Source organism: Sphaerodactylus townsendi, linkage group LG12 (assembly GCF_021028975.2).
Source record: "Sphaerodactylus townsendi isolate TG3544 linkage group LG12, MPM_Stown_v2.3, whole genome shotgun sequence".
NCBI lineage: Eukaryota > Metazoa > Chordata > Lepidosauria > Squamata > Sphaerodactylidae > Sphaerodactylus > Sphaerodactylus townsendi.
In genome coordinates, this window is record NC_059436.1 from 58,464,395 (window position 1) to 58,536,483 (window position 72,089).

At 49.5% G+C, this 72,089-nt stretch overlaps 1 long non-coding RNA gene across 1 annotated transcript; it reads left to right on the plus strand.

The window, feature by feature from the left end:
• Window positions 1-29,593: 29,593 nt before the first annotated feature.
• On the plus strand, window positions 29,594-48,976 carry LOC125441794. The gene is made up of 3 exons (XR_007245907.1): window positions 29,594-29,728; window positions 34,782-34,786; window positions 48,966-48,976. It is a non-coding gene; the product is annotated as an uncharacterized LOC125441794 (long non-coding RNA).
• Window positions 48,977-72,089: the final 23,113 nt, after the last annotated feature.

Below are 72,089 nucleotides of genomic sequence, written 5' to 3' on the forward strand. Positions count from 1 at the left end.
GTATCAGCTTTTATGGTATCTTAGCCATCGTGTTTTTTTTGGCTATCCAGGTCTTCCTACCTACATCTAAAAGTCCGGAAAGCACTACAGGATTTTCTAACTGACTTGATTGCATCACATGACCAAAGTATGTAAGTCTGAGGCTGGTTATTTTCCCTTCTAGTGCGATGGTATCTGGTTTTAAGAGGCTCATGACTTCTGCATTTTGTCACCCTAGCTGTCCATGGTAGGCTTAGTAGTTTTTGGGCTAACACCACAACTCAAAAGCGCTCTGTCTCTTCTTCTGTCAGCTTTCTTTATAGTTCTAGCTTTCACGCCCATGCATATTAAGTGAAGAAGATGATGGCTTGGTTTTGAGGCTAGATGTCTCTGCTTTTCCACATTTTATCCATGCTCAGCATTATGCTACATCCTAATGCTATTCTCTGCTATGTCTCAGGAGCATTTCTCCATTACAGCGTCAATTTTGAGCCTAGGGAAGATGTGGTCTTTGGGACGCACTCAATGTCCCTCATTGTCAAAAGTAATTTTAAATCGACTCTATGCTAGCTGTCATGATGTTTGTTTTCTTCATATTGAGATGGAGGTCCATTTTTTCGCTTTCAGTTTTGATCTTCACCATCAACTGTCTCAGATTGTTCCTTTGTCTCTGCAAACAGTAAGTTGCGTCATCTATGAATGAAGATTGCTTGATGTTTTCACCCTATTCTTTGAGTCTCTAGTTCCGATTTTTTTGCAATGAGGTTGCTCAATCGCTAGGGTGAGAGAATGCAAGTCTCTGCCTCAGACACCTTGCCAATTTGGAACCAGTCTCTGTCCCCAGGTGCCATTCTCACTGTGGCTCCCTGGTTGGTGTAGAGCAGGGGTAGGGAACCTGCGGCTCTCCAGATGTTCAGGAACTGCAATTCCCATCCGCCTCTGTCAGCATGGCCAATTGGCCATGCTGGTAGGGGCTGATGGGAATTGTAGTTCCTGAACATCTGGAGAGCCGCAGGTTCCCTACCCCTGGTGTAGAGCGACTGTATCAGCTTGATCAGATGTGGTGACACACCTAGCTCTTGCAGGGCTTGCCATAGCTTATCAGGCTCTACACAGTCAAAGGCCTTGCAGCAACCAATAAAGCACATGTAGATGTTCTTCTGGTATTCTCGAGCTTTCTCCATGATCCATTGCAAGTTTGCAATGTGATCGTGAGTGCCACGGCTGCGTTGAAAGCCTGCTTGTACATCAGGGAGTTGTGCTTTGACGATTGGTCTTAGCCTTTCTTGTATTATCTTGAGAAGGATCTTGCTTGTACGTGGGATGAGTGACCATTAAGTACGATAATTGGAACAAACACGTAATCACCTTTCTTAGTAAAGGGATGAAGACTGATCTTTTCCAGTCCTGAGGCCATTTAGTGGATTCCCATACTGCCTTGGCATAGGGTCATGATGGTTTTAACTGGTATGGGCTGGCTAACTCTAATTGGATATTGTCTATGCCAGGTGCTTTGTTTTTAGCTAGTTGCTTCATCATCTTAACGACTTCTGACTCCAGGATCGGTGGCTCTAAATCCAGGTTGCCTTCCTCATGTGTTGGTCCGGATTTATGCCTGCAAGAATATAACTCTTCTGTGTATTCTTTCCACCTTCCCTTGATACTAGGATGGTCAATTAGTTCCTTTCCTTTCTTGTCCTTGATGTTTCCTTTACAGGCCATGAAAAGTTTTCGTGTCTTCTTGATCTGTGAGAAGAGTACTCCTTTATGTGGCTCCTTTCAGAAACTCTCTTCTTCAAGTTGTCTACAAACGCTCTCATTCCAGTCCGCTTCTTTGTCTTTCCTTACTGCTCACTGAAAATCAGCATTCAGCTTTCACACTTCATCTTTGTTACCAGCTGCTTTTGCTGCTCTTCTATGGTCTGCAATTTTGATGGTTTGTTCTGACAACCAGTATCGTCATTTTTCTGGCTTCTTGAATGTGACATGCTTGTGGACTGTTTCCATGATTGTTTTCTGTATTTCATCCCACAGCTCTTCAGGTTTCTTCTTTGCAGTACTGAGTAGCTCAAATCTATTTGTCACCTCAATAGTATATGAAATGTTTCAAATTTTCTTATTGCTGCGCCTTTTTTGATGCTTCAGAATCTGACCCTAATCTTAGCTCCAAAAAGTTCGTGGCCTGAACCACAGTCAGCCCCTGAAAAGGTTTTTGCCGCCATTATCGAACTTCGCCAATGATGGCTGTACACAATGAAGTCAATCTGATTACGGTGGAGTCCGTTGGGGGATGTCCATGTGTGCAGTCGGCGTTTTGGCTGCATTAAAAATGTGTTTGTTATCCTGAGCCAATTTTCTTGGCAGAACTGTACCAAACGATCGCCAGCTCTAGCCTCATTTCTCCAAGTTTCTCCCAAATGGCCTTTACAACATCTGCCTCTGACTGGTTTTCAACTTTGGAATTGAAATCGCCCATGATGTAGACAATATCCTTCTTTGGAAGTTTGTTCAGAGTTTTTGGGACTTCAGCATTGAAGTCTTCAACTACCTCCTCATTGGCATCCATCGTTGGAGCGTAGACCTGCATAATGGAGATGTTCACTAGTTTACTGTGCATACAGATGGCCATGATGCGATCGTTGGTTGCTTTGAAACTTTCTACTGCCTTTGAGGTCTTCTTGTTTGTGATAAAAGCCACTCCATTCCTTCTGATGTCATCATGTCCAGAATAAAATACTGTGAAATCATCTGATTGAAAATATCCATATCATCAGTTAGTCTTGCCATTTCAATGCTTATAAATTGTTGAGTTTGCCCAAATTCATGCCACGCACATTCCAAGTTGCCAATGTGTGGGCATTAGTACAGCGCCTTTCTTTCCCTTCATCTTGGAGCATGTCAGCAGCTGGGCATCCAGAGGGATTTCCCCCAGTCAAAAGTAAAGCCACTACTTACACTTAGGCCTTGCTCTTCCCCAGTAGCTTTTAGAGCATCCTTTGGCCTGGGGGGCCTACCATTGGATCGCATCATGCTTTAAGAGCTTTTCTATATGGGTTTTCAAGTTGAGGTTTTTTACAGAGTAGGTGACTGTGTCTTTCTCTAACCCTCCCCACTTATCCGGGCTTGGGATTGGCATGCAGGAGCATGGCTGGGTTTTATTCAGTTTAAAGCCCCCCTAATCTGATTTGTAAGCCTACAAGCAAAAATATTTCTGCCAAGTGCTGTGAGGTGCAACACATCAATTGCCAGAAGTATATCTTCATGAAACTATAAAGCATGGTCCAAGAAGCCAAAATGTTCTCAGTGGCACCTGTAAGGCTGGACACACTCAGACAAAGTTGACTTTGAAACAAAGGAACGAACTTTATTGATTTGTGTTGCCCTAAGATACAGGGTGCTGGAACTGAGGGTTCTTGCCCTCAGTTCCAATATATATACAGGTAGGAGTAGGCAGTCCTTCCCAGTGGCGGGAACGGGGAGAACTGGGAAACATAAACTTAAGTGAGGGTCGCGACCCTGACATCCCGCTCCCCTTAAGGCCCCCTCCCACCTGGCTTATTGGGGTAAGCTCAATGGAAGGCTCGGAGGAGGTGCGGAGGTGCGACGTGTTGAGTGGCCACCCACTCGTTGTAGCCAGGGGGAGGTCCTTCCACTCGACCAGATATTGCAGCATCCCCCTGTGCAGTCGAGAGTCCACAATGGCCACCACCTCCTGGTGCACTTCACCATTGACTATGTACACTTCCGGTGGTGGCGCATCTGGGTGCCAATTGTCACAGGAGGCAGCCTTCTTCAGGAGGCTGATGTGAAACACAGGGTGCACACGGGAGAGTGTCTTTGGGAGCTCGAGTTCAACTGCGACCGGGTTGATGACTTGAGAGATGCGATAAGGACGGATGAACTGGGCTCCCAGTTTACGGGTGCCCGGGAGGCCTTTTAGGTTCCTCATGGATAAATACGCCCAGTCGCCCACCTTATAGTCCACGGGGCGGTGTTTACGGTCCGCGAAGCGTTTGTAGTCCACCTTCGCCTTGGTTAATGACTCTAATGCCGCGGTCCAAGTGTCATGTAGAGAGACAATCCATTCATGTAGGTCCGCCGGCCCGTTCGTGGCCTCCCCCTCCAGGGGGAAAGGCGCATTGTCGTGCCCATAGATGACTTTGAAGGGGCTTTGTCCTGTGCTGGAGTGAACTGCATTGTTGTAGGCATATTCCGCGAAGGGGAGGAGGGGCGCCCAGTCATCATTGTGCCTGTTCATGTAACAGTGGAGATACTGCTCCAGAATGCTGTTAACACGTTCGGGCTGGCCGTCGGTTGCCACGTGGTAGGCTGATGAGAGCCCCAGTTCCACTCCCAGCAGCTTCATGATCTCCTGCCAGAAGCGGGAGACAAACTGCGGCCCGTGGTCAGATATGATCTTGTGGGGGGCCCCGTGTAGGCTGTAGACGTGGGTGAGGAACATGCGTGCCAGTTTTGAAGCAGTCAGGGGTCCATTGCAGGGGATAAAGTGGGCCTGTTTGGAGAAGATGTCAACCACTACCCAAACAGCTGTCTTCCCCCCGCTGGCGTGATAAAGTCCATGATAAAGTCCATGGAGACGTGCTGCCACAGAGCGTCAGGGCTGGGAAGGGGTTGCAACAGGCCTGGTTGTCTCCCCGTGACATTCTTCACGATCGTGCAGGTTGGGCACCCCACTACATACTCAGCCACGTCTTTGCGGAGGGATGGCCACCAGAACTGCCGCCTCATGAGATGGAGGGTCTTGACGAAACCCCCGTGCCCTGCTGACTTGGCATCGTGGCAGCCAGTGAGAACTCTCCCACGCAGGTCTTCCAGAACGTAGGCTTTGCCCCCCCTCCACCAAAGACCCCCCTCTCGGTGAGAGTCCCTGCTTCCCGATCAGCATCGGGAATGGACGCCAAGTGCATGCGGAGATCCTCTTCCAGGCCCAGAGGGAGGGCTGACACAATGCCAGTAGTCGACCCGTGTGGCTTGGAGCGAGACCTGGTAACCGCCTGCAAGCCCAGTTGCGAGGGGGAGAACACAGTTCCCACGGGTCGCTCCTCTGCCGGGGAAGAGTCCGGGAGGCGGGAGAGCGCATCCGCCAACGGGTTGCACTTCCCCAGGAAAAAGTTCAGGGTGAAATTAAACCTGGCAAAGAAGTCAGCCCACTGCAGTTTTTTGGCGGAGAGCCTGCTGGGGGATTTCAGGAAGGCCAGGTTCTTATGGTCCGTCCAGACCTCGAACAGCAGGAGGGCTCCCTCCAGCCAGTGTCGCCACACCATCAAGGCATGTCGGATCGCACTCGTCTCCTTGTCCCCCACCATCCAATTCAGTTCAGACCAGAGAACTTGCAAGATAGGAAAGCGCAGGCATGGAGTTTCCCATCCTCCCCCCTCTGCAGTAGGGCAGCCCCCATGGTCACGTCGGATGCGTCGACGTGCACAATGAACTGTTTGTTCGGATCAGCGTGGATCAGGACAGGCTCCTTAGTGAAGGCAGCCTTCAGGGACTGGAAAGCCGACTGGCAGGCAGGGGACCAAACAATGGGAGCCCCCGGCTGTCCCCCTTCCAGACCGGCCCCCTTCATGCGAAGGAGATCAGTGAGGGGGTGTGCGATGGAAGCGAAGTCTGGGATGAAGTCCCTATAAAAATTAGCGAAGCCAAGGAAGGTGACTGAAGGTGCCTGCGGGTGCGGGGAGCCGGCCAGTCGACGACTGCTTGCACCTTGCCCGGATCCATCTCCACCCCCCTCCCCGATAGCCCAGGAAGTCCACCCTGTCCCTGTGAAACTCGCACTTGGAAAGTTTCGCATAGAGCTCGTGGTCGATGAGGCGGCTGAGTACTGTGCACACCAACGCCATGTGCGACGCCATGTCATCGGAATAAATGAGGACATCATCCAAGTATACGACGACCCCTTTGAACAATAGATCATGCAGGGCCTCGTTGATCACATTCATAAACACCCCGGGGCCCCCACTTAATCCAAATGGCATCACGAGATATTCAAATCGGCCCAAGGGGGTGTTGAAGGCGGTGAGGTGTTTGTGGCCCTCCGCGATGTGAACACGGAAGTATGCCTCACGCAAATCCAATTTTGTGAAGATACGCCCCTTCGCCAAGTTCCCCAAAAGGTCCTTGATTAGCGGGAGTGGGTATTTGTTAGACCTCGAGACTGCGTTAAGGCCCCGGTAGTCCGTGCAGAGGTGTAGGGTCCCGTCATTCTTCCGGAACAGTACCGGGGCACCCATGTGTGAGGTTGTGGCCCTGATGAAACCCCTGGCCAGGTTCTTGTCCAAGAACTCCCACAGCACGTCAAGTTCCCTGGGGCTCATTTGATAAATCCTCCCCTTTGGAAGTTGTGCCCCTGGGATCAGTTCTATGGAGCAGTCGGTGCTCCGGTGGGGTGGGAGTTTGTCACATTCCCCCTCATCAAACACCTTAGCCAAGTCTCGGTAGGGAGGGGGAACACTTGAAGGGGAGTCATGTGCCGCTGCCGCTGCAGGGTCCATTACTGGTGGATTGCTCGCCTGGTGTTCAGGGAGAACTACACGGTGCTCTGACCACTTGATAATGGGGTTATGGCGTTCTAGCCAAGGCATGCCCAGCACAAGGGGGAAGCTTCCCAACTTGGCCACCACGAATTGGCAGCGTTCAGTGAGCCCCGCAAAGGAAACAGTCACTGGCTCTGATTTGTGTGTGGCGAGGGCCCCCCAACAGAGACCCATCCATTTGTTCGAAGTGAATGGGGCTCTTTAGTTTGACCAATCGGAGACCCAGCGCTTCTACCAGGTCCAGGTGGATTAAGCAGCGTGAGCATCCAGAGTCAATGAGGGCATCGGAACAGGTAGTGGACGGGGAACCCAGGACTGATAGTGTGATGGAGACCACAATCGGCTTGGTGGCAAGGGCACTCACCTGGGTTGTTGCACCTATTGGTGCGACCTGGGCATCGGCGTGCCTCATGCCAGGTTGTTGTCGTTTCCCGCCAGCTCGGGGTCTTGGGATACTGAGGCCTCTGAGTCGCTCAAGCACGCGTCCGATGCGGCCTGGGCAGTGGCGGCACTAACGCCATCATGTATGCCAGGCACGCGCGGGTCACTGCGTGGCTGTGGTTTAATGGTGTTCGAAAGTCGCCAGTTGGCGGGCCCCGGGTTTAGCTAAAAGCCGGTAAGGGTGGGGGTTAGTTTCTGCTCTTTCTGCCTTCGGGTCCTTTACGAGATTCCTCGCTCTTCTGGGCTTCGTGTCCGGGCAGTGGTTGTGGCCTTAAGTTTCTGCTGTGATTATCTTGTGCGTTTGAAGTTTGTTTCTATCCTGTCGGGAATTCTGCTGGGACGCTTTGGGGAGGTGGAAGCCGAAGGGTCCATAAAAGCCGGCTACATCTTAAACCCGGAAAGTCAGAATCAGCATTCCGCGGTATTGGCGATTACGATTGTGCTTATGAAATGTAAATGAAACTCTGAACTCAGTTACTTTGTTTCTCAAGTCCTTTGAGGTTCCTATATTGCGCGGATTCTCACTTGCAATCTTTAAGTTGATTTTGGTTCACTACCATTTTCCATCTGTCATGTGGGATCCCTTGATTGTTTTCAACAACGCAAACTTATTACGCAGGGGATTGAACACCGAGAGTTCGTCGCAACTGCGAACGGTGCGCTAATGAAGACTGTGGTAGCCCCCAAAGAGGGCTCCATAACTTCCTTCCACATGACGGTCTCTCTGGAGGAGCCAGCGGAACCCATCTCCCTGGTGACCCTCTCTAAGCCCTGGCTCAACCAGAGCTTAGCCTTCCTCCAACTGCATGAGCAAGTGGAAGAAGCCCCCCTGATGGCTCGGCGCACGGTTTCGACCGGCCGCCTGGAAGTGCGTCAGGATTTCTACGATCCTGGTGACGGGATGTTGATGGATCGTGCCCCCCTGGGGCAACATTTCACCACCTGCCAGCATATGGATTACAAACCGGTGATGCGACGGGTCGAGGAGGAAATCGGGGTATCAACCATCCACGGGGACACCGACGAGTCCCTGGCAAGATTTCTGGTCAATACCGAGGACTTCCTCCCGAAGATCAATACTGGCAGAGCACCAGAGCATGCCTGAAAAAAAGGCTCGCTTCCAACTCAAATCCACCTTACCCACTCTGAGGAGGAAGCGTTGGAGTTACTCTTAAAACTTCCAGACTCAGGCTCACTTTCACAGAAGATGCCCGTAATTCGCCAATCTCCTCGACTCAATTGATCTCGAAGAGCGGGCACATGCCCCTTTGACGCAGCCCGCTTCCAGGTCTGAGTTTATGGGGGCAAAACTCCGCCTCTACTGGCCATGGATGCACGGGCGCCCCTCCGGTTTCGATCTTTGGGGAAAGCTAGAAGCCCTCGAGAGAACCAAACGGACTGGGAGCGCGGTGGAACGCATAGCTTCTCAAAAAGAGCTGCCTTTTAGAACAGGAACGGAAGCAGGAGCGGGAAGCCTTTGAAAGTGAGCCATTAGCTTTCAAGAAGAACTGGAACAGCAGCGCCGAGCCGCGGAAGCGGAACTTTCACGATGAGAAGGATGGTCCTAAGAAACCAGTTCTCAAAGACCTCACCTTCCCCGCAGACCGAAGTCCTAGAACACTCCAGATTCGAGCTCCAGCGCCAACGCTGAAGTGCCTTAAAGCTTCGGGTGTCCAAGGAGTAGTCGAGTAGCGGAACTGCAACGCAGAGAACGGGATAAAGCTGCAACGCCGGACGGAGGCTCACACTGCGTGAGAGGGAGTTGGCGGTATGTGGTTGACGCACCAGAGAAATCTCGGCTGCCACCAGTGACTTCTACCCAGCACCGGTGGCGCAACTCACCGGCCGCCCATCGCCTTCCGGATCGTACCGCCTCCCCTGCACCCCAACGTAGAGTCCTACTCCTCGTGCGCAAATTTCCAGCCTCCGGTCCAGGGGCGCAGGCAGCGCAACCACCGCCCACACAAGCCCCGGCCCCAGTTCCACGAAATGGGTAGGCTACCCTCGCCCTCACATCCCTGTTTTGATGGGGACGGTTTCCAGATTGCCATATTTCATCCTGGCAACCTCGAAAGCATCACATACGCTTCGAGTTTGATTAGACCTTTATAGGTCCGAAGTTTGTGAAGGTGCGGACATCGGATCCGTAAGGATGGAGATGCGGCAGAATGGTTTGTGGAGTTGCATGAAGCAGCAGGGGCCCCGGAACTTCAAACCGTGGCAGCTTTACTTCATGCGGTTATGCTACTCAGATGTGCTAAAGATTCGGAGTGGAGGTGAACAAAGCCATCAAGCATCGTTAAAACTCTTCAAGCTAGGGAAATAAAACCTTTGCAGAGTTCTCCCGAGAATTCGGCTGGGCTACTTAGCAAAACTCCCCGGACTGGCTCCTCGGTAACGCATGAAGTGTGAATACTTCCACCACGCTGTCGACTCGGAAATCTCGCACCTGGGCATGTATGGTGCGCGGAAACTACAGACCATTGCAGAATGGATTACAACCGGCATCCTATTATTGCGTTCGCCTCAATCGCTCCAAGACGGGGAAAACCAAGCCTCCCACTCAAACCTCCTGCCAAACCGGTAGCGACGCAGCTGCCGCCTCACCGGCGAAGAAGTTGGAGTGCAGGGACCGCCTGCAACCGGTTCCACTCCCTGAGCCGCCGCTTCGGTTATAAGCGAGTATTGTAAGCTCCAGGCTACATGGCGGCCAACTGCCCTAAAACAAAAGACTTCCCACAAGTCAACGGCATCAACTCCTCACAGGACAGGTCCTCGGGGGCTCCTGCTGAGCCGCGAAACCAATTTGGCGATGACGAGTCCGTGAAGGTACGCTTATGACAATCAACCTGGCGTTGGGTGAGCGCCTCGGCCGTCAGTCCCGCTGAAGGTGCCCCTGGCGCCCAGATGCAGTGAGTGAAGGTTGGGAGCCCCATAACTAGCTATGACCACTTTCGACCAATACCGGCCTCCAAGCACACCCATTGTCTTTGGCACGAAGCTCTAGTAGACTCCGGCTGCTCCCCACTGCCTTATGAGGCCTTCAGGTGCATGGTTAAATCTAGGGCTCTAACATATAGCATTGGCCAAACCCATTCTCTTTACTCAAATGGATGGCAGCCCTGCTGGGCACCGATGTTCCGGCCCGCTTGAAACTCCAACCAGTGCTCTCCTGGGCTATGTGTTGGAACACTGGGAAAGACGAAGCCATTCATTCTGGCCTCCAGTCGCCAAACATCCCATAGCGTTGGGCATGCCCTGGCTTTCCCATGAACCCACCATCTTCTGGGGCAACGATAGTCCGATTCACCGACCCTCCTTTGTGGGGATCACATGTACCCAGGGTGAGCCACCGCAGAGGCTGAAGAAGCGATCCCCGATAAGCGTTTCCAGACAACGGCTCTGCAGCCAGCGACCTGAGCCCGAACTGGCCGGAGTTCCTAAACAGTACTGGGATTGTAGCCAAAGTTCCCGCAGAACAGGGGAGTGCGATCAACCCCCCCCCCATAGGGACAATAGACTGTAAAATCCTTCCTCTTGGTCCCGTGGGCACAACTCCCCAAAGGTAGAATGAGCATAATCTGATGAGTCCAATCCCAGGAGAAGGAGCTTCGGTTCTTCTCGATAAGAATCTGCCTCACGGTTTCATTCACAGAAGTTACCAAGAGCATAACTCCACGTTGTTTCCCCGCTTTGTTTGTAGAAAAGAAAGACGGAAATTCTACCGCCTGTGCACTGATTATCGTAATTTCAACGCTGTTTCTCGCTGTCAAATAAATAATTTCGTATTGCCCCTGATCAGCGACCTGCTCGATGCCTTTGGGAAAGGGCTTATTTTCACCAAACCGGAATCTTGAGGGAGCTCCGGCCTATTACTGAGTACCTAATTTGGCCGAGGCTCTCGAGCATTTAACAGCATTTTAATCACTAAATTTGGCCAGTATGAATATCTTGTAATGCCATTCCCGGATTATCCGGCTCCAGGGGCTTTCATGTCACTCTATTAATGATCGATCCCTACAAGATTTCTGTTCGTGTTCAAAGGGGTGTATTTGGATGACATTCTAGTATATACCCAAATCGATGGAAGTTGTTGCATGAACGCCTGGTCAGGGCTGTGTTGCAACATCTGCTACGATAACTCCCCTGTTCGCGAAAAACTGTCCAAATGTGCAGCTTCCACCAGACCTCCATGGATTACCCTAGGGTATCGGATCTCTCCAAGTGGGCCTGGAGATGGATCCGACTAAAGTAGCAGCTGTGGTGAATTGGGTCGACAATTACCACCACCAGTGAAGGAACTTCAATCGCTTTTAGGATTTGCGAACTTTTATCGAAAGATTCTTATTCCCCAATTTGCTAAGCTTGCTCTACCACTCACAGACTTTACTGCGCACCAATTCAGCTGGAAAAGTGGGACCCTTGCAGGCATTGAACAACCCGGGGCTTCCTCTCCTGGTCCCCTTGATTTCGTCAGAAGTCATTTCAGGCTCTTAAGACGGGCTTTTTACTACCGAGGCCATTTTGAAACACCCGGATCCCATCTCTTGCGCTTTCATCGTGCATGTCGATGCTTCGGATAAAGCCCTAGGAGCAGCACTCTTTGCAGAAAATAAAAGATAACAAACTTGTACCGTGTGTGCTTATTTTGTCCAAAAAACTGTCCTGACCCTGGAACTCAACAACTGGACGGGTTGGGGATAAAGAAACGGCAGCCATTAAAGGAAAAAGGCTTTGTCTACGTTAAGCGGCATTGGTACCAAGGCGCCGCGCATACATTCCAGGGTTTAGTTTGGATCCATAAAAACTTGGCGAAGCTTTTGTCTACTCCACCTCAAAATGTCGGCCATTTGACAATTAAGATGGGCGGGACTTTTTCTCCAGATTCAACTTCACCGGCCCATTTTTTCCCCTGGCAATTGTAGTAACAAAATTAGCTGACGCCCTATCCCGCATACTCCCCAATGGGACAGACACCTCCCTAAGCGGCCATGCCTCGCGACTCATTCTCACACCCCTCTCTCCAATTGGGCTTTGGCGGTAACCTGATCCCAGACAGTTACGCTCGAATACACCCCCCCATGAAGGTCCCGACGTTGTATCTCCATTTCTCTACCGCCACCTGGAGGAGGCGGGATGACAGGAGGCGTTCGAAAGAGGAATCCGACCCTCCTGCAGTTGCAAGGGGGGGTTTGGAGATGGGGTGACTGCTGGCAGTGCGCCCCACCGGCCCTACGTAAAGCAGGTGGTTCTACTTGCTGGACGCCTCGGCAAAGCAGGACACTTTGGATTTTGAAAACGCCTCCACTTACTTAGAGGCAATTTTGGTGGCGCACCATTACGCATAAAGGACATTTGAGGCATGTACATAGCAAAGGGTGTCCTCACGCGGGCGCAGAGGCTATAGGGCTATCCCCTGGTAAGCCTCAATGGATTACTACACCCCATCCCCCCGGCGCCTCGGTCGCTGCAAGTGATTTCCATGGATTTCATCACAGATCTCCCCGAAAGCCATGGTAATACAGTGCTATGGGTGGTGGTGGACCTCTTTTCTAAACAGGTGCACTTCGTTCCGTGTTCCACCATTCCCTCGGCACCTAAATTGGCCAAATTGTTTATTCAACATATCTATCGTTTGCACTCATCGCCGGAGAGAGTGATCTCCAACAGGGGCCCGCAGTTCATATCTAAGTTTTGGAAAGCTTTCCTGGAGTTGTTGGGAACAGCTTCGGCTGTGGCTGCCCCGTACCACGTGCAAAGTGATGGCCAGACCGAACAGACCAACGGAACGCTTGAGCAATACCTACATTGCTACACCAACTATCATCAGGATAACTGGACGGAGCTTCTTCCCTTCGCCGAGTATGCCTACAACAACGCGGTTCACAGCAGCACCAATAAAACTCCGTTTAAAGCGGTCCCGGGTCGCTCAAGCTCGCTACCCCAGCTCCCCCATCATGCGCTCCAACCCCCTGTCTTTAGTGACTGGATTCGGTCTCAATAGTTATTGAACTGCGTTTCCTCCTCGCTCTCGCGAGCGCAGGAAGCCCCAAAAAGACAATGGACAAACATAGGATGGATTTTCCTCTGCAAGTGGGGGCGTTGGTTTATTTGTTCACCAAAAACCTTAGGGATGTGCATAAATATTCCAAGCTTTTGCAAGAAATTCATAGGTTCATTTCGGATCACCCAGGTGATCAATGATGTGACTGTTCGGGTTGGAATCTGCCCAATTCTTTCAGTAATATTCACCCTGTATTTCATTCCTAGCTTACTCTGCTGGCTCCAGATTCAGATGCTTGGCACGACATCCACGGACACCGACGAGTCCCCTGGCAGATTTCTGATCAAATACCTCGAGGATCCCTCCGGCGATCACTGGCAGAGCACCAGAGCATGCCTGAAAGGCTCATACCAACGCACTCCACCACTCTGAGGAGGAAGTGTTGGAGTTACCTTAAACTCTTGTGACCTGTGGCTCACCTCAGAAGATGTCTGCACTACACCTCGGACTTTAACGGATCTCGAGGGAGCGGGCGGCCATGCTCCTCTGACGGTGCCCGCCTCCAGGTCTGAGTTTATGGGGCAACCACCACTGGCCATGGATGCACGGCGCCCCCCCGGTTTCGGATCTTTGGGAAAGCTAGAAGCCCCGAGAACCAAACGGGACTGGGAGTAGGAACGGATAGCCTCAAAAAGAGCGCCAAGCTCAGAACAGGAACGAAGTAGGAGCGGGAAGCCTTTGAAAGTGAGCTGATTAGTTTCGCTAATGGAACAGCAGCACCGGTGCCATGGAAGCTGAACTTTCACGAAGGATGTCCTAAGAAACCAGTTCCCTCAAAGACCTCACTTCCGGACCGAAGTCCTAGAACACCCAGACCGAGCTCCAGATGCCAACGCCGAAAGTGCCTTTAAAGCTGGAAACCAAGGAGTAGTCAGGCGAACTGCAACGCGAGAGAACGGGATAAGCTGCAACGCTGAACGGAGGCTCTCACACTTCGTGAGAGGGAGTTGGCGGCAAGGGAAGCCACGCCCAGAGAAATCTCGGCCACCAGTGACCTCTAACCCAGCACCGGCGCAATCCTCGGCTGGCCTATCGCCTTCGATCGTAATTCCCTACCCCAACGTAGAGTCCTACTCCGTGCAACCTCCAGCCCTCGGGTCCAGGGCTTACAGGCAGCGCAAATCCACCGCCATACACAAGCCCCGCCCCAGTTCCACGAGCCGGTAGGGGCTACCCTCGCCTCACATCCCCAAGTGGTTTTGATGGGACGGCTTCCAGACAAGTTACATTTCATCCTGCAACTCAATTTCACACATGTTTGAGTTTTGATGACCCGGCGGTGGGTCCGCCGAAGGTGCGTGACATCGGATCCGCTGGGATGGAGAGATGCGCAGAATGGTTTATGGAGTTGCATGAAGTAGCAGGGCCCCTGAACTTCAAACCGCGGCAGCTTTACTCAAGGGTTGCACTACGCTTTCAAGATCTGAGGAGGTGGAACAAAGCCATCAAGACTGTTAAAACTCGGGCAGGGAAATAAAACCTTTGCAGAGTTCTCGCCTGAGAATTCGGGTTGGCCACGCAGCAAACTCCTCGACTGGCCCGAACGCATGAAGTGTGAATACCTCCACCACGCTGTCGACTCGGAATCTACAGACCTGGGTATGCATGGTGCGGAACCACAGACCATTGCAGAATGGATTACAACCGGGTAACCTTATTGGCGTCTGCCTCAATCGCTCCAAGATCGGGAAACCGGCCCCACCAAACCTCCTGCCAAATCAGCCACGGCTGCCGCCGGGCAGTTGAGTGTAGGACCGCCGCAACCGCATCCACCTCTGAGCCGCCGCTGGTTATTATAAGTTTATGTTGTGGGGGGGCTCCAGGCCACATGGCTGCCAACTGCCCCAAAACAGTACTTGTCCCCTCGGCCCCCCCCACAAGTCAACGTGCACCTAACTCCCTACAGGAACTCGGGGCCCTGCAAGGAGCTGCGGAAACCACCTATGATGACGAAGCCCGAGAAGGCGATGACACCAACCTGAAGGGTGAGCTCTCTCTCGGCCGGGTCCCGCTGAAGAGGTTCCCATGCCAGATGCAGTGAGTGAAGGGGGAGCCCCCATAACTATTATGACCACGCTTGACCAATACCTCCAAGCACACCCATATTCTGGCACGAAGCCTCGAGACTCCTGCTTAATTGCCTTATGAGGCCTCAGGTGGTTGAGCAACTAGGGCTCGAACATAGCATTGGCCAAAACCCATTCCCTTTACCAAATGGATGGCAGCCCGGCACCGATGTTCCGCCCGCTTTAAAAACCCAACCAGTGCTCCCAAGCATGTGCTGAACACTGGGAAAGACGTGAGTTTCATTCTTGGCTCCAGTCGCCAAACATCCCATAGTGCTGGGTACGCCCTGGCTTCCCATGAACCCACCATCTTCTGTGGGCAACGCGATAGTCCTGATTCATCACCCTCCTTGTGGGGATCACATGCACAGGGTGAGCCACCGGGTAGAGGGCTGAAGAAGATCCCGGCGCTTCCCACAATGGTTTCCAGCTAGCTGCACCGGTGCCCGAACTGGCCGAGTTCCCAAACAGTACTGGGATTTAGCCAAAGTCTCTTTGCAGAACAGGGAGTGCGACAACCCCCCCAGGGACACAGACTGTAAAACCTCTTGGTCCAGGGCACAACTCCCCAAAGGTAGAATATATCGGATGAGTCCAACCGAGGAGAAGGAGCTTCGAGCCTTTCTCGATAAGAATCTGGCTCACGGTTTCATTCTCGGCTGAAGCCAATTAAGAGCACCTAATGCGAGCCCCCCGCTTTGTTTTGTGAAAAAAGAAAGACGGAACCCTACGCCTGTGCACTGGATTATCGTGGTCTCAACGCTGTTTCGTCAACAATACCCCTTGCCCCTGATCAAGGACCCGCTCATGCCTTGGGAAAGGGGCTTATTTTCACCAAACTGGACCTGAGGGGAGGCTCTATACACTGAGTACGAATTGCTGAGGGTTTCGAGCATTTAACAGCATTTAATACTAAATTTGGCCAGTATGAATATCTTGTAATGCCATTCGGATTATCCGGCGCCCCAGGGGCTTTCATGTCACTTATTAATGACGTCCTACAAGATTTTCTGTTCAAAGGGGGGTGTATTTGGATGACATTCTAATATATACCCAAACGATGGAAGAGCATGAACGTCTGGTCAGGGCTGTGTTGCAACATCTGCTCGATAACTCCCTGTTCGCAAAACTGTCCAAATGTGCCTTCCACCAGACCTCCATGGATTACCTAGGGTATCGGATCTCTCCAGTGGGCCTGGAGATGGATCCGGCAAAAGTAGCAGCTGTGGTAGCCTGGTCATACCCACCCGTAAGGGAACTTCAATCGCTTTTAGGATTTCCAGCTAACTTTTATCGGTGATTTTATTCCCCAATTCCATAAGCTTGCCCCTACCACTCACAGACTTACTTCGCGCTAATTCGTAAAGGAAAGTGGGACCCCAGGCATTGAAACCCGGGCTTCCCTCCTGGTCCCCTGATTGTCAGAAGTCATTTCAGGCTCTTAAGACAGCTTTTACTACCGGTTTCTCCATTTTGAAACACCTAGATCCCACTTTGCCTTTCATCGCATGTCGCATGTTTCCGGATAAAGCCCTAGGAGCAGCACTCTTGCAAAAAAACAAAGATAACAAACTTGTACCGGTGCTTATTTGTCAAAACTGTCCGCCCTGAACTCAACTGGACGGTTGGGGATAAAGAAACTGCAGCCATTAAAGAGGCTTTGTCTAATGCATATTACTGGAGGCATACCACAGCCCATTCCAGGTTTGGTTGGATCATAAAACTTGCTTTGTCTACTCCACTCAAAATGTCGGCCAAACAATTAAGATGGGCGGACTTTTCCAGATTCAACTTCACCGCCCATTTTTCCCTGGTAATAGTAACAAATTAGCTGGACGCCTCTGTCCCGCCTCCCAATGGGAGTATTAATTCCTCCCTAAGCTTACGTTCGCACTCATTCTCACACCCTCTCAATTGGGCTTGGCGGTAACCTGATCCCAGATAGTTACCATACACCCCCCCCCCCATGAAGGTCCCGGACGTTGTATCTCCATTTCTACCGCCACCTGGAGGGAGGCGTGGATGACAGGGAGGTTCTCAGTAGGAACTGGACCCCTCCTGCAGTTGCAAGGGGGTTTGAGATGGGGTGACTGCTGGTACGTCCCACCGCCCCACGTAGCAGGTTCTACTTTGCTGGATACCGGCTGCTGGACACTTTGATTTTGAAAACGCCTCCAATTCTACTTATAGGGGAGGTAGTACTTGGTGGCGCACTACAAGGACATTGAGGCATACATGTCCATGTATGCAGAGGCTAAGGCCATCCCTGGTAAGCTCCTCACGGATTACTACACCCCATCCCCCCCCCCCCCCGGCCTCTGTCGCTGGGTAAGTGATTTCCATGGATTTACTGCCAGATCTCCCTAAAGCCATGGTAATAGCAAGGGGTGGTGGTGGACCTCTTTGCAACATGGTGCACTTGCCTGTGGTTCCACCATTCCCTCGGCACCTAACCTGGCTAAATTGTTTATTCAACATATCTATCGCTTGCACTTCACCGCTGAGAGAGAGGATCTCCCAACAGGGGCCTGCAGTTCATATCTAAGCTTTGGAAAGCTTTCCTGAGTTGTTGGGAAACAGCTTCGGGCTGTGGCTGCCCCTGCACTACGTGCAAAGTGATGGGCTGGCCAGGACCGTAACAGACCAACGGAACGCTTGAGCACACCTCCACATTGCTACACCAACTATCATCAGGATAAATTGGACGGAGCTTCTTCCCTTCACGAAAGTATGCCTACAACAACGCGGTTCACAGTAGCACCAATAAAGTTCGCTTGAAGTGGTCTCTCGGTCGTTTCGTTCTCAAGCTACTCCCAGCTCCCTCGATCATGCTTCCAAACTCTGTCTTTAGTGACTGGATTCGGCCCTGGCTTTTCGAAGGCTGGAAATCTGCTTCTCCCTCGCCTCAAGTAGTTTAGGAAGCCCTAAAAAAGACAAGCGGACAAACATATAGATGGATTTTCCTCTGCAAGTGGGGGCGGTAATATTTGTTCACCAAAACCTTAGGATGTGCAGCATAAATATTCCAAGTTGTGGGCAAGAAATTCATAGGTCTTATTTCGATCACCCAGGTGATCAATGAGTGGACTGTTCGGGTTGGAATTGCCCAATTCTCTCAGTGCAATATTCAATTCTGTATTTCATTCTCCTAGCTTACTCTGCTGGCTCCAGATTCAGATGTTGGTACACTTACTCCAACGGAGGTTCCTCTCACCGGTGATCGCTTGATGGCTACAAACACTACTAAATCGACGCTTATTCTGATTCTCAAGCTACATTCACGCAAACGCTTTGCAATATTTGGTATTCCTGGGTGGGATATCCCCGGGCCATGTTAATCAATTGGTGTATTTTGAAAATATTGATGCCCTCCTTTGATTGCTGCTTTCATAAGGCTTTCCCTCTCTTAAACCGGGGAGGGGGGCTTTCGTGGAGGAGGCGGAGTGTAAGGTGGGCGGGGGTTGGGTTTCTGCTCTTTCTGCCCGTCCCATGCAGATTCCTCGCTCTGGGCTCTCGCGTCCTGTGGGTGGTTTTGGCCTTTAACCTTGCTGTGTGGTTATCTTGTGTGTGTTTCTGAAGCTTTTTCTGTTTTCTATCCTGTCGCGGGAATTCTGCTGGGACGCTTAGAGGTGGCTGGAAGGGTCCGTAAAAGTTTGGCCACACCTTAAGCCCGGAAAGTCAGGAACTGTCCGCGATTCCGTGGTATTGGCGACATCATTGAAGTTTATGAAATAAACGAGCTGAACTCAGTTACTTAGTTTTGAGTCCTTTGAGGTTCCTTACAGGTGCGGCGCTTGGGACACGACGCAGCAAAGTGGCCCTCCCTGCCGCAGTCAAGGCAGAGGTCTAGGCGGCGACGGTTGGCCTGGCTGTTGTCAGAGGCTCTCAGCCGGGGATTCCTCTCCTCCTGCAGGTTGGGTTGCGGGATGGGCTGCATCTGGATGGCCATTTAGCATGTGTTCCATCGCAGAGTCTCACTTCGCTCTGCTCTACTCTTGACAAATCTGGCACACTGGCTCTTCCGCTTCTGGCGATCCAGTCCATCAGGGTTTCCGGGTCCCCGTTTATCAGGCTCCATTGCAGAATCTTGGGGTGGAGGGCGTCTTCGAACAGCTGCACCAGGACCATCTCCGGCCATCCCCATAAGCGGCTAGCAAGCCTACGGAACTCTGCAGCGAAGTCGCTGATAGAACAGGGATCCTTAAGGCGAAGCCACCGGAGTGCGCTGCCCTGGCTCTTCCTCGGGCTCAACTGGTTCTTGAATCTCCCGCCATAGGGCTTTACTCAGGAAGTGTTCCAGGATTATAGAGCTCCGAAGGCTGCCACCCTCCACTCAGGGTGCAACTAAACCAGTTTGCTGCCTCTCCCCCTAGCTGTGTCCCCAGTTCAAAACTTGTTCATGGTCCGTCCGAAAACTAGCCCCGTGGACCTCCATGTACCAACCTGCCTGTATCATGAAAAAGGTGAGCACATCTGGATTTCCATCAAAAGTCACTGTAAGGAACCTCAAAGGACTCGAAACAAAGGAACTGAGTTCAGTACGTTTATTTCATAAACTTCAACGATCGTAGATTACATCGGGATGCGGATTCTGACTTTCCGGCTTCAGGTGGGCCTTTAATGGAACCTTCAGCCAATTTCCCAAACGCCCCAAGGCAGTTTTCCCACGACAGAGAAGAAACAAGCTTCAAACACACACAAGATAATCACAGCAAGGTTAAGGCCCCAACCACCCCGGCACGTAAGCCCAGAACGAGGAATGCGTCAAGGCCAGGCAGAAAGAGCAGAAACTAACCCCCACCCTTACACTCATCACTCTCTCCGGCGATGATAAAGAAACTGCAGCCATTAAAGAGGCTTTGTCTACGCATGCGCATTGGCTGGAAGCATACCGGCTGCCAGGTCTGCTCCAAGTCTGGTCAGATCATAAAAAAACTTGGTAGCTTTTGTCTCACTCCACTCCAAAATGTCAGCCAAACAATTGAGATGGGCTTGCTTTATTCTTTTCCGGTGATTCCAACTTCACTCGTCCATTTTTTCCCTGGTATTAGTAACAAAATTAGCTGACTTCCTATCCCGGCTCCTCAGGGGATCTGACACTCTCTACGCCGCCATGCCCTCGCACCATCTGCCCTGGCACACCTTCTCAATTGGGTTTACAGGGTATCCCGATCCCAGACAGCTACTTTCCCAAACATTCTCCCGCACAGTGTCTCCGACGTTGTATCCCCTCAAGCTTCTCCGCCATCTGGAGGAGGCGGGATGACAGTGAGGTTCCGCCAAGGAAGAACTGACCCTCCTGCAGTTGCCAAGTGGGAGTGTGTGGAGACGGGGATCGCTGCTGAACATCCTTCCACCAGCCTTAATGTAGCAGCAGTTCTACTGGTTGGTCATGATGCCCGGCTGCTGGACACTTTTGGATTTCTGGAAAACGCCTTCACCTACTTAAGAGGTAGTTTTGGTGGGCGCACTACGCGCAAGGACATATTGAGGGGTATACATAAGCGGGGCGTCCGACGCGGTACAGAGGCTAAAGTTTAACATCCCTACTTCAAGTCAAAGCACGGGATTACCATTACACCCTATCCCCCCCGGGCGGCTCGGCTGTGCGCAAGTGATTTGGCATGGGATTTCATCACAGATCTCCCCGAAAAGCCAATGGGTAATACAGTACTTTGGGTAGTGGTGGACCTCTTTCCAAACAGGCGACACTTCGCCCGTGTTCCATCATTCCCTCGGCACCTAAATTGGCCGGTGAAATTGTTTATTCAACATATCTATCGCTTGCATTCATCGCAGGAGAGAGTGATTTTCGACAGGGCCCACAGTTCATATCCTAAGGTTCTGGAAAGCGCGTTCCTGGAGTTGTTGGGAACGGCTCTCGGCTGTGGCTGCCCCGCACCATCGCAAAGTGACGCGCCAGACCGAACGGACTAACAGGAACGCTGAGCAGTAAATCCACCTACGCTTGCTAGTTACACGCAACTTATCATCAGGTATAACTGGATCGGGAGCTTCCTTCCTCTTCGCCCGAATATGCCTACAAACAACGCTGTTCACACAGTGCAGCACCAATAAACTCCTCCGCTTTGAAGTGGTCTCGCGGTCATCTCATCTCCCCGCTACTCCCAGCTCCCCCGATCCAGGCTTTCAACCCCTGACTTTGGTGACTGGATCCGTCTCTAGCTGAAGTTAGTTGGAAATCTGCCTCTTCCTGCGCTTCTGCATAAGCGCAGGAAGCCCAAAAGACAAGCGGACAAACATAGAATGGATTTTCCTCTGCAAGTTAGCTGGTTTATTTGTCCACCAAAACCTTAGGGATGTGCATAAATATGTCCCAAGCTAGCGCAACGAAATTCATAGGCCCGTTTAGGATCACCCAGGTGATCAACTTGATGTGACTGCTTCGGTTAGAGTTGCCTAATTCTGCTCCAGTAACATTCACCCTGTATTCTATTCTAGCAGCTTACTCAAAGCGGGCTCCAGATTCAGATGCTTGGCTTGCGATTCCCAGCGGAGGTTCCCCGCCGGGTGATCGATTGATATGGCCACAAGCACTCTGAAATGCGGCGCTATCTCTGCCTGATTCTCGTTACATGCTTAAACGTTTGCAATATTTGGTATCCTGGGTGGGATATCCCTCAGGACATAATCAACATGGGTGTATGTTGAAAGTATGTACTGATACCCCTTTGATTGCTGCTTTTCATAAGGCTTTCCCTCTTAAACCCCGGGGAGGGGCTTTTAGAGTGGAGGAGGCGGAGTGTAAGGGTGAAGTTAGTTTCTGCTCTTTCTGCCTGGCCTTGGCGTATTCGGTCGTTCTGGAGGCTTACGTGCCTGGGGTGGTTGGGGCCTTAACCTGTGCTGTGATTATTCTTGTGTGTTTTGAAGCTAGTTTCTTCTCTGTGCTGTCGTGGAAAACTGCTGGGGCGTCTGGGGGAAGTGGCTGAAGAAGGCTCCGTAAAAGCGATGCCCTGAAGTAGCAGGGAAAGTCAGGAATCCGAATCCCCATCGATATGGCGATCGTTGAGAAGTTTATGAAATACAGCGTGCGGAAACTCAGTTCCTTTGTTTCGAGTCCTTTGAGGTTCAAGGAACTGAGTTCAGTGCGTTTATTTCATAAACTTCAACGATCGCATTACACGGGATGCGGATTCTGACTTTCCCGGGCTTCAGGTATCACTTTTACGGAACCTTCAGCCACCTCCCCCAAACGTCCCAGCAGTTTTCCCACGACAGAGAAGAAACTAGCTTCAAACACACAAGATAATCACAGCAAGGTTAAGGCCAAAACCACCCCGTGCACGAAGCCCAGAACGAGGAATGCGGCAAGGCCAGGCAGAAAGAGCAGAAACTAACCCCCACCCTTACAGTCACCTTAAAGTTCCTATGGGGCTGACGTCCGGCATTCAAAGCGGGTGGGGGAGGCGGTGTTTGGTAAAGGGCCCGTCTGGGAGAAGGGGTGGAAACTATCAACTGGTCTCCGGTTGCATAGTCCGTCAAGGGGCTCATGATTGGTGAGGGTCACTCGTGGTTGCGTTCGGCCATTAGCGAGGCCACTTGTTGCTGCAGGGTCAAGAGTTCAGTCCATAGTTGATCCCGTTCTCTGCTCAGTTCAGAGGATCGTAGTTGCAGCGCTGCATAGGCTCAGTGCCGCTCGTCCCATTCTTGCTTCCTTCCTCGCTCCGGGTCCTGGGACTCTGCAAGGAACATCGTCAGGCGGAATCATTGCATCGTCCCCACTTTGTGCAGGGTGCCGACTCCCATCCATGATTTGTGTTGGAGGGGAGCTTCTCCTCTTTCAATGGAGGAGAGGTCTACCAGAGTGTTCTCCTCGCCCAGCCATACTGCGCAGATCTGGATGCGGTGGAGTGTGAGAAAAGAGTTCCAGCATGATGTAAGGCTGGACACACTCAGACAAAGTTGACTTTGAAACAAAGGAACGAACTTTATTGATTTGTGTTGCCCTAAGATACAGGGTGCTGGAACTGAGGGTTCTTGCCCTCAGTTCCAATATATATACAGGTAGGAGTGGGCGGTCCTTCCCAGTGGCAGGAACGGGGAGAACTGGGAAACATAAACTTAAGTGAGGGTTGCAACCCTGACAGGCACCATCTGAGAAGACAGTTGTTCACCTCCACTGTGCTTCTCTCCTTCTCTGGCCTCTGTCCTTCAACTAGGAGGAGAGACAAGATGACAACCTGTGCATCAAGGTCTTTCAGCTTCCTACCCAGAGCCTTATAATACATTGTGATATCCTGAAAGCTGTGCATTGCAATGTCATTGGTTCCCACGTGGATGAAAAAGAAGTCTTGTCAGCCTCTCTGTTACATCATGAATTTTTGTTGGGTTTCTTAAATTAATATTTAGCACAGTAGCAGAAGAAAAGACCATCAGACAGTTGCTGGTTTTATATAAATGAGTTTACTTTCTATTAGGAAGGGTTTACATGGAAGAAAACAAAGAACAACTTTCTATCCTAAAACAAACTTGGTTACATAGCTCAGCACCATATGATCCCACATGGTTCCTACCTAGCAAAGCAAAGGTATTCCTCATATGTTCACCTCATGTGATCACATCATCAATGTGGCCTCATGTGTGAGAGACAAAGAAACATACTTTATAACTGCTGTCTACGTGACTAGTCTCACATAGGCAATGCTGGGGTTAGCTGACCAATAGCTTAATCAATGAACTGGCCATAAAACTCTGACCTCAGTAGCAAATTAGCATGCACATAGTTAACCCCTTCATGTCTGAATTATGACAGACACTTGTAAATACCAACAAACTCCTTCTCAAGGATTAGTTACAAGAAAATTGCAAACAAACTTTCACGAACATTTTCAAATTGTATTCTGGCTAGCGGCTTCGTAAAGATGTCGGCCACCATTTCTTCCGAGGGACAATACTTGTTGCTGATCAATCCCTCCTGTATCATTTTCCTCATTGCAGCAATCTTGAGTGCAATGTGTTTACTTCTTTTCTTGATGCCCTCACTCTTTATCAGAATGATGCAGGCTTGATTATCCTCAAACAGGGTGATTGGCTTAGGTTCATCTATGCAAAAGTCCTTCAGTAGGTCAATAATCCATTCCATTTCCTAACATGCAGTACTGGCAGAAAAGCATTCAGATTCTGTGGTTGATCGGGCCACCATAGTCTGTTTCTGACTGGTCCAGTTTATCAGGTTCTCTCCATAAAAGAAGATGTATCCACTTGTTGAAGCATAGTCCATCTTATTTTCGCCCCAGTTAGCATCCATATATCCCACCAGTTGTGGATTCTTGCAGGGCAAAATCTTTAGTTTTAAGTCCATAGTTTTGATGAGATATTGAGCCACTCTTTTGATAGCATTCCAAACATAGTGATTGGGTGAACTTGTCTTTCTGCTCAGAATTCCAACAGCTGCTGATATGTCTGACCTTGTAACTGTGCTCAGGTATAGCAGCTTTCCAATTTCTTCTCTGTATTTATGATTGTTTTCCATTGGCTCTCCATCTTCAAGATTTAGGTATTCAGGACTCATTGGTGTCCTTACTCCTTTTGCATCTTTCATATCCACATCTATAAAGTCCATAATCTTGGTTCTCTGGTTGAGAAAAAATCCTCCATCTTGGCTTCTCTCCATTTGTATTCCCAAATACTGTGTTGCTTCTCCCAGCTGCTTCAACAGATTGGTTCGATGTATTGGCAATTTCTGCCGCATCCTTACGGGTCTGGCAACAAACTAAAAGATCATCAACAAAAGTGAGGATGTATTGGTACTGTCCATTTTTCATCCTTGAGAATAAGCATGGTTCAGCTTGCCTTGCTGAAAGCCTTGTTTCTTTAGTAAAGCTGTTAGCTTCTCATTCCATGCGCTAGCTCCTTGCCTCAAGACATACAAACTTTTCTGAAGTCTCCACATAAAATGTTCATTTTGAGGCTTTGGAAATGCTTGTGGTAACTCCATGTAGATTTCTCCCTGACAGTTCTCCATTGAGGAAGAGGAGGAGGAGAGTTTGGATTTATATCCCCCTTTCTCTCCTGTAGGAGACTCAAAGGGGCTTACAATCTCATTGCCCTTCCCCCCTCACAACAAACACCCTGTGAGGTAGGTGGGGCTGAGAGAGCTCTGAGAATCTGTGACTAGCCCAAGGTCACCCAGCTGGCATGTGTGGGAGTGTACAGGCTAATCTGAATTCCCCAGATAAGCCTCCACAGCTCAGGCGGCAGAGCTGGGAATCAAACCCAGTCCCTCCAGATTAGATACATGAGCTCTTAACCTCCTGCACCACTGCTGCAGTCTTGATATCCAGATGCTCCATGTGCATCTTTCTTGATGCTGCAATACTTAACAATGTTCTTATAGTTGTGTGGCAAACAACAGGTGCAAATAATTCATCTTGCACTGCTTCCATCCATCTGTTTCTCTCAGGAGTGGGCAACTTTATCATTTCATACCAGCTTGTGGGCTCAATTTCAGATTGCAAATCAGCATAACACATGTTTGGCATGACCCCTTTGTTGGCTCTCTGTGACTTTCTCTCAGTGGATCAGTTATCTTCTTCCTCTGGTTCAGCCTGCTCTGTCGCCCCTTCTAACTGGACAATTTCCAGATCAGCTCTGGGTACAACAGTTGCTTCACTGACCAATTTTGAGAAGGTGGCGTTTTTAGCCTCTGGACCAGGCCTTGGCACTGCACAGCCCTGGTCAGGGACCTTCATCCACATACACAGCATCTGAGATTTCAACATCACCAGTTTCAGGGTTCAATATGCAGTACCCCCTCGAGAAAGGACACCAGCACACCAATCTTCACTCTGGGGTCTAGCTTTTGAGCCAAAACCTTTCAAATGCTTCAGTCCTGGCAGTCTACTATTCCATATTCCATAAGGACATTTTCCTGTAGAACTGGACAAACTGTGATTGTACAAATATGTGGCAGTGTTTACTGCTTCTCCCCAGTAGGGGTCTGGCAAGTCTGCTTGCATTAATAAACAGCGTGCAGTCTCCAAAATAGTCCTATTATATATATCTCCCAATCCATTATGGAAGAATTCACTCCCATTGCCACTGAAAAGAACTTCTGGGTACCAAATTTATTCAAATACAAATACAATACCTTTAATGGCATATAAAAAGTGGTAAAATGCAAATTATGTTAAAACCAATTGACTAAAATTTACACAAAGGTTTCACCCTTGATCCAAGTGCCTTTGTTAAAAACCTGGCAACTGATTCAGTAGTGTTGGGATGATGGTCACTAAGCAAGTATGAAACTATTTCCTTGTCTGATCTCACTGAAAATTTCTTCAAGATGGCCTCGAGAAAAAGCAACCGATAGACTGCCAAATCTTTACAATGAAGGAGCACGTGTTCAGTTGTTTCGGGTAGGCCCGCTGCGCAGGAACAAGTCCTGTTCTCCTGTGGGATGCCATGATATCTGCCTCTTGTTTGGGCAGTCGGTAGCACATTAAGCCGAGCAAGCATAAAATAATATCTAACGGAGATGTGGGATTGATTAAATTACTCAGATATTTAGCCATAAACCCGGCAATGGTGGTGAAATGCCATAAATGTAATCAATGGGAGAACAAGTTCTGCAGGCTTCCAGCTGTGAGAAGCTTTGCCCTTCAATGTCAAGAGTAATGCGTTGTTTCAAAACTCCGAAAGCCTGTCTTTCGATCCATCAGTAGGAGTTGGTCAAAAGATACACCTATGTTGTTTATTTGATTGATAATTTTGGTGTGCCAGGTGGAGTGGAAGTGGTCGCTTAACAGGAGGAATATGCTCAGACTGCCCGGGAGGGCTCTAGAAATGAAGGTGAAGCCAGTACTTTAAAGCAAAGAAAGCCAAACCGGGGAAAAAAATGCTCGTCTTGGCTCCGGGTTTCTAAACAAAGAGAGAGGCTTGGTGCGTGACTGAGTTGGGAAGACCCAATAAACGACGAAAAAACAAAGATTGAACACTCTCTAATTTCTCAGCGGTTTTTTCTCCCCAGATTGGGGCTCCCTAAAGTAATTGCGCCAGTAGCTTTCACGGCAATCTTCCGATCGCGGCCCGAAAACCTTGACCGCCTCTGGTGTGAAAAAATCTGGATATTGGCAACACTTTGGTTTTACTTGTATTGAGAGTCTGGTGGATATGAGAGGTCCAGGTTAAGGAATGGTGGAAGGTGATTCCTAAATATCTGTATGAATGGACCTGTTCAATCAATGTACCGTTTATTTTCCACGTGCTGAGTTTTTTTGAATTCGAAAAGATCAGCACTTTGGATTTGTTGTAATTAATCGACAGGGCACTGTTTGTGCAGTACATCGCAAAGGCTTGAAGTAGTCTTTGCACGCCCACCTTGGACCCAGACAGTAACACAGTGTCCCCTGCCTAGAGCAATGCACATGTGGGTCTTGGTCCCAAAATGGAGTGCGTGACTTTCAGTCTGAGATAAATGAGGAGCAAGGTCGTTTAAATAAAGATTGAACAGGAGAGGAGCAAGAATACAACCCTGCTTGACTCCCTTGTTAGAAACTATAGGTGAAGTTAGGCGGCCAGCACGACCACAACGAACTTGACAGGTAGTTGAGGAATACAACTGGCGAATAAGAAACAGTAATCTCTGGTCTATTCCCAACGCTGTCAATTTTTTCCCACAGCTGATTCCTGGGGATAGAGTCAAATCGCGCATTTCAGATCTAGGAAAGCCAAGAGGAGTTTCCCACCCTTGGGGTGGCAATATTTCTCCGCCAAATGATTTAAAACCAGACAATGGTCAAGGGTGGATTTACCTGTGGCATATCCTATCTGTTCCGGGCCTAGCACTGAAGAGGACCAGGCAGTGAGACGTATCATAAGGTACCTTGTGTAAAGCTTACTAGCCACTGAAAGCAAGCTTATCGGGCGATAGTTAGATGGATTTGATGGATCACCTTTTTTATGTAGAGGTACAATGATAGCTTCAGTCCAATACTTAGGGATACAGCCACTGTTATTAATTTTGGTAAACAGGGTAGCCAAAATAGGGGCCCAGAACTCCAGGAATCTTCTAAAGAGTTCAGGTGGCAGGCCATCAGGGCCTGGCGCTTTCCCTTGTTTTAGGTTAGATATAAGGGTGACCACCTCATACGCGAGCTGACAGGGAGGCCATTCTGGTAAATGCTTTGCTGCTCCAGTTGCACATGGAATATCCAAAAGTTCTGGATTGCAGAAAATGGCTGTAAAATGTGTCCTCCATGCTTCCACTGAAATCTGAGAACTGATGGTTGTATAGGGCTCGCCGGCACTTGAATTAATTATGCGCCAAAAGCTTTTGCTGTCTCTGGAGTTAAAGGCTTGATGGAGATTGTTCCAAATCTTTGTAAGATGTAATTTCTTTTGGTCTTTAAAAGATCATGATAGGACTTTCTAGCTGCGAGGTACTCTTTTGATAGCGACACTTTTCCTCTAAGTTCACAATGATGAAATAACTTCCGGAGTTGGGACTTGCTGCTCATACATTCTCCATCAAACCAGGTGGAAAGGATTCACTGGAATGTGAAAGTTTATGATGTGATTGATTACTGGAACCCTGAGTGGTTAGATAGGAAACCAGTTCATTATAGATTTGACAAACCTCCTCTGCTGTCCTTGCAGCAGTTAACTGTTGAAGAAAGTTAGCCATCCGATCATCAGAAATAGAATGAGCGACGTTTAGTTCAGTTTCTTGCGTCCAGCGAAGCCGGGCATAACAGGAAGACCCTTCTTCCTGGGCTGATTTGCTTCGAAGGGATTTGTTTATTAGTCTAAGAAGAAGGGGGAGTGCTCGCTCGTTCGAGCCATAATTGCAAAGTGGTCAATGTGGTTTGTTAGTTCAGGCGATATTATTACATAATCGATCACACTCACTCCACGTGCAGATCTAAACGTGAACTTTCTAGGGTAATCAAAGGAGGAAGACCATTTTAAAATTACCCTATTTGCTGATAGGCAAAAGGTCTATCAAATGGGAGCTGCTTGATTTATGGTGTGATCAGCTGGACAACCACTGCATTGAGATATGGTGTCAGATTGAATGTCATCCAAATTTAAGCCACATCTGTGACTTAGGGCTGAATCATTTTCTCCAATCCTGGTGTTTAGGATCACCAACAATGACTGACAGAGTGTCAGAGGATGTTCTTGCTCAAAGCGAAGAAAGTATGTATTGATGGAGATAAGTATTTGACCAGTTCTCTACAAGAATGCTTTGCCTCTTCATGCGGGTGGCAAATAAACATTTACTAGTAAAATTTCCAGATTGAGAACTACTTCGCGAAATCAATAGGGCTTGGGCCAAAGAAGCATGAACCCACGAAGTTTAGATGCTACTGCATTGATTGTTCTGCGTTGAGAGAAGACTCATTAGGGATACAAGTACCTGCTCTCATCCCTCCCTCTGGCTTCTTTTAACCACACTGAATGCTGGAATTGAGAAGGAGGCATAACCTGCAAGATGAATGTCGCTACTGGTCCAGGTCTCTTGTAATGAGATAATATTAAAACTGGCTAGAAATTTCATTAAATCAGAATCACCTGTGTGGCGGCACCACCCTGGTATGTTCCAGGAAAGTATCGATAGTGTAGGACATTTCTGGCGTCAGGCTGTACCGTCCAGTGGTGTGATCTGTGACTGAGGGTACTGTACACATCCATTAGATGAAATTCTGTTAACAATAGAGTTCATGTCTGGGTGTATTCTTGACTGTAGCCAGATAGCCCTTGAGTTTCTGTGGCACTTCATCCTTTGATTTCAACATGTAAGAAAGGCTGTATCTGCTCCCACTATCAATTTCTGTAAATATATACCTGGCTCCACCATAAGATGGCACTAGAGGCCCAACTAGGTCACAGTGAACCTTTTTCAAGATCTCCTTTTGTGGAATCACATGGTTCTTTTTGTGCCTTGGAGCAGTTCCTTTTCCTTTCAAACAAATTTCACATTTTTCTCACTCAAATCAGTCAATCACTTGCATGCCACAACTCTTGATATGCTGTCTAATTACAGTGGGCTACCCTAACATGCCATGCGTACACACAGGCAGTATGGGGGCAATTTCCCCTTCTCACTTGTAGCAGCTTATCATCATAGGTTTCAATATTTCTTAAGTAGAAATATGAATCATGTTTGTCTGCATTAAATTTCACATTCAGCTCATTATCAAAAATTTCGCATTCATTTTCTTGCAACGCAATCTTGCATCCAGATTTCAACATTCTTGGAATAGCTATTAAGTTGTCCAAGGCGGCTTGGAACGAAGAGGTTGAATGGGACAAGTTCCCCTTTCACATTCATGATTTGTATTTCCACATCTCCACAGCCTAGTGGTTTGAAAAAAGCTCCACTGGTCTGAATCAAAGTTTCATTACAAGGTTTTAATTCTGAAAAATATCTTCCTGTGTTTGCGATTATGACGACTGGCTCCACTATCAAGGAGAAATAAATTGATTTTTGTTTCAAGCTCAGAGTTGGTTACCACAAAAGCTTTTCCAGACCTCTCATTTCCTCTTTCTCTCCTCCTGGCAGGAAGGGGAGGGGATCTTTCACCTTCCCTTTCTGGCAGCTTCCTTTGCTTGCCATGATTTGCATCTTTATAGCTTGGTTTCTTTGATCTACATGCGTTTGCATAGTGGCCCAACTTTTTACAGGAAAAACACCTTTTTTCTTTTTGGGAAGAGGCACCTTCCACCTTTAAAGCAGAGAACTTTTTGCTTACTTGAATGTCTCTGAGTTCAACCTCAGCATTTCACAGGTAGCTGATTGCATAATTGACATCCAAGTGGTCCCTGGCTTCTAACTCAGACACTCTGTTTTCAAAGCGTGGGGGTAGGCTGACAAAGACAGCTGTAAGGAATTCATCATCTGTCAGCTGATAACCAGCACTTGTAATTTGAAAAAAATGATATCTTGCATTGCTACCAAGTGGTCATCTAGGCTGGCATGTGGGGACATTTTTGTTGTGTACAAGCACTTCCTTAGAGATCGTATATACTGTGGCGATTGCATAGAGTATCTGTCCTGAACTGCTTTCTATAGGGAGCATGCTGTCTGGCAACTTAGAGTTAGTGCAGCCTCCCTTTCGCCAAGCGTGGAAGAGATGTAAAGCAGGGCCCTTGCATCATCCTCCCTGAACTGACTGGCTTCCTCCCCTTCTTGCCCTGGGGGATCTTCATTTAAAAGGTAATCAATATGCTGAACAGTTAGGCTCTGCAGCATGCAACTTCTCCACAGAAGAATTTTTTTCTAGCTTATGTAGTGCAGGCAAACTGGGGGCTGGATTTTGACTCACATGCCCCCTGACCCTGGGGGAAGATGCATGGCTTGTTGATCCATTGGTGGAGGAAGAAGCAGTCCCGGCATTTGAAGCTCTGAATGTCGATATGATGCCAGGCAACTCTTTGTTCTTCTTGCCCATCCGATCAGCACTTTGTAAAATCAATGCTGCAACACAGCAAAAAAGAAAAAAAACTTTTTTCTGTCCCCCTTTTAAAAACTCACAGCAACTGATTGCTTAAAGGAGGTCCCTTCAGTGAATAAACATTATTCGGCCCATAACCTTTATTGGGTTTCTTAACTTAATATTTAGCAGAGTAGCAGAAGAAGAGACCATCAGAAGAAGGGGCTGGAAAAAGGCCTGAAACCCAGTGTTTATCCAGGATTAGTGATGAAAAGCCCACCCTCTGATACTGAAAGCAAGACTTCAGGTGAGGAGGGGGATGAGAAGGTGGCTGGCTTGGCTCAGGGAGATGGTGCTGATCTGGCCTAAAGGGCACCTTGGGGCAAGTTGCGAATATTGGTGCCAGCAAACAGGTGAGTTCCTCTTTCTTACTGAAAATGACTTTAAAAACCTCCTCCGCAGATGTAGGGGTAGACTTGTGGGCAGTAATTGATTGGGGTGTGGACATTCTTTGATCAACCCTTTTGTGGCAGCAGGGTTAGGATCGCAGCTGATGGACTTAAAGGAACCCATTTATTTTGAGCAGATGGACGGCTAGCACATGGAAGCCACTGCTCCATTGCTGGCCGAAGTGGGGTCTCACTGGGAATGGATACAATTTATTGTGGCTATGGTAGCTAAGCACTCATTGATCTTGGGACTAACTTGGTTAGCCAGACATGATCCTAAAATTAAATGGAACCAAGATATCTTATGGTTCAGCTCTCAGGAGCAGCAGTGGCATAGGAGGTTAAGAGCTCATGTATCTAATCTGGAGGAACCGGGTTTGATTCCCAGCTCTGCCGCCTGAGCTGTGGAGGCTTATCTGGGGAATTCAGATTAGCCTGTACACTCCCACACACGCCAGCTGGGTGACCTTGGACTAGTCACAGCTTCTCAGAGCTCTCTCAGCCCCATCTACCTCACAGGGTGTTTGTTGTGAGGGGGGAGGGCAAGGAGATTGTAAGCCCCTTTGAGTCTTCTGCAGGAGAGAAAGGGGGGATATAAATCTTCTTCTTCAACATGGAGGAAAAAATGCAGACCCAGAGGATCTCCAAAAATTCGTTCAAATTGTACACGCCTCTTGGGGAGATATCTCAAAAGCTCTACTAAAAGCCAAGAACACTTACAAAAAATACACTGATGCCAGGAGGCAGAATGTACAGTATACGATAGGAGATCTGGTGTATATGTCTACCAAGAACTTGTGGTGCCTACAGCCTAGCTGCAAACTGAGCTATAAATATTTGGGACATTTCACAGTGGTGATAAATGAAATGGCTGTAGAGGTTAATGTGCCTGATATGTATCATAATGTGCATCCTGTTTTCCACAGTTGCCTACTGGAGAAAGCAACCCTGACGAACTGTTAGCATCTCACTACGCAGGCCCCATATGCTAAGGCAGTGATGGCGAACCTTTTCGAGACTGAGTGCCCAAACTGCAACCCAAAACCCGCTTATTTATCGCAAAGTGCCAACATGGCAATTTAACCTGAATACTGAGGTTTTAGTTTAGAAGAAACGGTTGGGTCCGAGGCATGCGTTACTCAGGAGTAAGCTTGGTGGTAGTCGGTGGCTTTCCTTTGAAGCAACCGTGCAACTCTTCCAACGGGTGAACCACAACCCCAGGAGGGTTTACTCAGAAGCAAACCCCATTGCCAGCAACCGAGCTTACTCCCAGGTTAAGGATCGCGCTTTAGTTCTTCACATGAAAATCAGTGGGGTTTAACAGAGCTTAACAGGGTGACCTACACTGCTTCCCCAAAACTAGGTCTTAGGTTTAATGCTATTAATCAAGCCCAGCAGCCCAGGCCAGCCTAGATGTGTGTGGGGGGGGGGGCACTCTGTTTGCACATGCCCACAGAGAGTGCTCTGAGTGCCACCTCTGGCACCCATGCCATAGGTTCTCCACCACTGTGCTAAGGAAAGGCCATGAACACCATGAAGTCTCTAGAATACTGGCGTCTTGGCTAAGTATCTGAACTTTTCATAAATCTTACTCACTCAGTCCTGTTCTGGGGTAATGTGTTTTTTTTTTGGGGGGGGGGGAGTATAATGTCCTGAACCTCACTCAGCTCCTGCCATCTTTCTTGTTACTGGGGCCCTTCTTGCACTTTCGGCCTGGGAAAGAGTGTTATCAAGTCAATAATGTTTCCTGCTTTTAGAATATGTGAATTGGGTGAATTGCCTAATTTCTTCCCCCTCCCCCCTTCTCACCTCCTCCTCTCTAAGAATTGTGAATGTACACTGCCTGAGTAGTGTTTTGGGGGAGGGTCTGATTTATTTCTGCTGGGAGCACATAATCTGTTGCTTGTAAGGGTCTGACCAGTTCAGACAATAAAGTTATCAGCCTTTCCTATGCTTGCCTTCAATAAAATAAGAATTATACTTTTAAAGTACTGGCTCCTGTTTTTGAGGCAATCCTGGGGTTGTGACACATTCATGACAAGGAAAAGATCTTGAGTCCCCCAACTAACATATCACTTTTAACCTACCAGTTTGACTGCATGTCCAGCTGAGTATCTTGAGCCACAGACAAACTGAGACAGTCCCATGATTGCCATGGTGGCCATGAGGTCCACAGCTGAACCATTAGAGTCATCCTTAATGCGGCAATCAAAATCCCCCAGAACCACTGCAGTGGGAGCCTCCAAGGCTGCCTCCACCAGCTCAGATTCTTCTTGCATAGTGTGAATATAAACTAAAAGATGTTGGGTTGGCAGGGTGACATCCTCTTGACTTCTGGGCCATCAATTAGCACAGATTTATTTATTTTATTTTTGTATGCATCTCTCACTAACAACTGTTAAGGTAGATAACAACTGTTGTGGGAAATGGCCATGGGTGGTGAAGAAACTGCTGGCATCTTATCAAGATTCCTATAGTATTCCTTCTTTACACAGCTGTTCTGGTACCCTTTGCTTTCCTGCCAGGACCATACAGGACTGCAACTTTAGGGTGGCATGTTAGCCTGGCACAGCAGTTGGTAACATTGTATTGATTTGCCTGCCTTGGAAGAGTGACTCGTTTAATAGAACTGTAGAAGATAATTAAATCAATTACCAAGTCTAATAAAGCTTCTGAGGGTTTTAATTAAAGTTTTTAATTAAAATCACAAGATCTGGTGCTCTTTTAATATTCAGCAGCAAGCTCCCTCCCTTCCTCTCCCCTGGAGGATTGTAACATTCTTTGTTGAGATTTACATGACCTGGTTCAATTAAGTAAGGCCAGGAAAGTAACTGTCGGTTTTGCCAGATGGGAGATGATGTATCATTCCTTCTGATGATTCCTTTTCAGAGAAGGATTTATGCCCAGGAAGCACATTAGGTCAGGCTGGCCTTCCAAGTGGAACTCAGCAAGAGTTGCCATTCAAACCCTGCAACCAGAGAATCTTTTTCAGCCCTCATAGCTTTGAAGAAAAAGGAAGTGAGGAAACCATGCATGGAACACATGGTAAGACAGAAGAAGAGAAGAGTTTGGATTTATATCCCCCCTTTCTCTCCTGTAAAAGACTCAAATGGGCTTACAATCTCCTTGCCCTTCCCCCCTCACAACAAACACCCTGTGAGGTAGGTGGGGCTGAGAGAGTTCCGAAAAGCTGTGACTAGCCCAAGGTCACCCAGCTGGTGTGTGTGGGAGTGCACAGGCTAATCTGAATTCCCCAGATAAGCCTCCACAGCTCAGGCAGCAGAGCGGGGAATCAAACCTGGTTCCTCCAGATTAGAGTACACCTGCTCTTAACCACTACACCACTTCTGCACAGAGGGGCAGAAGGGCAGGAGCATCACTCTCATCCTCAGCATCTGTCTGCCAGCCTGTCAGGCCTGTGCCATGCTTGGCCTGGCAACTCACACATATACAGCCTGGGTGCAGATGGCCTAGCTATTATCATTGCCCAAGGCCATGGGGCCTCTTTTTGCTTGCAAGTAACTAGCTCAATAGTGCTTAACTGATTCTCCTTATCTGCCTTCCTGAGGAATAAACTGCCTGTCCCAAAAAAAATGTCTCTTTCTCACTGTCCTTTCACATGCTGATGTTATGGGAATGCGAGGGGGGATTCTGGGTTGAGTCAAACTATAAGCTACAGGTGTATACCAGGGGCCAGAGAGCCAAATCCCAGTTTTGGCTATCTGGCCATTGAGCTGACACCATTCTAATAAAGCTCTTGAACCATTCTTGAGACTTGTTATTGACTGGAGTAACAGACCCTTACATTTAGCCGAAACTACTGCATCCCCTTTTCTACCCCCAGACCTACTCACAGTATGGATGGGCAGAAAGAAAACCAAACTTCATCCAATAGTGGGTCGGACAGCAACGATGGAGCTGCTGGCGGGGAACGACTAGTCCCCCTCCTGTGGGATGTTTTCACCCCTGCCTCAGATCGTGGATTGGAAACCCTAACTGGAGGGTTTTGGTTGGGACCACATCGGCCACTCCCCAGGGTGCCGGGACTCATGGCTGGGACCAGCTGGCCCCACCCAACGCTGGGAGCAGGAACACAAGGGCACCCTCAGACCCAGTGACTGATGGGATCTCCAGTTCAAGCATGGCAGAGACCAGGATGCCAGGAGATGGCGACGTGAGGCCAAGGTGCTCCAGCAAGAGAGGGACACCCTCCAGAGGGAACACAACCAGATGCACCATGAGATGAGGGCCATGCAGTGCCAGATGACCAACCAGGAACTTCAAAACCTACAGGGTCAGACCCCGGCTCAGGCAGACGTCACAGACGGTGTTGCCTGAGACCGAGGAGGAGAAGGTAACTGAAGGTGACTTTCGACGGGCCCACCCAAGAACCTGCCCTACTTTCTGGTCCAACTGGGTGTATGCATGTGGATGATGGATGAAGAGTATGCCAATGATGCCAAGTGAGTGTGCGACATTGGGGCACTCCTTGAGGGGGAAGTGGCAGTTTGGCTAGTGGGGTTTTTCACAGAGGATGCCCCTGAACTACATGACCTGGATCACTTCATGGTATACCTACCCCACCACTTCGAGGACTCCTTTCTGGCAGAGAAAGCAAGGGCCCCTTCTACAGCACCTCCGCCAGGGATCCAGGTAAGTGGCCAACTACAGAGCCAAGTTCTGCCAGCTGGCAAGCAGCCTGAGAAACTGGCCTGAACAGATCTTCATACACATGTTCAAGGATGGTCTGAACCTGGAGATTCTGCAGTGGACCCTGGTGTCAGGAGACCCTGACACCCTGAGGGATTGGATATGCCTGGCCGGAGATGCAGAGGCCCATCTGAAAGAAGTCCAGAGGGCTAAGCAGCATAGAGGACCAAGCCCCCGCCATCCTGCCACCAGAGGTGCCGGAGCCATAGTGTGCAATCGCCAAGGGGCTGAGGAGACCATCTACGCTTGCCGCCTCCATCTCAGCCTGTGCCTCCACTGCAGGGAAGTGGGACACCTAATTGCCAGCTGCCCAGAGAAACTACGCACTCAAGCGGCGCCCACGATTACACCATCTGCCCTGAAGAAGTAGGGGCCAAAGAAAGGACCCAAGTGCCAGCCCTCCCCTCAAGTGGCCATGGCATTGGAGGAAGCCCTGTCATTGGATGAGGAGAGCGCCCCGGAGACATCTGACATTGGGGAAAGCAGCGAGCTGTCGGGAAACGATGACGACCTGGCCTAAAGTTCGCCAACAGCCAGGTTGACCCACCAGGCACCAATCATTGGGTGAGTGATTTTTCCAAACCCCTGACTCTCCCTATCCTTTTCCAACCCCAAACGGCAATCCCACATAACCGTGGGGGCCTTAATTGACTCCAGGTGCTCCAGGTGCCTGATGCACCCCACTGTAGTGGAAGGGCTAGGATTAAAGCTCAAATGGCTCAGAACCCCCATGAACTTTGAACAAATGGACAGGAGCCCCATTGCTGGGTCCTGCTCAACCCACAAGACAGAAACAGTATTGGTCAAGCACGGCTCACATTGGGCGAGGAGGCAATTCATAGTAGCCAAGTTGGAACTGTAAGGTTGGGGTGAGTGTGTGCGTTCCGACCTTGAGAGGTTCCCGCCGAAGGCTTCTGGCTTTCTGCCTAGGAAGGGGAATTTTGCTGTTTTAGGTTATCTCTTACTTGCTTTCTAGTGTGTGTGAAACTGCCTTGTTTACACTGTCTTGGTGGGAACCTGTTTTGACACTCTGTAAAAGCTGTTGGCTGAGATCTAGGGCTCCAGATCTCGCATCGTCTGTATTTGACTAAGAATGCCAGTTCAATAAAGAACTAAGAATGGTTGCTTTTGCCTGGACGTTACTGGTTCATTACATTATGCGAGATCTCACTTCTCAGTGTAACTTTTGACTGCTGTACAAGGTTACCTGATGTCTCGCCATGGGCTGCCACCCACGGATCCAGATAAACTGGGTTTCAGGGGTCCATTCAACTCTGAATATGAGATTAGGACAGATACCCCCAAAGAGGGTCCTGTCTCTTTTCCCCCTGACTCCGCCACTGCAGAGGATTCTGATCTGGGAACAGAGCCTCTGTCCTTGGTTGCCTTATCCCGACTTCCTCTCAGCCAGAGTGTGGCCTTCCTTGGGTTGCAGGAACAGGTCGAACAGGCTACCTTGATGGCTACCCGCCGAACTGTATCAACAGATTGCCTCTCTTTGCATCGGGAACCTGACGATGCAGGTGGGGCTGCCATGGATCGTGCCCCCATGGAGATGCACATTACCATGCACCGCTGCATGGTTTACAAACCAGTCATGAGAGTTGTGACCAAACAAATTGGGTTTTCCACCATTCATGGTATGACTCATGGATTGATGGAGAGGTTCCTGGATCATTATTTTGAAGACCCTGCAGTGACCAGTTGTTGACAAAGTACGGGGCCTCAACCTAAGACCGCTCAACAGGAGCTCCGTCACAGAGAATCTTCAGAATCGGAATCTCCCCCACAGGGCGCGCAAGCCCATTGGGTAGCAGACGACAGTGACGATGACCACTTGGTGAATGTGGATGCTTCGCACCCTGGCTAATTACCTGCAGGGCCTGTGGTGGGGAAGACCTCAAAGAGCCTCCTGATCCTCCGGGAGCCAGTTTGTCACACCATGGAGATGCAGATGATCCAGGTTGGTTAAGACCTGGTAAGGAGCTTGACACATATAGCCTCCATGCACAACATGCAGCTCTGGAAAGAGCTAAACGTGACTGGCAAGAGGCCCGGGAAGCCTTGATTGATGATCGTGTTCATCTGCGGTTTCAACTGTGGCAAGAATTTGATCGGGAGAGAGAAGCTCTCTACTTTCAACTCCAAAAGGATCGGGAGCAACAGGAGCATGAATTGCTACAAGCAGCAGAGCAGTCCAAGCAGGAACTGCTCCAGGAAGTGCAACAGTTACGGGCTTTGCAACTGCAGCAAACCGAAAGATCTGCCGCGCAAAATGCTGAGCGCATCCAGATTCAACAGGAACGTGAGGATTTGGAAAAACAATGAGCTGCCCTTCTCTGGAAGGAAAGGGAGATGATCAATATGGAAGCACGGGAACGGGTTGTTGCTGTGGAACTCCAACAAGAACTCACCATCCAGGCTGCCATGAGGTCGGACTGCTGATGCGACGCGTCAAGTCAGGCTCATCCACGAACCAAAATCCAACGGCCCGTCCGGCAATCCACGGAAGATCGTCCCAGCAGATCGCAGCCTAGACATCAGCCTCAACCTGGACCGCTGCTGCAAGCCACACTAATCCCTCAGGTCCCTCCAGGACGTGATTTTCCTCAACCTCGCATTCCAGCTCGTTTCGATGGGATGGCGTCCAAGCTACCCTATTTTATACTGCAACCGGATGCCCATATGCAGGAATATGATGATATGTATCATTCTGAATGGGAAAAGGTGAGGGACATTGGCTCGGTTCTGGATGGGGAGGCGGCTGAATAGTTCATGGAATTGTTTGAACTGGACGCTGAGGAATTGAACTCAGTGGCTGACTTACTTCAAGGGCTGCATCTCCGTTTCGAAGATAGAGACGTGATTGACAAAGTGAGGAAAACTCTGAAAACCATCCGACAGGGTAATCGACCCTTTGCTGATTTTGCTCATCAATTTTGGACTGCAGCCAGCAAGATTCCTGATTGGCCTGACCACATGAAATGTGAGTACTTTTATGAAGTCGTGGATCTCGAGATTCGTCGGTGGGCTGTCATGAACAATGAACCTCGTACCATAGCAGAGTGAATTGAAGTCAGAACTATCATAGCTGGCCGGCTTAATCGCTCCAAGGGAACAGCAACCAAAACCGAACCACCCAAACAAATCAGGGTGCCAGCAAAGAAAACAGCTGGAAGTAACACCACCTCCGAAACAACCTCCGAGCGACGTTGCCGGTTGGGTTGGGTTTATACTGTGGCGATCCAGGACACATGGCTGCCAACTGCCCAAAGAAGGCTAAACCCGGCATTGTGGTCCCGCCTAAAAAGGCAGCTGCCAAACCACCATGTCGTTTGGCTACCCCGAAGGCATCTCAAGGTGTTTCCAAAGCTTTGGCTGCAGAAGAGTTGGATTTCCTGGAGGTGGAGGAAGAGGATCCAGCCAAAGTCAGTCTTTCTACAGCGGTCCCTGAAAGATCTGAGCCTCCTAAGGATTTGGGGAGTGAGGGTGGCGCCCCATTACTTTAACTAATGACCCCCATTACTTTAACCTTGACCAATCCAGCAAAGAACACTCACATTCTTGCACGAGCCCTTGTGGACTCTGGCTGTTCCCATTGCCTTATGCACCCACAAATAGCAGAGGAACTTGGACTAGAACGTATCCCCTTAGCCCAGGGGTAGGGAACCTGCGGCTCTCCAGATGTTCAGGAACTACAATTCCCATCAGCCCCTGCCAGCATGGCCAATTGGCTCTTAAAGGGCCAATTGGCCATGCTGACAGGGGCTGATGGGAATTGTAGTTCCTGAACATCTGGAGAGCTGCAGGTTCCCTACCCCTGGTCATGAGGGCCAATTGGGTTCTTAAAGGGCCAATTGGCCATGCTGACAGGGGCTGATGGGAATTGTAGTTCCTGAACATCTGGAGAGCCGCAGGTTCCCTACCCCTGCCTTAGCCAAACCCATTCCATTCACCCAAATGGATGGCAGCGCGTTGGGAGGGGGAGTGCCAGCCCATTTTAAAACTAAACCCATACAGTTGTGCAGAACACTGGGAGCGTCATAGTTTCATCTTGGCCCCGGTGGCAAGACATCCAATATTTCTGGGTATGTCCTGGTTGGAAGCACATGACCCCACCATCCAATGGGTTCCCCGTATCATACGTTTCACTGATCTGCGTTGTGGGGACCACATGTGTGAAGGGGACCCACCCGAAATGACTAATACTGTTTCGGCTTCAGAAGTTGCTTCACATCTGGAGCTGCCCGGAGTACATAAGCACTATTAGGATCTTTCCAAGGTGTATGTGAAACAAAAGTTTGACCAATTGCCACCCCACCAGGATACTGACTATAAAACTGAACTAATTCTGGATGCCAAACTTCCCAAGGGAAGGATTTATAGGATGAGTCTGATGGAGGAGGCTGAATTGCAGGCGTTTCAGGATAAGAATCTGGCGAGAGGCTTTATCTGAAAGGCGACCAAAAACACTTACGCTGCTCCTGTCAGGCTCTGGAACGTGGAAATAACAGAGACCGTAGGAAAGTCCTAAAGCAGTTTATTTCTACAACGCGTAGAGTAACAAAGAAAGCTGAATCTAAGCTCTCCTGCTTAGATTCAGAGATTATATCCTTAAACCCCCCCATTTGATCCACACCAAATGTGCTTCACAAATTGTATAACATTTGCACTACAGAGCTTCAAGGAGCCTGGGAACATTCACACCTTGCAGGAGAGCTGGCACCAGGGAATTGCCAGGGAGTGGAGAGGGAAACAGGAAAGCATTTACAGGAAACATTTGCAATTCTTACACAGCAAGATATCTGGGCACTGACAGGCTTGGTCCTGACATTCTGCCCCCCTTAAGACCTCCCCCTCCTCCTGGGCAATTGGGGTAGGCCCGGTGAAATGCCTTCACCAAGCGAGGGGCCTGAACATGTTTGGAATCAATCCACTCGTTGTCCCCAACTGGGAAATGAGTCCATGCGATCAAATACTGTAGCCGCCCACGGTGCACCCGAGAGTCCAAAACTTCCTCCACCTCGTGGTGCGGCTCCCCCCGCACTGTTATCGGAGCCGGTGCGGCCGGTTGAGGGTGCCAGTCATCCAGAGGGGGTGCCCTTTTGAGAAGGCTGCAATGAAAAACAAGATGCACAGACTTCAAGTTTTTTGGCAACCGTAATTCAGCTGTCACATCATTTATCACTCTGAGTACCTGAAAGAGGCCTATGTACTTTTCCCCCAGTTTCCTACACCCCTGCAGTCCCCACAAGTTCTTGGTGGACAAGTACATCCAATCCCCCACCGTAGGAGTCACTGGTTGCCACTTCTTGTCAGCCTGCCGCTTATACCCCTGCTTCGCCTTCTCCAGGGCCTGCTGCATCGGTCCTCATGCTTGTTGGATGGACTGCACCCATTCCTGAAGCTCTACGGGCCCCTGCTGAACCTCCCCAGGAAAGGAAGCAGCTTTGCCGTTTGACGGAGATGACCTCAAAGGGGTTTTTCCCCGTGCTGCTATGCACCGCGTTATTATAGGCGAATTCCGCAAAAGGCAGCAGGTCAACCCAATTGTCTTGCTGGAAATCAATGTAACACTGCAGGTACTGCTCAAGAGTTGCGTTCGTTCGTTCACTCTGACCATCTGTAGCGGCACAAAATGCCGAGGAAACAGATAGTTCCGTGCCCAGCAGCTTCAGAAAGTGCCGCCAGAACTGCGAAATGAACTGCCCGCCATGGTCTGATACTATCTTATCAGGAGCAGTGTGGAGCCGGTAGATGTGAGTTACAAACAAGCGGGCCAACTTGCTCGCCATTGGCAGCGAGGTGCAGGGGACAAAATGCGCCTGCTTTGAAAACAAGTCCACCACCATCCAGATCACCGACTCCACTCTGCTGGACGGGAGATCAGTAATGCCATAACCTTCCCCCCGGGGAAGGATCTGGCAGCCGAGACAAAGCATCAGCCAGGCAATTGGCCTTCCCGGGGAGGAAATGTAGAGTGAACTTGAAGTGGGAGAAGAAGTCAGCCCAACGAAGTTACTTGGCGGACAACTTCCCCGGGGCGCAGAGCACCGCCAAGTTCCACACCTCGAACGGGAGGGCCGCACCCTCCAGCCAGTGATGCCAAGCAGTCAAAGCACTTTTGATTGCCCTCATCTCCTTTTCACCAACCGTCCAATGGCGCTCAGCCCCCAAAAACTTGCGGGAAAGATAGGCGCAGGGATACAACCTCCCATCCTCCCCTTTCTGCAGTAGGGCTGCGCCCATAGCTTTGTCTGAAGCGTCAATGTGAACAACAAAGGGCTTGGAGGGGTCGCCATGGCGTAAGAGGGGCTCCTATGTGAAGGCGTGTTTGAGTGCCCGAAATGGCGCCTCACATTCTGGCGACCACAGCAGCGGAGCTGATGGCCTCGTCGCCCTGGCCCCTTCTCCATCGTGCGTAGCAAATCAGTGAGAGGTAGCACCAGTTGGGCGGTATAAAATCCCATATAAAATCCCGATATTTATTTATTTATTTATTTTATTTTTTAAACTTTTATACCGCCCCATCCTCTAGGGGCTCTGGGCGGTGATATAAGTTGGCAAAGCCCAGGAATGACTGCAGCTGGCGCTGGTGTGGGGCTCCTGCCACTGCACCACATCACTAACCTTACCCGGGTCCATCTCCAACCCCTGGCTGGAGATCTGGTAACCCAGAAAATCCAGCCGCTCCTTATGAAAGTCACATTTAGAAAGCTTCATGAACAGGTCATTGTCCAGGAGCCGCTGAAGCACAGCCCGCACAGTTGCGACATGCTCCTCCTACGACTGGGAGTAAATCAGTACATCATCCAAATACACTACCACCCCCTTCAAGATAAAGTCCTGGAGCACCTCGTTAATCAAACACATGAACGTTCCCAGGGCCCCGGATAATCCGAACGGGAGGACGCGGTAGGCGAACTGGCCCAGCCTCGAGTTGAAAGCGATCAGGTGCTCGTAGCCTTTGGCGATCCGCACCCGGTAGTAGGCTTCTCGCAAGTCCAACTTAGTGAATAACTTTCCCTCACCTAAGCAACTAAGTAAGTACTTGATTAGGGGGAGGGGTGCTTGTTACTGGCAGATACCGCTTCCAGTCCCCAGCACACAAGCACAAGGAGCCATCCTTTTTCCACACGAACAGGACAGGTGCGGCAAAGTCACTGGTTACCCGTTTTATAAAGCCCCACTTCAAATTTTTGTCCAAAAACTCCTGGAGCGCCTGGGTTTCCAATGGGCTCATGGGGTAAAGACAGCTTTTCGATAGCTTAGCCCCAGGGAGCAACTCGATCTTACAGTCAGTCTTACATTGGGGCGGCAGCTTGTTGCACTCTGTCTCTTCGAGCACCCTCCGGAGGTCCCGGTAGGGTCGAGGGATAGCCGAGACATCCAGTGTGCTCCCAGCCATCTCGTGGGAGACCCCCGCCTGCATCTGCAGGGGTCCAGATATATGGTTGCCGCAAGGGGGGTCAACAAATTGAATAGAGTTGGAGGGCCAGGAGATATCCGGGTCGTGGTCTCGCAACCAAGGCACCCCCAGCACCAGGGATTATTTGGCCACCTTCACAATGATGAACTGCCGCTCCTCCCAGTGACCCCCACATTGGAGCAGGACCGGTTCTGTCCGATGCGTGGCTGGTGCACCCCCCTTTGAAGGGAGCTGGCGTCGGGTGCGCATCAGGCCACATCGCTGTCGTTTCCTGCCAACTCCTTGCTGGACTCGGGGCCTTCTCCCCCTTAAATGGATCCTTGAACTGCTGCCGCAGGGCCATCATGAAGTGGGGGAAGGAACGCAGTTCGGGCACCTGGCTCTTGTAAAGTCCCATGTACCAACTGTCCGCCGCTCTCTCCAGGAGAGCCCCCACCTCATGTACCTGCTCGACCTCATCCTCGTAGTTGCTGCCGTGCTTCTCCATGTGCGCCTTGACCTGTATAAGGAAGTAGGCCAGCTTCTCCATCGTCCCGTCAAAATAAGCCTTCACACGCCACTGCCTCTGCGGTGCCTGTGGCGGTTGTGGCCTGGTCGGCCCAGTGGCCCTGGCTGCCCTGGCGGCTCGTTGTTGGGGAGCGCGGGCACCAGCCGCTCCCCCTCCGGAGGCTGCGGTGGCAGCAACTGCAGTGGATCATGACGATCCCGCTCTGCCGCCTCTGCGCGGGCCAAGAGGAGTTCCATGTTGCGCCGTAGGAAGTGTATCTCCTGCCGCATTTCATCTCGCTCTCACCGCCAGGCAACCGCACCTCGCTCAGGGGCCCATGCCCCTGCTCGAACCTGGGCCTGCAACCACTGGCTTTGCGCCACTAAGTCCCACTCCGAATAAATGTTCTGATCTATGGGCTGCGTGAGCCAAGTTGACGCATGCCGCCCAGTCGCCTTGCCCCCCGGCCCACTTGCCGAGAGGGGACCCACGCGTAGGGCGATACCACACTCTCCCCACCGCTGGTGCTCCGCATGGCACCCAAGGAAGAATCGTGTCGGTCGGGGATGAGGGCATTCTTCTCATCTCCTGAGCCCTGGTCGCCGGGCTCCTCGTCCTTATCTGGGACCAGTCCCTTCATCAGTTTTGCCTGTAAGGGATCCGCTTGTCTTTCCATCCTTTCCGGCCATGGATCTGAGTATGGGTCAAACTGTGAGATTCAGCTTAATGTCAGGCTCTCGAACGTGGAAATAACAGAGACCATAGGAAAGTCCTAAAGCAGTTTATTTCTACAACGCGTAGAGTAACAAAGAAAGCTGAATCTAAGTTTTCTCGCTTAGATCCAGAGATTATATCCTTCAACCCCCCCATTTGATCCACACCAAATGTGCTTCACAAATTGTATAACATTTGCACTACAGAGCTTCAAGGAGCCTGGGAACGTTTGCACCTTCTTGCAGGGGAGCTGGCACCAGGGAATTGCCAGGGAGGGGAGAGGGAAACAGGAAAGCATTTACAGGAAATATTTGCAATTCTTACACAGCAAGATATCTGGGCTCTGACAGGCTTGGTCCTGACAGCGCCAGTGTTGTTTGTTAAGAAAAAAGTTGGCTCCTTAAGATTGTGCACTGATTACAAGGGTTTGAATGCTGTATCGATCTACAATAAATACCCCTTGCTGTTGATTAAGGATTTATTAGATGCCCTAGTATCAGGTCGGATATTCACCAAGTTGCATTTGTGGGAAGCCTATTATAGAGTTCGGATTGCTGAAGGCTTTGAATATCTTACAGGGTTTAATACTAAGTTTGTTCAATATGAATATCTTGTAATGCCTTTTGGATTCAACGGGGCTCCATGGGCTTTCATGACTCTGATCAATGAGGTGTTGCAGGATTTATTGTTCAAAGGAGTTGTGGTGTATTTGGACGATGTGTTGATTTATTCAGACAATGAGGAGGAGCATGTCAAATTAGTCCAAACTGTATTGCAGCGGCTCCTCGATAACTCCTTATTTGTCAAACTGTCCAAGTGTGCTTTCCACCAAGAGAAACTGGATTTTCTTGGCTACAGGGTCTCGGCTAAGGGGTTGGAAATGAATCCTGCCAAGGTGGAGGCAGTGGTTAATTGGCCCGCTCCCTCATCTCGCTGGGAACTACAATTGTTCCTGGAGTTTGCAAACTTTTATCGTGATTTTATCCCGCAATTTGCTCAAATCGCCTTACCTTTGACTGACTTGTTACAGACTAAGGGCAAGGGACAACTAGCCGCAAAACCAGGTGCCCCCCTTAATTGGTCCGACAAGTGCCAGGACGCCTTTGAACAACTCAAAACCACGTTCACCATGGAGCCGGTTCTGGCCCATCCTGACCCTTCCCTTCCTTTTGTTGTTCATGTGGATGTTTCCAATAAGGCTCTAGGATCAACCCTCTTACAGAAAAATTAAGTTGGTCAACTCGCTCCTTGTGCCTACTTGTCCAAAAAATTGTCTGGCCCTGAATTAAATTGGACAGTAGGAGATAAAGAGACTGCCACCATCAAGGTAGCCCTTAGTACTTGGTGTCATTGGTTGGAGGGGGCAGCATACCCTTCTCAGGTTTGATCTGATCACAAAAACCTGTCGGCTCTCTCAACCCCCACCAAAATGTCCGCTAAACAGCTATGCTGGGAGGATTTCTTCTCTCGTTTCCACTTTACAGTGCCTTTCCCCCCCGGGAAACCAACTGATTAGCGGATGCCCTCTCCCGCCTTCCTAAGTGGGTGGAGGCCTCATTCCACGCCATTCCACGGACTGTTTTAACTCCAACGCAATTGGGTTTGGCTTTCACCAGGGCTCAAATGCGAGCATAGCCTAGTTCAACTCTGCCTTCAACCCCACTGCCCACTACACCCTCCGCCCACATTGACATTGTTACACCCTTTTTACAAGACCTCCTTGCCATGGGGCGGAGTCCTGTTCCAGATAGTGAAACTGATCCTTTGTTGGTTTTGAAGGATGGGGTGTGGGGAAGAGGGGACTGTTGGTATGTTCTGCCTTCCTTATGTAAGATGGTGCTACTTGCTGGGCATGACGCTAGACAGGCGGGTCACTTTGGATTTTAAAAAATGCTTCATTTGCTACGCCGCCAATTCTGGTGGCATTCCATGCATAAAGATGTTGAAGCATACGTAAAGGGTTGTCGTACTTGCGCAGAGGCCAAATCCGCTCCTGGCAAGCCCCATGGTTTATTACAGCCTACTTGCCTCCTACCCATGGCAAGTTATCTCCATGGATTTTATCACGGATTTACCCTAGAGTCATGGCAATATGGTTCTATGGGTGGTGGTGGATCTATTTTCCAAATGAGCCCATTTTATACCCTGTTCCACTATTCCTTCGGCTCCCAAGTTGGTGAAGATGTTCATTCAACATATCTACCATTTGCACTTCGCCCCCACCAAGATAATTTTGGACAGAGGTCCTCAATTCATCTCCAAATTTTGGAAAGCCTTTTTAGGACTACTGCTGTTTTTTGTCATCTTCCAAAGTAGGCTTAAAATGCCTACTAAACTGCAGTGCAGATTACTGTCATGTAAATAAGCTGACGCTCAATTACGACAAGTCAAAAGTTATGATCTTTGCAAATGTAGCTGGAAAGTGAACAACCATATCCTAGAGCAAGTAAGCCAGTTTAGATATCTAGGGCTTCTATTCAGCTAAAACCTATCTTGGGTCCCCCACAGCAAACAAGTAGAGAACAAAGCTAAGGTGAATGCTGCAGCGATTCTCCAATTTTTCTGTTCTAAAGGACATCAATTTGTCCCCGCTGCACTGAAAATCATCAATGCAAAGATAATTCCTCAGCTATGGTGCCCCAATATGGATCACCCAAATTAAATCACCTTTCGAGTCAGTACAGGCATACTTTTTGCGAAGAATTTTAGGGTCACCAAGGTGTGTCCTTTATGACACCCTACGTAGAGAAAATGGACAAAATACCATGGAACTGATGGCATGGACAAGAGCTTTTAAGTACTGGACCCAAATTCATTTTGAGCCCAGACCCAGTAGCTTTATACATCAACTCTTATCAGAATCTGCATCTGTGAAATGGTTGGCTGACATAGATAAGAAACTTAACAACATGGGCCTGACAGCTGACCAGTTCCAAACTATGTCTGCCATCAGAATTCATAAAGAAAATAAATCTGTTTTAGTTGAACGAGAGAAAATGGAAATGTTGCAGGAGGGGGGAGAAAGCTGCTCTCCACAGGCCTTGGGAACTGTCCGATCAGATCACTGTGCCAACTATCTGTACATTCTGTGCAATCCCAAACAACGCAGAGCATACACTTTGGCTCGTTTTAATGCTCTGCCTAACGCTATGACTCTTAGCAGGTATAATAACACTCCATATGGGAACAGGTTATGTCAATGCAATATGGCTGTTGTTGAGACTGTTCAACATGTACTATTGTAATGTCCAATATACGAGTCGTTATGTTCTACATACATCTGTCCATTGATAGAGAGCTCAAATGCTGTCAGGCTACCATCTGTTATGAATTTTCTACTCAACAGTTCCTGTGATTTTATATGTGAGAATGTTGCAAATTTTTTGAGGCACTATTTGGCCAGGCGCAATCATTGCCTACATAGTAGTAACGGCTAAATTATTTTATGTGTGCGGTTTACAAGGCGTGGTTGTGAATGTTCAATGTTGTTTTAATGTATTTTAATGTTTTAATGTCTCAGTTAGTAGATAAATGCCCCTTTTTACTAACTCTGTAATTTATAATGCCAATAAAGGCTTTGGAATTGAACTATTGGGGGTCAAACCGGCGTTGGCTTCTCCGTATCACGTGCAAACCAACGGCCAGTCGGAACGTACCAACCAGACATTGGAGCAATACCTTCATTGCTGTACCAACTACCATCAGGATAATTGGGCTGACTTGCGGAATATGCATACAATAATGCGGTGTACAGTAGCACTAAAAAACCCTTTGAAGTGGTCTCTGGATGCTCTGCCCCACCGTTCCCCTTGTTGGGCTCCGATCCCTTGCAACCCCTGGAATTTAATGACTGGATCCAAACCATAGTTAAGGGTTGCGACTCCATCGGTATAGCTCTCCGCCAGGCTCAGGATTCCCAAAAGACCCAGGCAGACAAACACCGAAGTGATTTCCCTTTGCATGTTGATGATTGGGTATATTTGTCTACCAAAAATCTCCGTGATGTACACAAGTACTCTAAGCTGGAGAAAAAATTATTGGTCCGTTTTGTATTGTACAGGTTATCAATAATGTTACTGCTAAACTTGATTTGCCTAAATCTCTTAGCAACATTCATCCTGTTTTCCATTTTAGCTTACTCAAGCGGGCTCCAGATTTTGATGCCTGGCATGGCCCTCCAGAATGCCCTCTGCCAGTTTTGATTGATGGACACAAGCATTACAAGATTGACGCTACCCTGGATTCTCGCATGCGGCAGCATTTGCAGTATCTTGTTTCGTGGGTGGGGTTTCCTTCGGATCACAATCAGTGGGTCAATGCTTCAGACGTACATGCCCCTATTTTAGTTACTGCTTTTCATAAAGCTTTTCCTCACAAGCCGGGGGGAGGTATTTCTTAGGAGAGGCGGACTATAAGGTTGTGATGAGTGTGTGTGTTCCAACCTTGAGAGGTTCCTGCTGGAGGTTTCTGGCTTTCTGCCTGGGAAGGGGAATTTTGCTGTTTTGGGTTATCTCTTTCTTGCTTGCTAGTCTGTGTGAAACTCTGCCTTGTTTACACTGTCTTGGTGGGAACCTGCTTTGACACTCTGTAAAAGCTGTTGACTGAGATCTGGGGCTCCAGATCTTGCATCGTCTGTATCTGACTAAGAATGCCAGTTCAATAAAGAACTAAGAATGGTTGCTTTTGCCTGGACATTACTGGTTCATTACAGGGATGCTATCCAGTAATTCTGGGAATGTCTTGGCTCTCCTGGCAGAACCCCGAGATTCACTGGAAGGATAGGCTAATCTGGTTCATGAACCCCCCTCCTGTGGGGATCCCCTAAAAGGGGCCCCCTCCAAGACTGTCCATAGCTTGGTTTCAGACACATACCCCCAGGCTCTCTAGTGGCCCAAGGGGAGCAGTCTTCAGCCATTCCAAAAGCTTACTGAGACTCATGCAGAGTATTTGAGGAGAGTGCGACAAGCTATCCCCGCACAGGCGAACTGACTGCAGAATAGAACTTCTCCTGAGGACCAAACTGCCCAAGGGATAAGTCTACTCCATGAGCCCCAAGGAGGTGGCCACCTTGCATGAATTCCTGGACAAAAACCTCTAACGGGGTTTCATCCAGCCGGCGACCTCCCACATGGGGCCCCTGGTCCTGTTTTGGTAAAAGAAAGATGGCTCCCTCAGACTCTGCATGGATTATCAAGACCTGAATGCAGTCTGCAACAAGTACCCCCTGCCTCTTATCAAAGATTTGCTAAGCAGCTTGGTGAAAGGAAAGATGTTTACTAAGCTGGACCTCAGGGAAGCCTACTTCTGGGTCTGGATTGCTGAGGGCCAGGAATACCTCACAGCTTTTAACACGGTTTTAGGACAATTTGAGTACCCCGTAATGCCCTTCGGGCTCAGTGGAGCTCCTGGAGTTTTCATGAACCTCATAAATGAGGTAATGCATGATTTACTGTATAAGGGGGCGGTGGTTTACTTGGACAATGTGCTGATTTATACTGAGAATGAGCAAGTTCATGTACTTCTTGTCAGAGAGGTGTTGAAATGTTTACAAAAGAATGAACTGTATGCTAAGCTATCTAAATGTGAGTTCCACAAGTCCAAACTTGATTTCTTGGGCTACCGTATCTCCACCCAGGGAATCGAGATGGACATGGCCAAGGTTAAGGCTTTGGTGGATTGGCAAGCCCCTCAACCCCGCAAACAGCTCCAATCATTCCTTAAGTTCACAAATTTCTACTGAGATTTTATTCTGAACTTTGTGGAAAGAGCCCTGCCTCTTATGGACTTGCTCTGCACCAAAGGAGTGGGCCCTGGAAGTGCTAAGCCTGGAGCCCCCCTCAATTGGACTCTGACTTGCCAATCTCAAGGGAGTCTTCATTTCTGACCCCATTCTCTGCCATGCCAACCCCTCCAAACCCTTTGTGGTCCATGTGGATGCCTCAAACATAGCTATGGGCACTGCCCTCCTCCAGGCAGGAGGCTCCATGCATGCGCTTTCCTCTCCAGAAAATTTAGTGGGTCCAAGTTAAATTGGACCATGGGGGACAAAGAAACCGCAGTCATAAAAAAAGTGTTGACAACCTGGCACCATTGACTAGAAGGCGCACAGCACCCATTTGAAGTTTGGACGGACCACAAAAACCTGACCGCACTCAACCCCCCAGCAAATTGAATGCAAAACAGCTCCACTGGGCAGACTTTTTCATGTTCTTTGAGTTCACCATCCACTTTTTCCTGGGCAAATGTAATTGCCTTGTGGATGCCCTGTCCTGCTTCCCCGGCCAGGGGGATGCCCTTGACCACCCCTCCTCATGCATGGTCTTCACACCATCTCATCTTGGCCTCCAAGTGGTCACCCACAGTAAAGCCAAGCGGGCTACTCAGGCCACTCCCCAACTCAACCTCCCACTCCCCTGGGGGAAGAACTGAAGACTCTCCAAGATGCTCTCTGTGGAGGAAAAAAGGTGGGGGCTCTCAAGGATTGGGGGGTTGGTGGAAGGGGGACAAACTGTACATTCCCAAGCCACTCTGGGCAAAAGTCCTCGCAGGCTGCCACAATGTTAAGTCAGTGGGCCACTTCGACTTCATCAAAACGCTCCACCTAGCCCACCGCAAATTTTGGTGGTGCTCACTCCGCAAGGATGCAGAGGCCTATGTTAAGGGATGTCCCATCTGCGCAAAGGCAAAGCACGTCCCTGATAGGCAACCTGGCCTGCTCCAACCTCTGTCCACCCCTGAGGCCCCATGGCAGGTAATCTCCATGGATTTCATCATGGATCTCCCCTCCAGCAGGGAGAAGAGAGTCATTTGGGAAGTGGTGGACCTTTTTTCTAAACAGGCTCACTTTGTCCCATGTGGGGGAATCGCATCTGCACAGAAGTTGGTGAAATTGTTCATTCAGCACATATATCGCCTCCACACCACCTCACTCAAAATAATCTCCGACTGGGGCAGCCAGTTCGTATCCAGGTTCTGGAGGCAGTTTATGAAACTCCTGGGCATTGAACAAGGCCTCTCATTGGCGTATCACGCCGCAACAGACGGCCAGACCGAGAGCACCAATGGGCTCCTCGAACAGTACTTGCGCTGCTACGTCAACCACCACAATGATGACTGGGCAGACCTACTACCATTTGCAGAGTTTGCCTAGAACAACGTGTTGCATTCCAGCATGGTCAAGAGCCCTTTCCACATGGTCTATGGTCAGGAGAGCAAACCTTTCCCCCTGGCAGGAAACCTCCCGCTTGAACCGGGAGATCTCCAGGAATGGTTGGCATCCATCCAAACTTCCTGGAAATCAGTACAGGAGACACTGCAGAAGGCCAAGAGGGACTATAAAACCTATGCCAACCGCAAGCACCACCTGGTGGCCTACGTAGTTGGGGACCATGCCTACGTCTCCACCAAGAACTTAAGGGGGGGGTGCCAGGTACCCGCAAGCTGGGTCATAAATTTATTGGTCCTTTTAAAATAATACGGGTGATCAACCCAGTGGCAATGGAACTTGAACTCCCTAAAAACTTATGAGGTGTGCATCCTGTTTTTCATTCTAGCCTCCTCAAGAAAGCAGCTCCGGATGACAAATTGCACCCCACCTCACAACCTCCGGAGCCCTGTCTGGTGAAGGGTGAACTGTAAGGCTGAACACACTCAGACGAAGTTGACTTTAGAAAAAGAAATGAACTTTATTGTCGCCCTAGCTACAGGGTGCTGAAACTGAGGGTTCGCACCCTCAGTCCCACTACATGAGGAGATTTCAAAGGGGCGGTTTGTGGTTGCGATTGGCCCCTCTTTCTGGGAAATGGAGTGACCTGGTTACTGGCACACCTCATGCCAGGTCACCGGCATTTCCCACTGGCTCACCGCAGTCCAGTTCCCCCGAGATCTCGGAGTCACTTGCTTCCTCACTCAGTCCATCCAAAGCAAGCACGGCCTGGGCAGGAATGGGGTGGGGTTGTTGGGGTGCTCTCAGGGTGGCCTTGGCCAGGGTCCCCGGAAGCTGGCGTTTGGTGTTCGCATTCATGCACACAAGGGTGCGGTGCTCTGGACAGGAAGCAACGAGGTGGCTGTCCCCCCCACAGTGGAGGGCACAGTGGTGGGCATGGATGGATTCGGGAGGCCCCGCTCATTGTGACACATTGTTCCCAGGTTTCTCTGGTGGTCTGGCTGACAGTTGTTGAGCCCAGGTCCATTGCAGCTCCACCTGTTCCACTTGCCAGATTCAGACCTTGGCATCACCTGCTTGTCTGATCAATTCCATCAGGGTCCCCAGGTCCCATGGATGAGGCTCCATTGGAGTATTTTGGGGGTGGAGGGTGTCTTTGAAGAGTTGTACCAATACAATCTCTGGCCACCCCCGTAGGTAGCTGGCCAGCCTGTGAAAGTCGTTGAGTGAACGATTTTCCTGTCTCAGTCAGTGCAGTTTGGCATGGGCCTTCTCTTCCACCGTAGGGTGAGGAGGAACCGCTCCAAATCTTGGGTGCATCTGTCTCCACCAGGCCGACAAGCCAATTTGTTGTCTCACCCTGGAACTGGGTCCCGACTTCAAAAACTTTTTCTTGGTTGGAGTGAAAACCATCCCCATGGATCTCCATGTATGAACCCACCTGGATGAGGAAAAAGTCTGGTTCATTGTGATCGCCGTTAAAGTCCACTTTGAACCCCTTACGGAGGCCACGCCCGGGGCCCAAGTCCAGATGGTAATTCAGGGTACTCTGCTCCTCCATGATGCTCGTTGCTCCTTCAGGGAGGACGGGTGTTGTGAACTCCCACTGGGTCGCATGGCCCCCCCCGTGGGGAGCGGAGCTTGGCTCCCAGTGCGCCCTCTCCATCTGCCACGGGGCCTCTCATCCTTGCAGGTGGGGCCTGGGCCTCTGTGTTCAGCCATTAGGTAGGTGACTTGGCTTTGTAGGGCTGTGAAGTTCGCCTTCAGCTGATCTAGATCCTGGGTGACCTCTGCTGCGTGTGCCCACAGTGCCTCATAGTGCTCACAGTGCTCTTGCTCGTCAGGTCGGCCCCATCTCAGCTGTGGGGGATTTGTCTGTGAACGACATTAGTCTGGTGTGCGATGATTCCACGTTGGTCCGGAGGGTACCCACCCCCATCCAGGATGAGCATCAGGGAGGACTTCCCTCCACTGGTCCCGGTGTGGGGCTCCTTACCCAGGTTCCTCTCCGTCCTAGGGAGAGTCTAGGGTAGTGAAATTGTTCTCCTGGCTCAGCCATGCTAGAACGGCGATCTGGGCATGGGGTAGAACAGTTGAGTGAGTTCCAGCACAAAGTAAGGCTGAACACACTCAGACGAAGTCGACTGTGTGGTCCTAGTTACAGGGTGCTGGAACTGAGGGTTTGTTCTGTCAGTCCCTGTATATGAGGAGATTTCAAAGGGGCAGTTTGTGGTTGCGATTGGTCCCTCTTTCCCACCATTGCAGGCTTGGAGAAGGCCAGGGGGGTTTCTGGAAAATGGAGTCCTGACAAATGGCATCACAAAGCTGCCAACGTCCTGGACTCCCACCTGCACCATGGCTGTCTCCAGTATTTAGTGGCTTGGACTAATTTACCCTCAGTTTCAGTGAATGGATATCCCACTCTCACGTGTGTGCCCCGTGATTAATAAAGGCATTCCACAAAGAGCTCCCCGCCCGCCTGGGGGGAGGGGGCCTTAAGGGGAGCAGAATATCAGGCCTGCACGATACTTGACCTGGCAACTCACATGTACACAGCCTGGGTGCAGATGGCCTAGCTATTATCATCGCCCAAGGCCATGGGGCCTCTTTTTGCTTGCAAGTAACTAGCTTAATAGTGGTTAACTGTTTCTCCTTATCTGCCTTCCTGAGGAATAAACTGCCTGTCCCAAAAAAGTCTGTTTTTCACTGTCCTTTGACATGCTGTTATTATGGGAATGCAAGGGTGGGGGGGTTTCTGGGTTGAGTCAGACTGTAAGCTACAGTTACATACCAGGGGCCAAAGAGCCAAACCCCAGTTTTGGCTATCTGGCCATTGGGCTGATACAGTTCTAATAAAGATCTTGAACCATTCTTGAGACTTGTTATTGACAGATGTAACAGACTCTTACACAGCCATTTCTTCCATTTTTTGCTCAAGCATTCCCAGTGCTCAGAAGCTTATTTAATAGCAGAATCTCAAGATGGGCTTGCTAGTGACATTGCAACTTTCCCTTTTCTCTTTCTGTCATTTTTATTCAATTTTACTTTAATTTGATTAATACATTTTAGGTATATTTCCAGTCAGTCAGTCAGTCAGTCAGTCAGTGCCTTTTATTAGCATAAAACAACAATGTAATGTAAAATAATTAAATATATAAACCAACAGCAATAGTCAAGTAAAACAGTAACTATTAGTTTAGAATGATAGCCAAAAAAGAAGCAACTGTACAAGTAACATCAAAAGAATGATCCTGTAAAAGAAAATGTACAGCATAAGAAGAATTTTGTATTTTCTTTGACAGTAATAAAGGGTGAATTAAGCATGATCGTACATCAGCATTTAAACCACATTCAAGAAGAATATGGGACAGGGAATCAAGAGAGCCACAACGACAATACCTTTGATGTTTTGGAATTTTTTGGTATCTAGCTGATGTCATAGCTGAAGGAATACTATTAAATCGGGCCAGCATAAAGACCCAATACTGTTCAACATATAGAGTAGAAACAGGATAATTGGCTGGAACTCCATGCTTAGGGGAAATTCCCAAGGCTCGTGGTGAACAGGCTGCGATCTTGGCCGAATAAAAGATATATTTCCTATCATGACAGCAGAAATGTACATCAATATCTGTGTCATAACTTCTGGGCCAAACTGTTGAAGATACTTGAGGTCCATGACTGGAGCACCATGTATTTCATCTGGTAGCTGTGAGGAGGCCAGTATTGAACAAGGCCGCAATTCTGTGGAAAGAAGCTTTGTTGTTTCCCCAATGGCAGCCCAGAGAGAGGGGAAGTACCTATATGACGTTCAAAGCAGCTGGCAAAGGAAACAGCATGAGGGAGAGCAGTACTACCCCACCGACAATCATCTGAGTCTGCTGCAGCCAGCGGTGAAGCGCCAATGGGGACATCCAGGGTGGTCTGCCCCAGGCATGCCCCTCCCAGGTCACGTGGGGGGGGGGGCAAAATGGCTGCTGGCTGTGGCTGGGCCTGCCTGGGCTTGCTGGGGCAGAGGTGCAGCCCAAGCAGGCCTCCTGATGCATGTGATGAGGCTGCCTGAGGGGCGGGGAGTTGGAGGGGACGGGCCCACAGTTTGAGCAGGCCCCATGTGGGACCTGGTACCTGGCAAACGGTTGGAATAGCAGCCACAGAAAGGCTGCAGTAAAGGGAGCTCTTTTTTCCAGGTGCATCAGCCACCAGCAGCCCCCGAGTGCCTACTGGAGCCTGAACCCTGCCTGTCCCGATTGACAAACAACAGGTAAGCAGCAGGCACGCACTGGTCGCCAGGGTATGGGGGAGCCGAGGGCAGAGGCCGACGACAGCCTGGCCTCAGATGGGGGAGTTGGCAGCCATGGCGATCTGTGGCTTGGGAGGGCAGGGGGTGGCCTGGGCGCTTGTCTTCCCTGCCCTCGGCTGTTCTGCAGGGTGTTTTGCCCGCTTGGTGGGCAGCAGGGGCTTCTGTAGGGGTTTCCCTCCTGTAGAAGAGCTGGGAGAGAGTCTCCAGCTCTTCTACTGGAGGGAAACACCTGCAGAAGCCGTTGGCGCCCGCCCAGAGGGCCAAACACCCTCCAGAGCAGCCGAGGGCAAGGCAACCAGCCTGGCCTCGGAGGAGTGGTGGTGGCGGCAATCTATGTCTTGGGAGGGCAGGGGATGGCCTGGGCACCTGTCTTCCCTGCCCTCGGCTGCTCCGCGGAGGTTTTCACCCACTTGGTGGGTGGCAGGGGCTTCTGCAGGGGTTTCCCTCCCATAGAAAAGCTTGGAGAGAGTCTCCAGCTCTTCTACTGGAGGGAAACCCCTGCAGAAGCCTTAGGCACCCACCCAGAGGGCCAAAACACCCGCCAGAGAAGCCGGGAGCAGGGCAGCCAGTTGTCAGACATTTTTATTTTCCCTGTGTGGCATGTCCCATTGTTGTGTTCAGATTTGTGAGTTGGGGGCATGTTCTATCTATAACAGTGATGGCGAGCCAAGTGCCCAAACTGCAACCCAAAACTCACTTATTTATCATAAAGTGCCAACAGGCAATTTAACCTCAATACTGAGGTTTTCGTTTAAAAAAGGTGGTTGGCTCCGAGGCATGTGTTACTCGGGAGTAAGCTTGGTGGTAGTCATTGGCTTTGCTTTGAAGCAACCGTGAAACACTTTGAATGGGTGAATCACAAACCTTGGAGAGTTTACTCAGAAGCAAGCCCCATTGCCAGCAACCGAGCTTACTCCCAGGTAAAGGATCACACTTTAGTTCTTCCCATGAAAATCAGTGGGGTTTAACAGCGCTTAACAGGCTACCTACACTGCTTCCCCAAAACTTGGTCTGAGGTTTAATGCTAATAATCTCCCTGAAATAATTACACTATTATCACACTGGTGGCCTGGTGGGAGAAGGGGGAGGGGTGCAGGGGGAGAGGGAAGTAAAACTTTCACTTTCCAAAACCCAATAACCCCACCACCACCAAACAGAAGTAAAAAGGCAGTCAAGGAAGGCAATCCTAAGCAAGAATGCTGTGCGAGGGGTGGGATAACTTCAGGAAAGCTAAGCAGAGTGCCTTGTGCATGGCCAGCCTGTGCAGCATGACTCCCAGAGCATTTGCTGGCAGCCGCCTCTGGCTGGGCGAGGGGGGAAGGGGGAGGGGGAGATGAGGCATGCGTGCACACGGAGAGGGTTCTGAGTGCTGCCTTGGGCACCCGTGCCATAGGTTCACCATCACGGATCTATAATGTGGTGATTTTGAGATTATCTGGTGTAAAAAAATCGCTCTTTGGTAGTAGTGGAGGGCAGCTGCCCATACGGGGGGCCCCCCTGCAAAACCCAGATTTCACCCTGGGCTCCATTTTCCCTAGCTACACCTCTGGCTGCTGCAGCCACAATGGCTTTTCAGGCTCAAATGGTACCAGTCCCAGAATACCAGCATTGAATATCATTTTACCAACAGAAGACTCAAGTATGACACATGCTGCTGACCTGAACATAAAAAGATAGGATTTTGCTGAAACACAGAACTTATTTATGACTGATTTATATGACTACAGCAGGGGTCCCCAAACTTTTTAAACAGGGGGCCAGTTCACGCATGGCCAGAGCCCAGCCGGGGGCCAGACCAAGTGCCGCCCGTGGGGGGGGGCGCCATCCATCTGCCCTCGACCCGCCCCTGGCCGAGCCCCCCACCCCCGCGGTCCCCTTCCAATCCGGCCCTGAAGCTCCGCCGCCTTTCTCTCTCCGCATTGGTACGGTCCCCTCCGGCCGCTTGGAATGAGCAGCGAGTCGCCCGCGCTTGGGGCTGTTTGTAAACCTGGGGGTCGGGGTGCCAAGCTCCAGGGGCCACCTGGAGTTTGGCATTCTGATTCTCAGAGTTTACAAACAGCCTCAAGCGCGGGCGACTCGCTGCTCATTCCAAGCGGCCGGAGGGGACCATACCAATGAGGCAAGGGGGGGAGGAGGAGAAAGGCAGCTCTGCCGCCTTCCTCTCTCCCCCCCTTGCTGCATTGGTACGGTCCCCTCCGGCCACTTGGAATGAGTAGCGAATCGCCCGCGCTTAATGCTGTTTGTAAACCTGGGGAAAAGGAGATAGAGAAGGGGGAGATCCGCTTCTGCCCAGCGGGCCGGATAAATGTCTTCCGGGGGCCTGATTTGGCCCCCGGGCCGTAGTTTGGGGACCCCTGGACTACAGCAAACTTAGCTGAGCATTTATGAGGCAAGGATGAGGTGATAGTAGAACTTAATCTGGCTAGCTGCTTGCATGAAAAGTCAATTGTGCCCTTTCTGGGAGGAATACAGTGAAGGATTTCAGTGAACCAACTTGCCAAATATTGATGAACAGATCAACAAACTGGTTACTGAAAAATCAGCTCCCTATTTGCAGCCAACGAATAAGGCATGTGCAAGGCTGAACACACTCAAACGAAGTCAACTTTGAAACAGAGGAATGAACTTTATTGAAATGTATCGCCCTAGGTACAGGGTGCTGGAACTGAGGGTTCTTGCCCTCAGTTCCAGTATATATACAGGCAGGAGTGGGCGGTCCTTCCCAGTGGCGGGAACGGGGAGAACTGGGAAACAGAAACTTAATATGCAACAGAAGCTTAATAGAGGGTTGCGACCCTGACAGCATGTGCTGAATCAGTAGGTATTCAATCACCGCTACTTTTTTCTCCAATGAACTTTGTGGGCTTGTAGTACTTTCAAACTGAAACCAAGATGCTAATTAACATTTATCAGCTGTTTCAAGATCACCAGCAAAGCCATTCATTGTCCATTCCATACTTTCACTTCTAAAAACTTTAGGAAATAATGTAAAAAATAAATTGGGTCTTGGGACTGAGACATAGGTGAAGTGGTCCCTTTATTGCAACCTCTTTCTATCTTCATTTGACAAGCAATATGCCCCAAAGCATGCTTGCTTTCTTAAGGAGATCATCATCTTTATGTAACCAATTTTCCCTTAACCCTGAGTCCTTTTTCAGGATTACAGATCCCTGAAACATCTGCTTGTTCTTGAGAACCAGATGTATGGCCAGACTTGCCTAAAATAACATTGTGCATTAACCTTCTAAGTTAATCTTTTTTTAACAGGCATGTTCTTAGCAATCACGCAGTCTTAACATTGATGCAATAATAGCAGTTATTTGTTTATTCCCTGCAAACTGGCCCAAGTTTCATGAATAGGCAAACAAGGGAGAGAAACATTGTGTAGGCTTGCAATCAATTTTATAGTTATCCACAATAGCAAATTTGCTTGTAAATAGTACCACAACATACAGTTATCCTTTTTCAAATTGATATCAAATTTATGCATAAGTAGTATATCATACTTCCAATTAACAAATCAATAAACTAATAAAAGGTTTATTATAAGTAATCAATGGTACAATAATGTCACCAGAACCATCGAATAGGATGTTCTGAACCAAGCATTACAAAGGACACATTATGCAGTCTATAAGAAACATCCAAGTTGGGATCTAAGAGAAGCACTGAAACAAAGTACTTGATAGAGGTCGGTGCTGAAGGCTTGTTTTGCCAAGCTGTAATTTCTACTCATATCCTATCAATATTTCTGTCAGTTTGCACCAATAGTGTTTGCTAATAGGAACTGTAAGTAACAATCAGCATATACTCAAAATGAATATTGTGCATTAACCTTCTAATCATGATTGAAACTGAGATATTTGGTTTGCCCAAATGTGCTTCAAACAAGAACATTTTCTAATTATGTTCTTGATATTGCTCCAATTTATATCTGAAATTAGACATTATCAGTCATCAAGTTTAAACTCCATTAAATGAATATCATTTTTTTCAATCCTACTCACCATTGCATATGTTCTTGTTCTCATTCTGCAATAGAGGCATATCATGATGAAACCATAAGGAAAGCCAAACATGCTAAATTCACTCAGTAATAAATTCACTCACTCAAAGCGCTAACCCATCTAATTGGACAAAACATTCTGTAAATACTTAGTGACATTGGGTTTTATGTCTTCTTTACAGAAGTCTGGATTGTGACCACTCAAATTCCTGTAACTCCACAGCTAGATGGCAAACAGAACAGAATTCACATTTAAAGAATCTTTAAGGTAAAGAATCTTTTAGGCAGCAGATTCTAATATTTTCATTAAAAGTACAGACAAAGGAGGAACTATTGCAGTGTAGAAGTGTAGCTGGGCAGGAGTGTGCCTGGGGCGCACTCTGTGTTTTCCTCCCCTCGCGGCCCCCCACTTACCTTTTCCAGCTGGCAGAAAACAGCTTTCTGCAAACAGAAAATAGGCCAGGCTGGTGGGCTGGGCTCAGGTGGGGCAGGGGCAGGGGTGGGGTGATTCCCCCAAGCATGCACCTGGTGCACCTGTCCCCTTGTAGCTGAATCCTAAGAAGAAGAGTTTGGATTTATATCCCCCCTTTCTCTTCTGTAGGAGACTCAAAGAGGCTTACAATCTCCTTGCCCTTCCCCTCACAACAAACACCCTGTGAGGTAGGTGGGGCTGAGAGAGCTCTGAGAAGCTGTGACTAGCCCAAGGTCATCCAGCTGGTGTGTGTGGGAGTGCACAGGCTAATCTGAATTCCCCAGATAAGCTGTAAGGTTGTGGTTTGACAGTTCTTTATTTCTTAAACTTCCAAGATGCCCAATACAGGAAATGCAGACTCTGACCTTTCCCCACCAGACCGCTGCTTTTACGAGCGTCTCTGCCCCGTCCACAGCACAAAGTAAATTCCCCCAAAACTTCAACCTCCAAAGCAGGTTCTCACGCGAACAGAAAGTAAGACTTCACACGCATATAATAAGCACAGATAGGCAGCAAGGTTAACGATGACAGCCATCCTGGGCACGCAGCCCAGTCCGCAGAATGTTACCAAGGCCAGGCTGGCGAACAGAAAACAGAAATCAAACTACAACCTTACACTCCGCCTCCCCAAAGAAAGCTCCTTCCCCCCAGGCTTGTGAGGGAAAGATTTGTGAAATGCAGAAATTAAAGAGGGAGCATCAATATTCTCAACGTAAATCCACTGATTATGACCAGAAGGGTATCCAACCCAAGAGACTAAATATTGTAAGCGTTTGGGGGAGTAGCGGGAGTCCAGGACGGCGTCAATCTTGTAATGCTTGTGGCCGTCAATAATCACTGGTGGGGGTGCCTCCGATGGGTCGCGCCAAGCATCGGAATCTGGAGCCCACTTGAGTAAGCTGGAATGAAACACAGGATGAATGTTACTTAACGAGTTGGGTAAATCCAATCGAGCAGTCACATTATTGATCACTTGTTTAATCTGAAAGGGGCCTATAAATTTCTTGCCAAGCTTGGAATATTTGTGCACATCTCTGAGGTTCTTCATGGACAAATAAACCCATGCCCCCACTTGTAAGGGAAACTCAGATTGATGTTTGTCTGCTTGCGTTTTTTGCGCTTCTTGCGCTTGTGTAAGTGATGATGACACTGACTTCTAGCCCTCAGCCAGTGTCCGAATCCACTCGCCAAACTCCGGAGGCTGCAAAGCCTGATCTGGGAGAAGGAGCAAAGGAGGGAAGGACCGTCCTGACACCACCTCAAACTGAGTTTTGTTGGTGCTACTGTGAACTGCATTATTATAGGTGTACTCGGCAAAAGGCAACAATTCGAACCAATTGTCCTGGTGAAAGTTTGTGTAGCAACGAAGATACTGTTCTAGTGTTCTGTTGGTCCGTTCCGACTGGCCGTCGCTTTGCACGTGGTATGGGGCAGCGACTGCTGAGGTGGTTCCCAGAAGCTCCAGGAACGCCTTCCAAAATTTTGCCACAAACTGGGGGCCACGGTCGGAAATTACCTTCTCAGGCGAAGAATGCAAGTGGTAGATATGTTGAATAAACAATCTGGCTAATTTAGGGGCCGAGGGAATGGTGGGGCACGGAATAAAATGCTCCTGCTTAGAGAATAGATCCACCACCAGCCACAAGACAGTGTTTCCATGGCTTTCCGGGAGATCCGTAATGAAATTCATTGATATTATTTGCCAGGGCTTGGAAGCTGCTGGGATGGGTTGCAACAACCCAAGAGGTTTGTCAGGGATGGGCTTGGCTTCAGCACACGTAGGACAGCCTTTTATGTATGCTTCAATGTCTTTGCGCATAGTGTGCCACCAAAACTGACGTCGTAGCAGGTGCAGCATTTTTAAGAATCCAAAATGTCCCGCTTGCCTGGCATCATGGCCAGCGAGTAAGACTTGTTTACGTAGCGTCGGCGGGATGTACCAACATTCACCCCTCCTCCAGACCCCTCCTTTAAGCTGCAGGAGGGGATCTGTATCCTCCGACGGGACGGCTCGACGTCCCGCCTCTTCCAACTGATGCAAAAAGGGCGAAACAATGTCAGGAACAATTAGTGAAGGAGGCGGGGTGGGAGTGGACGTCTGGGATCGGGTAACCACCAATCCCAGTTGCGAGGGCGATAGGACAGTACGAGGATAGCTCGCAAGGAAGTATCCACCCCCTTGGGCAGGCAGGAGAGCGCATCAGCCAGTCTGTTACTCTTGCCTGGGAAAAAATGAACCGAGAAGGAAAACCTGGAAAAGAAGTCAGCCCATTGCAACTGCTTAGCAGACATTTTGAGCGAGGTAGAGAGGGCTGCCAGATTCTTATGATCCGACCAAACTTGAAAGGGATGGGTAGCCCCTTCCAACCAATGCCGCCAAGTGCTAAGAGCTTATTTGATAGCAGCCGTTTCTTTATCACCTACGGTCCAATTGAGTTCAGGGCCGGAGAACTTTTTGGATAAGTAAGCACACGGAACTAGTTTATTATCTTTATTTTTCTGCAGAAGGGCTGCCCCCAACGCTTTGTCCGAAGCGTCCACATGAACAACGAATGGCACGGAGGTATCTGGGTGTTTTAACATGGGTTCTGTGGTGAAGGCTGATTTGAGTAGTTGAAAGGAGTCCTGACAAGCAGGGGACCACAGGAGGGATGCCCCTGGTTTGGAAGCTAATGGCCCCTTTCCTTTTGTACGAAGTAAGTCAGTGAGGGGCAACACAAGTTCAGCAAATTGAGGGATAAAGTCCCGGTAGAAGTTGGTGAATCCCAAAAAGGATTGTAATTCTTTACGGGTGGTTGGGACGGGCCAATTAACTACGGCAGCCACTTTGGTTGGATCCATTTCCAACCCCTCTGTTGAGATTCGATAACCAAGATAATCCATGGAGGTCTGATGGAAGGCACATTTAGACAACTTCACAAATAGGGAGTTATCGAGGAGACGTTGCAATACAGCTCTAACCAGTCAAATGTGTTCCTCTTCCGTTTGTGAATATATAAGGACATCGTCCAAATAAACGACTACTCCTTTAAACAAGAATTCCTGGAGTACTTCATTGATGAGAGACATAAAAGCCCCTGGGGCCCCAGATAACCCGAAAGGCATTACAAGATATTCATATTGCCCAAATTTAGTATTGAAAGCAGTTAAATGTTCAAACCCTTCTGCGATTCGTATTCTATAATAGGCTTCATGTAAATCAAGTTTTGTGAAAATCCGACCCGTTCCCAGAGCGTCTAGGAGATCTTTAATCGGGGTAAGGGATCCTTGTTGGAAATAGAAACTGCATTTAAATCCCTATAGTCTGTGCACAACCGGAGGGTACCATCCTTTTTCTTTACAAAAAGCATGGGAGCGGCGTAGGTACTTTTTGTAGCCCAACGAATAAATCCTCGAGCTACGTTTTTATCTAGGAAGGCACGAAGCTCTTTTTCTTCGGTAGGGCTCATTCGATATATCCTACCCTTGGGAAGCTGGGCTCCTGGCACTAGCAGGATTTTACAGTCCGTGTCTCGGTGGGGGGGGGGTAGTTGGTCACATTCCTCTTCCTCAAACACTTTAGACAAGTCCCAATAGTCTTTGGGAATGCCCACCAATTCAGAGCCGGGGGAGACATCGAGAGCCGTGGGGTGAGGACAGCCGGGGGGTTCTTGAGATTCCTCCGGTGGTTCCCCTTCATGCATATGATCTCCACAAGGAGGATCCGTGAAGCGGACGATGCACTGGCCCCATTGTATGGTTGGTTCATGGGCTAGTAACCAGGGAATACCAAGGACTATGGGATGTTTGGCCACTGGTGCTAAGATGAAGCTACGTCTTTCCCAGTGTTCAGCATAACGTAAGAGCACCGGCTGGGTTCTAAAACGCGCGGGACCTTCGCTTCCCAACGGGCTGCCATCCATCTGGGTAAATGGGATGGGTTTGGCTAAAGCAATCCTCTCGGGGCCCAATTGCTCGGCAACTTGGGGTCTCATTAGGCAGTGAGAACAACCAGAGTCTACTAGGGCGCGCGCAAGGATGCGCGTGTGTTTAATAGGGTTGGCCAAGGAAGTCATGATTGTTATGGGGGCACCTCCATCACTCAACGCATCTGGAGTGGAAGTTTCCTCTGAAGGGGCCGACGACAGGCTTATAGCGCTTCCTGGTTCATCTTCGCCTTCAAACTCCTCCAAGTCGTCCTCCAAAACTGCTTTTGACACTCCTTGAGGACCTTTCGGTCCTGGTTTGCGGGGAGTTTTGGCTGTTAATTTATGTGGAGCTGGGGTGGGGGCCTTAGGCTTCTTTGGACAATTGGCTGCCATATGTCCTGGACCCCCACAATAGAGGCATAATCCTAGACGACAACGACGATCCGACGTGGATTCGGTGGCAAGCGCTCCCCCGCTTGCTTTTTTCGTGGGGGCAGCGGCTGTCTTAGGTGGCTGTTGTTTCCCCGAAGGCACGTTGGAACGTGTAAGGCGAGTAGCGATAGCATTGCCAACCTCAATCCATTCGGCTATCGTACGGGGTTCTCGGTGCATTACTGCCCATTTATGGATCTCCGGATCCACGGCTTCAAAGAAATACTCGCATTTCATGCGATCCGGCCAATCAGGAATTTTACTGGCAGCTGCTTGGAATTCCCGGGTGAAGTCAGCAAAAGGACGGTTGCCCTGTTTGATGGTTTTAAGAGTCTTTCTGGCCTTATTGACCACGTCTTTATCTTCAAAGCGAAGCCGGAGTCCCTGGAGCAGTTCAGCTACAGTTTGTAATTCATCAGCCTCCAATTCAAATAACTCCACGAACCATTCAGCAGCCTCCCCATCCAGAACGGACCCGATGTCTCGAACTTTTTCCGCCTCTGATCAATAAAGGTCATCAAATTCCTGCATGTGGGCATCCAACTGCAGGATAAAATAGGGTAACTTGGAAGCGGTCCCATCGAAGCACGCTGGGATGCGAGGTCTAGGATAGCCCCTGTCCGGAGCCGGCGCAAGCCATGGCGTGGGCATGGGTGCTGGGGCAGGTATCGGAAGCTGAGCTGGTGCAGGCGGGGGCTGGGGTAGAACTGGAGGGTGGATAACCCTGGGTTGTGGCCAGGGAGCTGCTGTTCGTGGTGGGGCCACAACGTTGACTCGCGGAGCTGCGGCGATGAAGGGAAGAGTTCTCGTTGTAATGTCCGCTCGTGTCGGGGCGGGACGAGTTGCCGGTAGGGCTGGCAATCTTTCCATTCGGAGCACTCTTTCCAGTTCTGCGAGTTCTCTCTCCTTGCGCGTGAGTGCATCCCGTTGTTGATCCAGGGTGTCTCTTTCGCGTTGCAATCTTACATGCTTGGCCTGTTGCATCGCGGTGTCGACCTCACCCTGGGTGCGAAGGGCCTTCAAACTTTCCCTCTGGTGTTGGAGATCGAGCCTGGACTGTTCTGTCACCTTATCCTGGATCGTAAGATCGCGTAGGAACTGTTGTCGAAGGACCTCTTTCTCCCAGGCCAGTTCATCCTCAAATTCCTGGCGTTGCTGTTTGCGTTCCTCCATAAGGGCTTCACGTTCCTGTTGCCAATCCCGTTCAGCTGCCTCGAGAGCCTCAAGTTGGGCGGCCCATCGGGCTGGGTCCGGTTCGAGGGGCCGTGCCAAATCCCCTTCACGTAAGACGGTAGCCCCTGCAGGGTCATCTGAATCCGGCGGGTCCCGATTGTGGGTAACTTCCACAAAAGAAAGTCGGATTCGGGATCCCTGTGTTAAGTCCACTATGCCCTTGGATGCATCTCCAGTCGCAGGTAGAGCAAAATCCATAGATTCTCGGGGAGCTGAAGAGTGAGTAGCACCCTTAGGGCGCACCCCGGTGCTTTGCCATTGGTGTTCAAGAGGAGGTTCCTCGAGGTAACAATCCAGAAACTTCTCCAGAGATCCCTGGGTGTCACCATGGATGGTCGACAATCCAATTTCTTCGGTGACTGTTCACATCACCGGTTTATAATCCACATGTTGGCGGGTGGTGATGTGCTGCTCTCGAGGGGCACGATCCATCGACACCCCGCCACCTGGATCACACAGGTCCCGACGGACCTCCAGGCGTTCGGTAGACACCGTGCGTCTGGCCATCAGGGTAGCCTCGTCCACCTGCTCTTGCAATTGGAGGAAGGCCATGCTTTGGCTGAGCCGAGGCCTGGAGAGGGCCACCAGGGAGATGGATTCCGCCAGCTCCTCTGGTTCAGCAGATGCCAGGAGAGAAGCGACGAAGCCCTCTTTGTGGGCTACCGTACCCTCCTCATACTCCGAATTCAACGGACCCCAGAATCTCAACTTCTGCATGCCAAAAGACATCAGAGTCCAACAGGATCGGATGGCGTGGCTAATCGGAGACCACATTTACTCCGAGGAAACGTAGTGAGTCTGCATAATGTAAGGAATCTGAAAGGACCAGACTTAAAGTAACTGTGACAGTTCTTTATTTCTTAAACTTCCAAGATGCACAATACAGGAAATGCAGACTCTGACCTTTCCCCACCAGACCGCTGCTTTTACGAGCGTCTCTGCCCCGCCCACAGCACAAAGTAAATTCCCCCAAAACTTCAACCTCCAAAGCAGGTTCTCACACGAACAGAAAGTAAGACTTCACACGCATATAATAAGCACAGATAGGCAGCAAGGTTAACGATGACAGCCATCCTGGGCACGCAGCCCAGTCTGCGGAATGTTACCAAGGCCAGGCTGGCGAACAGAAAACAGAAATCAAACCACAACCTTACATAAGCCTCCACAACTCAAGCGGCAGAGCTGGGAATCAAACCCGGTTCCTCCAGATTAGATACACGAGCTCTTAACCTCCTACACCACTGCTGCTCCTAAGAACTCATTGAGGACACTCATGCTACACCTGACAAGAGGAATGCAAATTTAAAGGAGTTCAACAAATCGACTGCTGTTGGAAACTCTAACAAAACCGGACACTTTTCAGAATCTTTTACCAAAGGAATCAAAGAACTAGTGGATGAGTGGAAGCAACTTGAGATGTCCCTGAATGAAATCCACGAGGCGGATCGGCGCTGCTGGTGCTTCTTGATCTCACCGCAGTGTTTGATGTGGTCGATTACGATCTTTTGACCCACCGCCTGGCTGTTGCCGGGGTGCGGGGCACTGCCCTTCAGTGGCTTGCCTCGTTTCTCCAGGAACGAAGTCAGCAAGTGTGGTGCAGGGACCGGGCTTCCCAATGGCGCCCACTCACTTGTGGTGTGCCTCAGGGAGCATTGTTGTCCCCACTGTTATTTAATATCTATATGCAACCCCTTGCTCAGCTGGTGCAGAGCTTTGGGCTGATTTGTCATCAATATGCTGATGACACTCAGCTCATTCTGTTGATGGAGGCGGGGACAGCCGCCCCCCCTGCGGCTCTACAGCATTGTTTGGAGGTGGTTGCTGGTTGGTTGAAGCAGAGCAGATTAAAAATTAATCCAGCAAAGACGGAGGTCCTATGGCTGGGCCGTGGGGAGGGGACTGGGGAATTTCAGCCGCCAGTGCTGGAAGGGGTTCTTTTGACACCAACCCCTTCAGTTCGCGACCTGGGTGTCCACCTGGACTCGTTCATCTCAATGGAGACCCAGGTGGCACATGTAACCCGGGTTGCTTTTTTCCACCTTTGTCAAGCCCGGCGGCTGGCCCCCTACCTCTCCCAGACCGATCTGGCCATGGTGATCCATGCAACGGTCACCTCCAGGCTGGATCATTGTAATTTGCTCTATGCGAGCCTTCCCTTGAGGCTGATCCGGAAACTGAAGCTGGTCCAAAATGCGGCAGCCCGTCTTCTCACGGGGGTCCCAGCGAGAGATCATATTACCCCCCCTGTTAAGTCGCGCCTGCATCTGGCTCCCCAGTGGAATTCCGGATTGTCTTCAAGGTGTTGGTTTTGACCTTTAAGGCCCTTCGTGGCCTGGGGCCCTCATACCTACAGGACCGTCTCACCCCATATGTCCCTGGTCGTACCCTCCGCTCCGCGGAGGCGAACTTGCTGGTGGTCCCCTGCCCCTCTATGATGCGGCTGGCCTCCACATGGGCCAGGGCGTTTACTGCCCTGGCCCCTGCCTGGTGGAACGCTCTTCCTCCAGCAGTTAGGGTCCTGAGGGACCTTGGGGAGTTCCGCAGGGCCTGTAAAACTTTTGGGGGGACCGGCTGCTGATTCCACCCCCTTCTTATTGCCCTGTTTACTGGCTGTGCACCTGACCATCTGACCATCTGCCAGCCCCCTCCCAGAATCCGTCCACTCCCAGGTCTTGATCACCAGGGTGTGATGCCAGATGCCCCTTATTATTAATTATTAATTATTAACTATTTATTGTGGATTGCTGCTGCTATAGTTTTAAGATTTGTATTTTAACTGGGGTTATTCGATTTGTTTTATTATGGTTGTTCTTGTTTTGTTGTACACCGCCCTGAGCCCTTCGGGGGTAGGGCGGTTTATCAAATCTGATAACAACAACAACAACAACAACAACAACAACAACAACAACAACAACAACAACAACAACAACAACAACAACAACAATAATAATAATAATAATAATAATAATAATAATAATAATAATAATAATAATAATAATAATAATAATAATAATAAAGCATAAGGCCACAATGGCAGTGTAAGGTTGTGGGGTGATATTTGTTTTCTGCTCCTCAGCCACGGCCTTGGTAACATTCCATGGACTGGGCTACGTGCCCGGGAGGACTGTTATCAGTAACCTTGCTGTCTGTGCTTTTCATATGCGTGTGAAGTCTTGCTTTCTGTTTGTGGGAGAACCGGGTTTGGAGTTTGGGGAAGGTTGTCTTATGGGCTGTGGGAGGGGGCAGAAATGCTTGTAAAAGCAGCGGTTTGGCGGGAAAAGGTCAGAGTCCGCATTCCATGTATTGTGCATCATGGAAGTTTAAGATTAAAGAACTTTTCAAGTTACTTTGATTCTAGTCCTTTCTGGTTCCTTACAGGCAGAGCCACTGCACCATTTATTAGATAAATGGGCAGTGTGGCAGTGGACAAGTCAGCATGAGAAGGCATTCCGAGATGTCAAAAGATTGTTGTCATCAGAAAGCATATTGGTTCATTTTGATGAGAGGAAGCCATTAATTTTGACGTGCGATGCCTCCCCGTATGGAGTTGGAGCAGTGTTGAGCCATAAATTGGAGGACATGCGGGAAGCTCCAATTGCATATTATTCTAGGACATTGTCTACAACGGAGCGTAATTACACGCAAATAGATAAGGAGGCATTAGCAATAGTGGCTGGGGTTAAGAAGTTTCATGATTATGTGTATGGGCGACCGTTTGTGATCGTTACAGACCATCATAGAAGCATCTTGGGATTAATTTTCCTCAGGGCAGCCAGACACCACAGAATATTGTCCTCTAGAATGTTGTGGTGGGTAAATGTTCACTGGAATGCATATGATTAATGTCTTGCAGCACCAGTCGGGAAAGAAAATTGGTCATGTAGATGCTTTGAGGTTGCTTGCCGAGTACCAAAGGGAGGAGGGAAGATCACTCCCCACTCTTGGAGGTTTTGGATGTTGGAATCAAGTTATCAGAGCCTCCAGTGCAAAAGCTGACAGAAATAACCCAGAAAGGTCGGTCAGCCAAGGACCCAGTGCTTCTGCCCAAGTTTTGAATTGGGCATGGAAGGAGTTGGCCATTGGGTAAAAGTTATTAGGAGGAGGAAAATTCAGACCATTTTAGGAATGAGAGGCAGCACAAGATATCTGTCCCACAAGGGGTTCGTACTCGTGGAGGAAATAAAGTAGTGATCCCAGCAGCTTTAAGGATTAGGGTGCTGGAGGCCTTACATGCAGGGCACCCTGGAATAGTAGTGAGGAATAGAAGGCATTGGCCTGTAGTTATGTGTGGTGGCCAAAGATGGATAGTGAGAAATAGAAGAATGGGGTGGCCAGGTGCAGGGAATGTCAGATAACGCTGACCTGCCCCGCACCCTCAGGCCCCCCTATCTATCAAATGGGGAGTCCAACAAAAAAAAGACCACATGGTCAAGGGTACATATTGATTTTGCAGGGCCTTTCCAAGGCCAGGTGTTTCTCATCGTAGTGGACTCATATTCCAAATGGCTAGAAGTAGTGCCAGCAATGTCAATGACATCACAAACAGTAATTAGGGCACTGCGTAAGTTATTTGCAACCCACGGACTCCTGGACACGGTGGTATTGGATAATGGGGCAGCATTTGTATCTAAGGAGTTTAGAGTATTCCTGGCCAATGGTGTTATTTGCCAGGTTACCTCGGCCCCTTTTCATCCGGCTACGAATGGGCAGGCAGAAAGGATGGTGCGTACAATGAAGGATACATTGCAGCGAATAGTAGAGGGGGATTGGCACCGTTGGTTGGTGAATTTTTTGTTAACACAGCACATAACACCGTGCACAGCCACCGGGAGGAGTCCTGCGGAGTTGCTAATGAATCAGAAACTTACAACGTTGCTGGACCGAATGCATCCCGATTCAGTTGATGATCGTCCACGAAAAGAAGATCAAGTGTTGAAAGCACTACTCCGGACATTTGATAGGGATGATACAATGTATGTCCGAAATTATGGAGCAGGTCCGTGTTGGGTCCCAGCAGTCATGAGGCAGCCGACAGAGCCCTTGTCTTATAGGGTGGAAACTGAAGAGGGGCGGGTGATCCGCAGACATGTCGTAATGTAAGTAAGGAAGAGAGTGCCAGGTCCAATAGTAGATCAGGAACCCCAGATCCTCGAGGAATCTAGGGCGTTAAGGGCGCAGATGGAGATGCAGGATGAGGAAGTAGTTAAATGGTCCAATTGTCCCCGAGGGAATCACAGATTAAGGGCATAGCATAAGATGGAGATGCAGGATAAGGAAGCA